Source organism: Ruditapes philippinarum, unplaced genomic scaffold (assembly GCF_026571515.1).
Source record: "Ruditapes philippinarum isolate M1 unplaced genomic scaffold, ASM2657151v2 ctg358_1_1_1_1, whole genome shotgun sequence".
In the NCBI taxonomy this organism is placed as follows: Eukaryota; Metazoa; Mollusca; class Bivalvia; order Venerida; family Veneridae; genus Ruditapes; species Ruditapes philippinarum.
Genome location: NW_026866557.1, coordinates 327,738 through 388,689, shown reverse-complemented (window position 1 = coordinate 388,689; position 60,952 = coordinate 327,738). Strand labels below are relative to the sequence as shown.

Genomic DNA, 60,952 nt, shown 5'->3' with positions numbered 1-60,952 from the left:
AGTAACGGTAGGTTCAGAGTAAGTAAGTAAGATTGCTCAATTAACATGCTGTTTTCTTACAATATTTGCCATATAACAAATTGTTGGTTGAAAATATCACAGAGGCAGGTTTGAAATGCTTTAAATTTTACACATCGTCATGCTGAGGGAGGGTCCACGTTAATGTTAATAGAACTTTAAGCCAAACCTTTTTTATGTACACTTGACGATATTTTAAAATTGTGATATTATATATAGTGTGTATCAATACAATGAAAAATAATCAATTTAAACATGCAGTAAGCTTTAATGCCAGGAAAATGTTACTGTTATCAAGTGTGCTGAACTTGACATGTTTTCAAAGATGCCGGCTTTTAACCAGATGTCACACATTTAAATATTCATTAAAACTATTGGAGTTGTGATTAAATAACCACTTAACTATTTATATAGAATATATATACTACGTGTGGTGACCATTTAAACTGCACGTTCATATTCATTAACTTATTTTATCTACTTGGTACTTTTAGCAGTATATTTGGCACTAGGTGAATAAACGTATACGAACAAAATCGCTGTGGCCACTTTTGTGACGAAATTAATCAATGTACACGTTCAATTTCAATATAGTTACTTCGTAACCAAGAGATTTAATAATATATTTTAATATTACTGTGAACCAAATGAATTCATTTATACATTTCAATATCACAATAGACAAAATGGATTCGTTCTTTTGTTGCAATATCACTATTATACTTACGTTTCGATAACACTGTGGACAAAATTAATTAATTCATACGTTTAATCATCATAATGAACGAAATGAATGCATTTATGCAATTCAATATTACTATGAAACAACTGAATTAATTTATACGTTTTAATATCAGTATAAACTAATAAAACTATGCATACGTTTCAATATCACTATGTTCACTTTTATTATACAGTTATTTCATATGTAATTTGAGAACAGTCAATATTTTGGGTCGAGGTGGAGGGGGTAGTGTTTTGAACTGTTGCCCAAGGCCGTAGGCCGAGGGCAACAGTTCAAAACACTATCCCCGACACCGAGGGACAACTGTTTGACTGTTCCCAAATCACATATGAAATAATTGTTTTATTACCTGATCAATTACTGTTTTAACAGTACTTGCAGAAGAAAAAGGAACAAGAAAATAGTTTTGCACATATGTTCATAATTAAACTTAATACTTTAACTATGTCACGTCACGTCTGGTTCATGATCAAGATCGATGGACGTTGAACAAGTGGGAATCCTCTATGACGTCAATGACGTCAGAGCACGAGAGGGAAACAGTCAAAACTATTGACCGGTCAACAGTTCGCGAACGTTGACGTTTTTAGAATTTCAGAAAACAGTAAAAAAATACCAAATTACATTTATATAAGGTATCAGGTAATAAAATAATAAATTCGCATGTTTTATCGTAGGTGTTATGATCCAATAGGCATACTTGCATTATTTAGCGACATTGCATATGATGCATACATAATATATATGTTGATCATAGAATGGTTTATTAATTTTATAGCCAAAATGCATCAACTTTAATTAAAACATACAATTATACAACAAAACCTCCGGCAGAGCTATTCAAACAGTGTGTTCTTACGTCTGTGAGGAAACACTTTTAAATAACTGTTCCCTTCCATTTGGTTTAACTGCGATGTGTCCTGCTTGGGCCAGTTAAAGGACATCTTGTGACGTGAAGATTTCTTCTTAAAGTCTTGTGTCGTCCTTCTGTATTTTGACTATTTTCATAGATTAAGTAGCAAGATTTTACATTCTCGCATGCAGATTTTTGCGCCATTCAACGTTGAATTTGAAGGATACTAAACTTAAATCAACGTAAGAACCAAAATGTAATATTCTTGATAATTAAGATTAATTCTCGCATATTTGGATAATGTAGAATTTTCTAAGTTCAAAAGAGCCAAATTTCTGTCAAAATCCGCATTAGAGTTATGGGCCCTTGGTAGTGACCTACTATTACGCTCTCAAATACGTGTGTGAAGTTTCAACCAATTTCCTTAAGAAGTTTTGGAGATACTGGCCTGTACTATCTAACCAAATGAAACGTGACGGCAATTCGGCACATTTAACTGTTTAAACAGGACACAAAAATACAGAAGTTATAGCGGATTTGATAACGAACTAAGTTACAATTTTTGAAAATAGAATTGATGGCATATTCAGCAAAAAGTCTGGATTTAGATTGTATTTTTTTCGACGAAACTAACAGTTTCGCGTTGAAAATTTAACAGTTGTATCAACTTGAAATTCCTAATCGAAAAATAACGTTCTTTCATATGATTCACTGCCCACTACGTGCTCGTTGTTTAATAATTAAGTTGCATATTTTTTGAAAAAGTAGAACCTAATGCATAAATTAGAAAAGTAATGCCATGTCTTGAATTTTTATTGTTTGTCTGTTACGACAAAGATTGAAACGTCTGATCGAAGCAAAATAAATTGGACAACAAGACTAGTAAAATTGAAATGATTGGTATACTTAAAGTAAATTCAAGACAATATGTGCCGAGAATATGTCCATTTAAATAAGGTACGAATGATTTTGAGGACGAACTGGTCTGCAGTGACCTCCCCTTACTGGCCGTAGCGCAACCGGTGTACTTCATTAACGGTTGAGGGAAAAACCGCCTCTCTGATAGAGGGCGTGGTCTAGGCTTTGTTACTTGTAATTTAATGATTCGACAAGTGATATTGATCAACGTTGTCTTCCGCCAGCATCATATTAAATTTGGCGACAATTAAAAGCGGAGCCGAACTTTAATTTGGCGACAATTAAAAGCGGAGCCGAACTTCAACAGGGGTGGAGCAAATAAAGTGAGTGACACTGCATCAGTCGTTACGTCTCTTAACGGTTAAGTTTTAGAACGATCAACAATAGTCTGGCTCATTAGCACGTTATTTTTATTACATGTATGTAGATTGAATTAGATAATGATAAAAATAATATGATTTTCAAACATGGCACAACGTTTATTCTAATCCCTTAAAGCTCTGTGACATGTTGTACATCAGAAAAGCTATTTTTATTAGAAAATTTAGAAACAGTGTGATTTTGTTAAAACAAAAAAATACACAAAAATCAAGCCATTGCTGTATGGACAAATGCATATATACTAAACGCCGCTTGCAAGCGGCGTTTAATGACTCACTATTGAAAGGCAGCCATTTTAACATTGTAATGAATGGATGTACTGTATCCATTACATAAACACGTAACAATAATCTGACACATGTGTGCACAGATATCGGTAGCATTTTCGGAATGAAAATAAAGGCAGAGATCGCGTGCATGAGGCAATAATACAGATTTTCCACGATATTGATCATTGTACTATATTTAGTCATAATTGACGATGATGTTATTGGACGATTACTACATGCCTGACTGACTTTTATTGTAATGTTTGTAGTTTCGTATTTTACCTCTCAGGAAAGAGAAACATATTTGTAAATAGCGAGGTAAAATAAAGAAATTTGTAAGCCCGGATTTGAAATGGATTAACACTGACCCACTTTCACTTGATCAGTTGACAACGGAATCTGGAAATACTGTCGGGTACTACTGAGGTACGCATTCATTCTGAAATACCTATTTCTTTCTGTATACAACGCACTTGTTAAAATTTCATCAGGTGTTAAAATTGTCATCGATTTGTATCATGCACAATTTTTCTTCCGCATATGCTATATATACATGTAACATATGTTACTTTTCCTATTAAACGCAGCAAGAAATGATTTGATAATTATTTTAGACAATGGAATAATTTATTAAACGATACATGTCAGCAAATGCTGTAAACTACCTGGAAAAGGAATTACATGACAAGGTTTGTTTGTTTGTTCGTTTGGTGTCAAGTTAGCAAGGTTTTAAAGCTTCCCGGGATGTGACGATCACTGATACAAAGATAAATGATGAACTGAGAATGTAAATGTTATACTAGTATGTCGAGTTTCTACTTGAACTAGTTAAGGGGACCTTAGCAGTTCTTTCGGCCTGTCGACAGGCCGGAAGAGAGCTGGATAGATCCTAAACAAAACAGAGGAATAAGTCACATGCTGCGGTCGAACCGATATAATATCCCACTCATGACATTTCAAGTTACATTTGTTATGTGCACTCTATGATTTACACAGAGGGACGCTAAATCTCTTTTCAATGAAAGAAAAGAAGATAAGTGATATTACTATTATACTATTAGAACAAACATTGCTAATTCGATTTAAAATAATGAATAGACTGCACTGTTTTTGTTGTTGTTTTTGTTGTGTGTTGTTGGTGTTGTTTTGTATGTCAACGGGTATATACAAGTTTAAAGTGACATGTTTAGAAATTGTGTACGATAAATAAACAAACATCATAAAGTTTGTCCAAGGCATGTACAAATGATTCATTTGATTGAAACGATAATTAAAATTATGAAAAAAGCAATTTTTGCCATTTTTGTATTTTCTGATCGCAAGATCAGTAAATACAAAGCTAACATCCACGGTCTTACACAAAATTTCCTAACAGACCTAACAACGCAAAGTAGTTCTCACTCAAAACTGCTTAAAAACCAGCAATTTAAAAGAAAGAATAATTTTTAATGTAGGCATTTAACGAATTACAGTGCATTAAAAGTTTAGATTAGTCAATAGAAATATGAGGTTACAATCACAAATTTCACGGATGAATATCTTTTTTACCCAATGAAAAATGTTCGGCTATTTCCGTAAAGCTTAATCAATGAAAATGCTATTTTTAGCTATGTATATTACCGAATACTCCAGAGCGTAGTACACAAATAAATCTGACTGTCGAGTAGTGGAATATATACATGTCGGACTGTTTTGGCGAGAAGATTTTCGCTAAATTATTTTCATCAGAGTTTAACAACAGGTTTATCGTGAACAATATACCTCGAAATTAATAAGGATTACAAACACGAAATGGAAATTCTCAATTTAGAATTACAATGTATTTGTTTTATTCAAGCTACATATGTATTACCTCACCGTGATGCAGAGGTAGCGCGCTCGTTTAGGGTGTGAGAGGCCTAAGTTTCAAATCCTAGTCGAAGCAACTTTTTTTTGAAGTGTCTTTTTTAAGGAAGTACCATAAAGTGTGGCTGTCATAAAAAATGAAAACTGATTTTCTGATGCAACTCTAGTCATGCAAACTTCCATATGTATCAATCTCAAACTGTTATAGAAAAAATCTAAACGCAGTCGCTGCGTAAGATGAATTATAGTATAAAATAAACTTATACAGGAAAATACATACAGATAGCAAGTATGATTTAGATTGCAAAGATCAGAAAATACCACAGAGCTTGCAGCCCTTTGATTTAACTTGCTGATCAGTTGGTTTTGGCATGGCGCGGCTTATATATCAAATTGTATTTTATAACATGTGGCATTAATTAGGTTAAAATAAATCAATATCTAAATCAAACCAATAACCTGTGTTTAGCTTTATGTCAGTCGATTTTTTTACGTTCCATTTTAAACAATGAGAGCATTAAATTAATGTTAACGTTATTTCAAATAGTTTTATTCCTACGAGTAAATGTTCAAAACTCAGTTGGTGAATAGCAGTTACGTTACATTTACTATTCAACGAATAAATGATTGATTGTAACTTAAAAATAATACGATCTACGATTTACTTTTTAGTTTTACTGTTTAAACAAGAACAAATCGATATTAACTTGTATGCGTTTAGGGCAAAACTTTCTTTTGGTCTTAATCTAGAATTTCAAAAATATTCTCGTACATTTGAAACCGACTTCTACCCACGTGTACCCATAACAATGACTAAAGAATATCAGCTTTAACCTATTTAACTTTTTGCAAGTCAAATTCTTGCATGAAACTCGATATTTTCATACGTTTAAATACTTTTAAAGTTCAACCAAGCATTTTATTTATGCGTTACGCAGTTAGAAAAAAATGATAAAACCCGGAGAGAGTTGTGAAATAAAAGCAATATTCAGGTGAATTCATGTATCACCTTAGGTGGGAAACATGAATGAAATATTTTTGTACAATGCATCTAATTTAGTTAACATATGCAAGTGATAGCCTGAATATATTTTAAAAAGTCCACTAACTGTTTCCTTGAAAAAATGTTTTTGTTTAATAAATAACTAAAAACAATATAATCAATCATAAAAAAGACTTTTTGATATCATCAAGAAAAATGGTATTAAGTTTAAGCTGTAACCTGGCACATGGATGCAAAAAGGGGATAATTTTAAACAACTATATGTGCCGAGGTTTTTCAGGTTGGATTTTCTGATGTTTCTGTCGAGATTTTTCAACCTTTTGCGAGTTTGGTTTGGTTTCACTTATCGTTTTCAGTTGCAGTTTTGATATAATCTTGGTAAGATTGGAACAGCAGTATCAAAATATAATTCTAACATGACCCACATTTTTCTCTATTGAACATAGAAGTATTATGCAGTAAAATCACTGTTGATGTTCTATATTTAGACATAAGACGTAATCATTATACATGTGACGTTACCAGTAAAAATGCGACGCGCTGAAAATAAGTACGGAAACAAATCAGGCGCAATTTAGCTTAATATCAGTTACGCCAGCATTTATTTTCTGATGTCTTGTTAGAATCGAAATAATATATCCAAATCGGTGATTTTATCGCTTGATAACATCACTATTTGTCGTTCGGATGCGCATCATTATATCACTCGGGCTAAGCCCTCGTGATATAATTCTTCACATCCGAACTCCAAACAGTGATGTTATTGAGCGATAAAATCACTGTTTGAAATATATTATTTCTTAAACATAATATGAATTCAAATGATCTATATTTATTATTATAATATTCAGGGATTTTTTATTTTAAAATGGCTGTCATCACAACCTGGAATATCTGGCTCGGCTCTCGGGTGACTAATAAGTGCCAACTTGGCAGAGCCTCGTTACCGCCGTAAATAGTTACCCTAAAGCTAGAGAACTCTGTAAGACTCGTATTCTTTCAAATGAAAAAACTTTAATCTCTGGCTTATAAGTTATGCGATTCTTTTGAACTAATTATAATTCTGAATGATTTTTTTTCTGTTTTCTTTACACAGTGATGATAATACAATGGATGTAGTATGCAGCACACTGGCCAATAAGAACTTCCAGTATTGGTTAAAGGCAAATCTAGCTATCAACATCACCAAAAGTGGCATTGAAGAATGTGTTGACAAAGAAATAAGTAATTATCACGCTGCCATCCTTGATAGTGTACGTACACCAGAGCAAATTCTTCAAGGAGAACTTTGCCATGATTGTACAACAGAAAATGTACTATGCTGCCCAACAAGGCAAATTTGTAAAAGAAATAGAGCAGGTACATGCTCCTTCCATAATGCACCAACGGCATTGTATAGACATTGTCCTAAAAACATTTGTGTCAAATTGAAAGAAAAAATAAGACGAAGCCATGAGTTCAACTCACCATCTTGGAAAAATACTCGTGCAGAAAGATGGTGCACATATCACTGGGAAATAGCGAAGTGTTACATGCCTCCAGATGGTTACTTTGCGGTTGACTCCGTGACGGATACCGATTTAAACGGAATTCTAAGTGTTATAATGAACCACTCCGCACTTGTATCTATATTCGTCAACTAGAAACGGCTAAGGTAACAACTGAAGTAAATTTAGTGCGCTTATTCATGTCAATATATTCTCCTTTTCAATCTGGAGTCTTTACCCTTGTTCGTACCTTCAGTATATTTATACTAAATAAAATGACAGCTCTTAATCAAATAATAAATTTTAAACAGTAAAAACATGTAACGATGTATTTTATCATTTCATAATTATTTTCTTATCCATAAAACATCGCCTTGAACAAAAATTAAAATGGGACATAATCATTCAAAATTCCACAATCACGTTTTTGTCTCATGCATAAATTAAAAACAATCTTTTGATATATATTTATATAGGCAAGGGAAGTAACCAAAGAGTTGCGTCACTCTCCCGATATGCTGCTCAGCGAGCATAAATTGATGGATTTTCTCAACAAATTAATCCGATTTTTGAGCTATTCATACGACAAAAAGGCGATAGATGCTGTGCAGCAAATCAATCAGGTATGCCTATCTATTTGATATATAAACGATTAGCTTTATATCTGAACAGTATACAGATATTAATGTATACGTGATTAGTTGATAGTTAACACATTCATTTTGACAAACTGCCATTATTTTGATTTGTTTTAGATGAGAAGTGAAACGCTTTCAATTTCTACCAGTGATGTAACGAAAGTATTACAAGATGTAATCAAAGAAAAAACAACACTTTCAGTAGACACTATTGACAAGGCAGGCATCGCTGTTTTGAATAAGATAAAAGAATCCCTTGACAAAGCTCAAACTACAATAAGTAATGACTTGGACAGAATTCTCACTGCTAAAACGTCTGCTCTTAACGCCATAGACACAGCTAGAAAACTCTCGTTAGAGACGATTCAAAACGCAACAGAAGAAAATTATCAAAGTTTGAAGAGCAGTAAGTTGTCTTTTTTTGGTTTAGACAATTTTTATATTATTAGTCGTTTCTATCCATGTTTAAACACCAAGCTTGAAGAACTAGAGATGGTATTGAAAAAGAATTATGCATACAAAAATACCTTAGATTTATAAGTAACTTGCTCGAGTTTTAAAGTATCTTTAAGTTTCGGTTTAATCTAAATTTCATACAACAACGCAAGCACTCTGTTTCTAAATTGATAGAATAGCAGGGAAAATGCTTTTAAAACACGATTAACATTTATACATGTACTTCAAGTTTTGAGAATACGAAACGTGCAATAAGTGTAAAAATCGTCGTCAATTAATAGTTATTTTCATCGAGGTTATATTCAGATCTAAAGATCAAAATTGAAATATTTAATTTGCTCTTACAGAAATGCAACATGACCTCATAACCTTCAACAAGACAATCCATGGTAAAATTTCACTACTACCGCTTTTGAATATGAAAGATATTCCGTTGTTAGAGCTTTACGTTCTGCCCGAAATGAAAATAGTGGAGAGTGTAGTAACTAAAATTGGTCAGTCTATATCAAAGAAACAGATAAAAAAATTTAATGACGTACTTCAAGAGTCAAATAAAGAAATTTACATAGCTGCTGATGCCGGGCTAGGAAAAACGGCGTTTTGTAAAAGCCTAGCAATTATTGTGTCTGGCCCATCTACCAGACCAGCCTTGCAACCAATCTAACATAGAAACTCAAAAGACTGCTCTCAAGCCTTTTGATTTTCTTTTCCTCATTTCTCTAAGAGAGGCTCATTCGTTTGATTGCGAGGTTGATGATATGATTACTAACCAAGTGATTTCACGACTTGCTCATTCCCATTTATACACAACCGATACTATTCAAGACATACTTTCTCGCGAGAAGTGTTTGATAGTATTAGATGGAATCGACGAATGGTCGCACCCAGTAGACAAGCTCAATTGCAAATCAGAAACGCCTCACAGAAAAGCAAGAGAAAATTGTACCATCATTACAACGACAAAACCATGGAAACTTGACATTTTAAAGTATTCTAGGTATGTTGTCGACACACATGTAGAAATCTCACAACTAGACGATGAATCCTCAGACCAGTTAGTTAGAAATACGATTTCCAAGTTTGGCATTGACGGAAATTCGAAATTAGAAGATGAGATAATGGAGTTCAAAAAACAAGTAGATACAATGCATGTTTGCAAAGTCAAAACAAATCCTTTGATGCTTACATATCTATTGTGCCTTTGGCATAACAAGAAAGATTTTGGACGTTCAAACTGTGAAATCCTTACTAATATAGTTGGTCTTCTTTTGCTTCATATGGAAAATCATTGCACTTACCAGTCTATTGAAAGGGATGAAACAAAAAAGGTGAAATTGGAAATGCCACACTGCATTTATGCAAACACCATGTGTCGAAAATACTACAAATTCTTGCTGAGCTTAGGACAGTTAGCATTTCTGACATATTTTGATGAAAACCAAGAAAGGTCGAATTGCCTCGATATTAGAAATACTTTGGATTGTCTTATCGCAGAGACAGTTGATGCTTGTCTAGAAGTTGGATTACTGACACAAAGTAAGCTTTCAGGCAAAAAAGAAGGAAAAGTTTCCTTTCCACACGTGTCCTTTCAAGAATACTTTACTGCCTTATATATACAATCTAAACTTGACTTTCGTGAAGTGGTCCAGGATATTTTGAAAATATGTATATCAACAGAGATGGTTCTTGCAATGTCAGATCTTGTCATATATCTAAGTGGACTAGATCCAGGGAAAGCAAGCATTTTGTCAGAAGAGCTATGTAAAGTAACATCTCGTTCAGAAATTATCCAGTGGTACAGAGGCGATGTCGGATCATGGAATCATTTTGTAAGTCACAACGATACTGTAAAAGGAATTCAAGATTTCCAAATTGATTGTGTGAAAGAGAGCATGAACAATGAACATAGCCCAATGCGTCAATATATTGAAGATTTCATCCTAGATAAAGACAGTCTCAAAAAAGAAAACTCATATGCTGTTCAATTCTTAATGGAACAGAACGGAGAAAGTATGAAATCGCTCAAAATTAGAGATGTGAAATCAAAATCTGAATTCCATGATTTGGTTAAGGATCTAGCATGTCGCCAACTAGTCAAACTTGACATTAAATGCGAATTTGACGAAAATGACATCATTCGTCTTTTACAGGTGTCCCAAATGTCACTGAAATGTTTTGTTATAAAAGGTGGGCTGTGGGAAAACGGGGAATGGATTCATAGGAGCATTTCATTGTCCAACAATTCCTTTTATAATGTGTGGAATATAAAACATATTGAACAGCTACATTTGAGAAACGTCAAAGTGACCCATGAACAGCTTGGAAATCTTGTTCGTTTTATTTCCACAAGACCAATTATGACTCAGGTTGCACTACAATCAATTGAGTGTGTCGAACATAAAAACCTATGCAAAGGCGAACATCTTGATTTATCAAAACATTCAGACTTAGAAGTACTCGAAATCGGTTGTGTTCAATTATCAGATATAAAAGTCAATGTCTCCTCATTAAAAGTATGTTACGTTGGAAACATTCCAATTGCGGGAAATTGTTTGGCATCACTCTTTGATTGCCTTCGAAGTGCAGATGTGCTTGAAGTTTTCTCTTGCGGATTGCTAGATAATGAATCTGATGTAGTATCATTACTTCAAACTATTTCGCACCTTGTAAACGTCCAATATATTTGGCTTGCGAATATGGACTTTGAAAAGAGCGCGCTAAATCTGTCGTCAGGAATGAAACGCCTCCAGAAAATTGTTTTGATTAATGTCACCATTAAGTCTGCAGGACTTAAAACTATTTGCATAGAAAGTAAGAAATTAGAACAGTCAATCATCATTGGATTAATCAATTGCAAAATCATTCCACAACAAGAATTCGAGAAAGTTAAAGAGAAAATTCGCGCCTCGAAACATTTTAAAGTTGCCATCGACAATAGCTCTGAAGAGCATCATGAAGAATTTGTATTTGAAACAATAGAAAAGGGCAATGATGATTTATTTGAGGATGAAATCACAACAAACACACCACATTTCTTTTAAAATTAATAACATTGCTGCAAAATACATGCATATTGTTTAACTTGCAAGCAATCCTTTATTATCAAACAAATTATAAAAAAAACTTTGAAATGTCAGTAACGACAATGGTTCGTCTATATAAAACGATATCAGAACTTCTGGTCTTTCTTTGTTTACTTTACTAGTAGTTATATTTTTCCAAGTGGCATGATTTATTAACTTTTGCATCATTGTTACCATTAATGCTTAGTCAAACATTGATTTGATAATCCGTGCACTGCTTCAAAAATAATACAAATTAGCTTAACTTGTAATTAAGTTTATTTTATATATACATATGATGACAATTTTAAAGAATTTTCAAAAGTTAACCTTTTTCCCTTTTTCAAGATAATGTTGTTCTGGCATATACAATATATTACATTCATACTTTTAAGCCATAGCTTAAAGAAAAGATAGATTCAAGAAAATATACACATAAAGGAACATAATAATCTTCATGAAAATGTGCAAATTTCAAACAAAATGTACATATTGATGATTTACACATTTTAATTTTCTCAATTATTTATATGTGAACCTAATTTTTCCTGCGATACGAGCCCTATAAGGAAGTTATAAAAAACAATTTTTCTATTCAGAACGAGCACATTAAAATATTCTTAAGGCATCTAAAGATCCATGTAGAGGAAGCTGGATTATAATACACTTGAACGCTAGAAAACGCTACCTGTTTCTGTTTTGTTTTAACCATTTGTGCTTTGACGAAATACGAATCAGTGGTTTAGGTCCAAAAGCATCTTTATCTACTTTTTAAACAAGAATTTCTAACAGAGTTACCAACGTCCCCCGCCTAAGGGAAGTTTTACACGAAGCACAAAATAAGCACAGGCATATACTTATAATATTAATACAAAAGCGATTTATATTGTTAATTCACACATCTAATCGTATTTTTCTAATTAATGAGAGTATAAACAGTTAAATAACAATATTTAACAATTGAAAAATATCTTCTTCTACTGAACACAGTCTATCATCTTTTTAAACCAAATTGGGGAAAATATTACTTATTATTACCGTTTATCATTATGATATTAGTTTATTGATACTTCGTTAAGTGTTTAAAACAAATGTCTCATATTCAATCCTTTGATCAGAACTGAATAAGTTGATCCGAAGCAGACATAAAATATGCCGGACAGCTCGCGAAATGTTACCATCGATCCCTTTGTAGCGCTTTTTTGCAATTGACGTCATACATGTCATAACGTCCCGTCAATTTTCCGCTTTCATGCTCGCCCTTTCCTGTAAGTTATCTTGTATGAGCCGTTTTTGAATTGCTTGCGCCAGCTAAAAACAAGTGTTCTGATGGCATAACATAACACATCCACTCATTATTAAGAATATTTGTGCCAAGAATTAACAAAAATCCTTCATGGATAAGGGAGTTATGGACCGGACACGACATATACCCTCACATAGACAATGTTGGCCTTTAATCACCTTTAATCACCAAGTGTGACTTTGACCTTGAAGGTAGGGGTCTGGTTGTTGCGCAAGACACATTGTCATATCACAACAAACATTTGTGCCAAGAAATTTTAAATTCCTTTGATATAGTAATGGACAGAATACGAAAATGTGTCATGTTTCTTTTGTGACAGTGGGAGAAAGGATTGGGCCGAAGGAGACGATCCTTGGATTGAACACTCAAGTTGGTTTCCGAATTTGTGAAACAGAGAAACAATCAATCAATTACAGAGAAGGGATCTATAATCACCACAATCTCGGAACATAATCAAGGTCACGAAGAAAATATTGCAAACGATGTACACCAACCTTCGGAAGACTGTCGATACGTAAATGATTCGCAAACAAATGATAGGGGAAATTTGAATCAAAGAACGACTATTTTACAAACAAATGGCCAATTGGAATATTACCCTGGTATATCCACAGAGAGACCTAAACATCCAGATTACGGAATAAAAAGTGTAAGATTATCCTCTTTTACAAATTGGAATCAAGGAATAGTTGACCCGACGCAGCTTGCAGAGGCAGGGTTCTTTTACACAGGTATCTGTTTATTTTCTCATTAAAGTATACGTATTTCATACTAACTTTTTTCTGGCGGATTTTCAAGAGAAAGTTACTGTAATTCCAAAAATAATATAACTTTATGCTTTAAGCGTCTAAATTAAATGACATCATTTCATATCGAAATGTTGACTATTACCTAAGTCGGCGGTACGACAGCTAGCGTACGTTTGTATTTACACTGCACTCCATGTTTGCTATGGTAGGCGTTATTGAATATTTTCGTTTTATCTATTCAAGTTAAATCAAATTATTTAACTTATATTTCCAGGGGATCGTGACTGCGTGACATGTTTCTTTTGTGGAGGTGGAATGAAAGGCTGGGAAGAAGGAGACAATCCTTGGATTGAACACGCAAGATGGTTTCCAAATTGTTCATTTGTGAAACAATGCAAGGGAGATAACTTTGTTAATATGTGCCGAATGGCCAACATCAATTATATGTCAGCCGATGGACAAATGGAAAATTTTGTAAGTCAATGAATAATATTTTTGGCTCATTTATTTTTATATATGAAGTGATTTTAAAAGATTTTTGATTAACGATTGACTAGATTTCACTGAGGTGACAGACTTTCAATCACATATTATTTGGCATTTAAAGATCCTGTAACAAATTTTTTTATGGTTTTTTTTTATAAATATGATGCTCAAATTAAGATTTATCAATATTGTAGGTTCGAAAAAGCATTATTTATAAAGATATAACCGAATTAAACATTTCATGTAAATAAAGGGAGGTAATAAAATTTATTTTCTTTAAAGTTAAAGTCAAATTTTACAGTAAGTAATGATTGCATATATTTTAATGGTTACATATAATATGCACAAATATTTGCAGTACATATTTTACATATTCTTCGATGTTTTAAAATTGTTTTATTTGCATGATTATTTACATGTATATAATTTCACTTAGTGTGGTTTACAACTTTCATCACAACATACAGGATCTTTAATTAAACTGAAATGAAAACATAACATAGATGTCATTGAATAATGTATATATATTCAGGTTTTATCACCACAAAACATTGAAAGTAACGAAAAGTACGTAGATGATCAACAAGTAGAAGATTTGAATAGCACAGCTGCAAAACTTGTAAGGGATATGGGTTATGGGCAAGAAGACTTGGAAAATGCTATTAAATGTGCAAGAGAGAAATATGGTTCTTCCGAGTTAAGAGCTCAATACATCCTAGAGTCCTTGTTAGACAACAGTTATAGAGGAAGCAAGAATATACCTAGTGGCGCTCATAACACTGGCCCTACCAACCCTGCACAACAAGATGGTTATGCCACAAATGCTGATAGTAGCACTGTAAAAAGTTCAGGTATAAATGAAAATAATTTTATTGTAAGCAATATCTATTTAAGCTGAATGTTTTCCAGTCATTTTTCTTCACTCTATCGGTTAACTAATTAAATGCCAGTTATATCTGTATCCCAAAACAGAATTGATTTCAAATAATATCAGCTTAATGTTTTTGTCTAAAATGTAAATATGCGCTATTTTGTGGTTGGAGTAATTTTTAAATCTTTTATCATTTCAGAGCAACAGGCGCTTTTAGATGAGAATCTTCAGTTAAAAAATCAGATGACATGCAAAATTTGTATGGACAAAGATGCGTGTGTTGTATTTTTACCATGCGGTCACATGGTTTCTTGTGTGGAATGTGCGTTCGCTTTAAGGAAATGTGCAATATGTAGAACTTTGATACAAGGAACAATACGAACTTACTTGGCATGAAAAAATGTTAATGATAACATTGGGATTTTAAATTTTATCCATTTCAAAATGTCTGGAAAAATGAAGAAACAGAAAAATACATTCATCAATATTGTTATGATGCAGTATAATCATGATTTTATTTATTTATTTATTTATTTATTTATTTATTTATTTATTATCCACTCTTTACGGAATCATATACATTAATCTCTATCGGATGTTAGTTTTAATACCATTAAAGTATTTTAGTCATTTCACTGCTTCTCATAACCTTTTTATGTCACAAATATAAATGTTATCGTTAAATGTTTTTGTCTTTTTTCCGTGTTTTTGATGTTTTTCTTGTTGATGCAGTTGTAAGTTTAAAAACTCTGCACATAAGTTGATAATCCTTACGAAAGATAGCTGTCATGACATTGATGACTAAAGGAATGTTGTGATTAATTTGTCACTGAAACTTGAAATGTTTTGTTCAGGGTTTAAGGACTTCCAAACAGATTATCACCAACAATGGTCAATTTAGAAAAGGCTCAAAACAATATGTAGAGTTAAAATGGAAATATTTATATAAATATCTCGACAGACTGGCATAAGTAGTCCAAACATTAAACATTTTAGTCAAAACACTATGTTACGTAATTAGTTATAAAATCTATAGATTTATAGATAATAATAATCGTAAAATGAAACATGTTAAAAGCCGTACACTTTGAATATGAAATAAATCGAGGAAAATTGAATTTTTAATGAACGCACAAAAGGAAAAAAAATTAAAATGTTGCTTACTCGGTTAGATTGAGGCTGTTCATTGACGGTATAAAATTAGACAAGAACCTTTGAATTTCGAAACATCTGCAGATGTGTTCATACAGTGGTCGTCAAATATCCGTCTATATGACACGTTTGTGTCCTTCCGTGAAAAACAACGTATGGTCCCCTAGAAAAAAATGTTTTCGCCGCAAACGATAAACTAGATAAAAGAGAATATTGAAAGAGGTTCATCATTTACAAAGCTAATCTATCACAGACAAGCAGTCAAATACAAATTAAAAAATCGGGCATAACATTGCAAAAGAAATCAGTTTTCAAGTAAAAATGGTCGGAAATATAACTAACGATGTTCTGTGTTGGTAACTAATCTTACAGGTTATTAGTCATTCCTTAATGGCAGATCCTTATTCTTTTGGAAATATATAATTTAAATCTAAATATTTTATGACAATAAAAACCAAGATATACAGCAATGTATTGACAATATTTTGTTTAACTACAATACCAATCATTAACTATAGCGTGCACATGATTAGCTGTTATTATTTTTGGCAGTGCGAATGTTAACTTAACACAAAATTAAATAATTGTTTCTACAGCATTTATTGCATGTAGAAAATCTTATTTTGCAGAGGAAAGTGTTAATACAAATAAATTTGCGCTTTTACGTTATAAATAAACATGTTTTGTATAGCTTTTATTTCTGATTCATATAACTGAACTAACATATACTTTTTTAAGGTACATGTTTTGATTATTTTTGATTATTTTTTTTTAAATAAAACTAAAATAATCAGTATAAAGATGAGAATTTATCAATTTAATAAGTTGGTTTGAGAATACAATGTTTGCCTTTATAATTTGCTTTACTACTATTTAAAGTCATCTCCTTTGCAATTTGTTTATATTATATTTTATGCAAAATTTCAAGTTCTAAACGAAACAAAAGTAAGAGGACCTTTTTGTCTTTTTGTCTACTATAGATTCTTATGTAGTTTGCTACATCATTAACTTTAACTTTGAACTTTCATAATATTTACTTAAACGTAGCATACATTGTTTTATTAAGTATTTAACAACGATACGAGTATCTATTCCTAAATAAAACAAGTTTGTCTGGCCTTGCTTATTTACTTTGACCTTTTTTCTATAAAACAGCCATTTAAGTATCTTAAACCAGACGGTGTCATGCTAGATAAATTATTTTGACAATTTATTTCAAACACGGTGATTAAGTAGAGAACAGCTAATTTACAACAAAATTTTTTAAATAAGATTAAAATTGTATTAAAACAAAAAGAAGTAGAATGTTGCCAAAGGATAAAAGAGTAAAATCAAAACAAGCTAGAATACACAATGGTCGAAAAAAACAAGCATTTAATACAGAAAAAGGAAAAGTAAAGAAGCATACAGCAGATGAAGCTAGCAAATACTATGACAGAACAGCCGTAGACCGACAAACAGGAATTCGAGAGACCGCAGACGTTAAAGGTGCAGTAAATATTTATAAATATGGGTGTAATCAAAATTCTCCAGTGTTAGCTCAGACAGAATCAATGTCTTTAGAAAAAGAGTCTCAGACACCTGGAACTTCTAGTATTGCTCGCAGTGATTCGTTTTGTTCTGTAAGGGGACAGTTTGTCGCAGTGTTAGCTCAGACAGAAGCAATGTCTTTAGAAAAAACGTCTGAGACACCCGGAACTTATAGTATTGCTGGCAGTGATTCGTTTTGTTCTGTAAGGGGACAGTTTGGTGGGAACTGTACTTACAGCAACTTACTCGGGTAAGTAAACGAAATCAAATCTTTCTCAAGGAGTTTTCATCACAAACATTGCGTTTTATACACTCATCATGAATTTATTTAAACAATTCAATATAAAGGAAGTATACCATATTGATGTGGTATTCATATCGACATAAATGTTACAATATACAAAACGAAACGATCATTACTTTATTTATTGTTATAAAATTATTTACACGTATTGATCATGGATGTTACGTTTTTAAAGCATTACGCATCATTAATGATTTTATTACATTATTATGTTTTCAGAGAAACAAGCGAAAAAGAGCATGATCAAATTGAGTTTCAAAATGATGTTCCTTTCCTGAAATTCATAAAAGATATATCAATCAAAACAGATAAAGATGAAGAGCCTTGTCAGATAACTGGTTTCTGTCAACTCCATGACGGGACGATTATTTTATCAGAAATGAATAACAAAGTAATCAAACGTCTAGACGGCCAGAATTACAAAGTACATGAAACATTCAAGTTATCAAATTACCCAGTCTCTCTTTGTTCCTTAGGTAGGAAAGAAGCAGCGGTTGCTCTACATAAGTCAGATGTTGAAGGTCAATGTGTTACCATAAAAATTGACAAAAATATAATTATTAACAGGAGGGCGGATTTAAAACACGATTGTGTTTGCGTCTCTCACAGCAATGAACATTTATATATAGGCAGCAATAATGACGAATGCGTTTATATCTACAACGAATCTTTGCAACCAGTAAGATCAGTCTCTCACCAAACCATCTTTTCGGCTCAATTTTGTTTAGGAGCTTTTGCCAAGGACGAGGAAACAACCTTCTATATAGCACACCGTACAATCAAATGGGCAGACAGCTGTTCCAGCGTCCACAGCTGTACCAGTATATACATGTCGGCGCGGGGAATACAATTGACGTACGATAAGTATTCGTCTATTTTTAACATATCCAAACTGTGTTCCAGTAAATCAATGTTATTGATTCATAGTCAACATCCAAAGAAGCATGCTAACAAATTTCTGGCCCTGTGAAAGCTTTACTTCACATGAATTTTGACTGAAAATAACCACACTATCCGATGAGATGCGGTATTTTTAGTTTGAAGTCACAAAATCTTATATTTTCTCATGATTATTAATCCTTTTTTCATACGATTCGTAAACGTCAACATTTGGTCATTAAATATTCCAAATCATACCTTCAAAAAAGCTTTTCTGTTAAAGTTATAAGGTATTTAAGTTTGAGTGTTTGAGTGTCATTAAAATTTTAGTAACGTCATCAGCTGTTCGCCTCTTTTTAATGATAACATCGACAGCAATTCATCGGCAAGCTAAGGATGAATAACGCTGAGAGCTGTTCAAAGAAACAATTTTCAGAGCTTTTGTCCTACAGTAACTAAAGTAAAACTTTTTTGTCCATTTAAAATATTACTTTATTCATGATACTTTCTAATTATATTATTTTTATTATTACTTATCATTTGTTGTATCTTAGCTGAGAGGCCTATATCTCCATTTACCGCACTGTATTTCAATATTGATATTGTTCATATGAATGAATGAATGAGTGAATGAATGAATTAATTAATTAACGAACGAATGAACGAACGAACGAATGATGCAATATACGTATATGTTAAAACAAATTGTTTGTAGAAAGTATATGAGTTGTAATATTCTAAAAATTACATATTATACATTCATTTTTCTTCCTATGCATGTCCTGTTGTTGTTGTTGTTGTTGTTGTTTTCTATTTCAGAAGGCCACATTGGAAATAAGATATATATGATTGTTATTGTATGTTATTAATGTATAACCTTCTTTAAATAAAGATACTATTTTTTTATTATTATTATAATATAAAAAGGTAGCAAGATCTATTAATATGTTTCTGAAATGTTAAATTCAAAGAAAGTAAAGGCAAATTTAACGCTTAATACGAATACTCTGTATTAAAACTAAATCCATCAAGTGTTATTATAAATAATGACATAGTGTAGACATGTCCCATGCAGTAAATGGATGTGTAACCCGAGATGTCTGCCATATAAAATGATTTATTTTAAAATAAATAATTGAATAATTTTTAAGAATGGTTATTATTTCTATTGCACTATACATTAAAACAGATTTCAAGGATAAATAACAACATGTTTTTCCATGCACTTTCATATCTCGGGTTACACAGCCATTCACTGCATAGGACTTGTCCATTATATGAATTATTTATAATAACACTTGATGGATGCCTTCATTTACAAGACTGAATATTAAGCGTTAAATTTGCCTTTGCCTTTTGACTTAAGCATTTCATAAACCTATTACAGGAAATCCACTGAGGTTTATAAGCCTAAAAACATGAAATTTTATTATTTCACATAAAAAAACATGAGCACTAAAACATAAATATTAATAAAATATAACCAAGAAATATAGGAGAAATACATTGAAAATCATATGTTTGTGCTATTCTCATTCCGATTTGAGTGAAAAGCGTTTAAACTCTTTTCAATTTTGGGTCATTTTTTCACTATTATAATATTCTGGAAAAACGGAGCAAGCTTATGATCGGAAATTTTGCAAATAAGTTATTAGTATAGATCTACATCAAATCGAGAAAAAATCTCAACAAATTATTTCCAGTCCCGTCGTGTCAAAAAACCTTAGTGGAGTCCCTTTTATAGGTTTTGCTACCTTTTTTTATTGAAATACAGTGCGGTGAATGGAGATCAAGGTCTCTAACCTAAAATATAACAAATAATAGAAAGTAATAATAAAAATAATATCATTAGAAAGTATCATGAATAAAGTAATATTCTAAATTAACAAAAAAGTTTTACTCTCTCCTAGTTACTGTATAGGACAAAAGCGCTGTTGTAAATACATGTAATTGTTTCTTTGAACAGCTTTCAGCGTTATTCGTTCTTGCCGATGAATTGCTGTCGATGTTATCATTAAAAAGAGGCGAACAGCTGATAACGTTACTAAAATTATGATGACACACAAACTTAAATACCTTATAACTTTAACAGAAAAGCTTTTTTGAGGGTATTGTTTGGAATGTTTAATGACGAAATGTTGACGTTTACGAATCGTATGAAAAAAGGAATAATTATCATGAGAAAATATAAGTTTTTGTGACTTCAAACTAAAAATACCGCATCTCATCGGATAGTGTGGTTATTTTCAGTCAAAATTCATGTGAAGTAAAGCTTTCACAGAGCCAGAAATTTGTTAGCATGCTCCTTTGGATGTTGACTATGAATCCATAACATTGATTTACTCGAATTCAGTTGGGATATGTTAAAAATAGATGAATACTTACCGTACGTCAATTGTAATCCCCGCGCCGACATGTATATACTGGTACAGCTGTGGACGCTGGAACAGCTGTCTGCCCATTTGATTGTACGGTGTGTATAGCGATTGGGAAGGGTGGTGTAATTTCTGCAAAGGAAAATCTAGACTTTGAAGTTGAAAAAGAATGGTGTTTTAGGGACCATAGTTCATTCAACACAACTTACTTGAGTTTTGACAGTGCTGGCGATATTTTGCTGATTGATAATGGTTCCAGACTTATAAAATTGAACAAGGAAGGAAAGGTTTTAGCCGTTCTCTTTCATAATGAAAATATGATGGAATCGTTCACCATTCCTTTTTTTGACGATAAAAATAATCGTTTACTAGTATCTGTCTCTGGAAAAGACACCATCAAAGTCTTTGACTGTCATTGATTGTTTAAGGTTAAGCACATGTTTCATGCATCATGTTCCAAGATAACTTGACAGGTAACATTAAGTTAAAAACGATTGATTAATTATTTCCTTTGTGTATGTATTATTTTTGTTGTTTTGTTTTTTTTTGTTGTTGTTGTTGTTTTTTGTTAATGTTGTTGTTGATGTTGTTGTTGTTGCTTTAAGGGGGATGTTTACATTTTTTTTTTGGGGGGGGGGGAGCGTGCTGTTTTTTTTAATAATTGATTGCAGCTTTTAAGCATGGGTTTTTGATTATATAATTAATGTCTTCAACTTGATAAGAAACATTACTTTTAAAGCTATTGAAAAACCTTTTGTTGAAAAGTTTTAAGTATATTGAACACTATATTTTTGATTGTTTACAAAAAGAATATGTACGCGTACTTGCTTTCAATTCAGTGATAAATGCATATTCTACAGTCGCATAAAATGAACTGTCAAAAATTCAGGGGAATTTCACTGTAATAATTATTCATAAGTATTCATAATTGCTGCTCTTCATGTTAGTTCACCATTGACTTCTTCTATTACTTAATATCAATATTGCTTTCATAAAATAATAGTTTTTCCAATATTAGCTGTCATTATTTTTTTTTTCACTGGCTAATTATCTTTTTTTGTTCAAGCATTTCATTTGGGTTAAAAACCAAAGCTTATATCATTAACAGGTTCGTTACTATTTTAAAATGTTATGTTTTCGACTGATACGAGCTGTTTCGATGTGAGTATTAAAAGTCAGTATTTGATAAATGCTACTTATTTGTATGTTATACATTAACCAATCATTGTTAATGATGATATAAAAACTGTTTTAAAATCAAAGAATGCTCACCGTTTAGATTATGACTGTTTTATTTGCGGTTTTAACATATCCTCCTGTACTTTATTTCGACGCATCTTAATTTAGACGCCATTTTTGTTTTGACCTCGATTTTGATTTGGGGTTTCCGTGTGACGTCATTCCCGCGCTTTTTTGTAATTAAACATTTCGGTGATTCTATCAGCGAAAATGTGGACAATTAGCGATTTTGACGTAATCTTTTCGTACTTCTTAACGAAAAAAGCTTAAAAATGATGTTTTCTCTTAAAGCTAATTTTGTATAATTTTGAAATTATAGTTTTCTCAAAATTTATAAAATGACAGTCGGACCAGCCGACACCCTAACTCAAGCCATGAGATAGTATTATGACATGGAATGTGACCACTAAATATATAATTCACTGTATAGGAAGGTGTACTCGTTAGCTCATTATTGTATGACTTTATGGATGCATTTATATTAAAGTTTTGTATTCTTTTAAGTTCTTTTTTTTTTTTTTTTTTTTTTTGGTATGTTGCTTTATTATTAATATTATCTATGTTATTTTTTTACAGATCCCTGAAGTCAAGATCAGGAATTATTCACCAACTTCAATGACAACAGCTATTTTTTTTAATGCAGGGAGACATAACTACTGCTTGTCAATATGCTGTATTGTATATCGGTTACTGGCATTAATTCAGCATTGCTGAATGGTAGTACTCCTGTGACAGATGGTTCTGTTTCAGAGAGTGATTGGAGCATATGATTTAAGCTCTATCTCCAATCACATCTGATATCTTCCAGAAAGGTCTGAATCTTGCCCAGTTGTTATATTTTATGATCATGGGCATCGATTTTGTTGCAACCGTTTATATACGGCCATATAACCCGTAAAAATCTTCATAACAAATTTATAAAACAGCAAGCATCTTTTTTATTGAAAAAAAAAAGATTTCTTCATAAATTGACAGCATCCGTGTAAATAAAGCTATATAACTATTATGATTATCCAATGAAAAGCGACATATGAATTGTGATTGCAAAGATAAATGTGGTTTAAATGAAGTCATTTTTCTGACAACGTCAAATATGGCTCATGACGTTTCGGTGTATTATGAAATCTAATTGTGACATATTGTAAATTCTAACACGACCCACATTTTTCCCTATTGAACATAGAAGAACCGAAAATGTGTGTTATTATGCTATAAAATCACTATTTGACGTTCTATATGTAGACAAGTGACGTAATCATTATACACGTGACGTAACCAATAAAAATGTGACGAGCTGACAATAAGTACGGAAACAAATCGGACAAAATTTAGCTAATTATCATGTACGGCAGCATTTATTTGTTGATCTCTCAGTGTTTAGAATCGGGAATAATAAAATATCCAAATCGATGATTTTATTGCTTGATAACATCACTGTTTTCGTTCGGATGCGCATCATTATATCACTCGGGCTACGCCCTCGTGATATAATTCCCCGCATCCGAACTCCAAACAGTGATGTTATTGAGGAATAAAATCACAGTTTGGGATATATTATTTCTTAAATATACGCTTCATTAAGCGCCTATTGTCAGCGCAAATTTATGCACTGCGCCGGTGTGTGTTGCCATGTTTTTTTTATTCGCTGTTACGTACAAGTTTTTGCGTTATCAAATTAGATGTGGTATATAGTTTTCCTATTCATTGTGATATACAGCAATAAGTGATAGTTCAATTAATAGTCCTAGTCCGGTTTATTTTTGATCATCCCTCGTATGTCCTGAGGACTTAAATATCTTTTTTCCATTTTTAAACATACATATATATTTATAAGGAGGATTAAGCATATGCATTTACATTGACATTCACAGGGACACTGGTCATTTCCACTACCCTTTAGTCAATCAGGATGATAACGCTTTATCAGACATTCGTGCTTTCTTCATAAGCGGGCTTAATACGCTTTATGTTCTATCCCATGATTCAAATTATCGAATAAATATTTGTCAATACTGTATCCAATTAATATATTTCAAATTATAAACATATTTAAATATAGAACATATATGCACACAAATATTTTGGATGAACAAATATTTTTAGTAGGATAGAGTTAATATTATGGTAAAGCATATAATATTAGAGTTATACAATATAAATATTGGATATTAGACCAAAGATTTAATTTATTGAATATTGCAACGTTTAACATGCCTTACGTAAACAGAATAAAATGTTCCAGAACAAAATATTAGTCTGCTATTTTAAGTAGGGTTTTATCCTTTTAGCAATGTTTTTGTGCATGCGCCACTCGCTTTGTGGCAATTTATTGTCAGTTTTATTTCATACAAGCATTTTGAAAGTATTCTCTTTTTTTTAATCAAAACAATATTTTTTTGCATTAGATATAAAGCTTTATACACTTTAAGGACCCAAATGATTTGGTGAATATCGAGTATTTTTATGATTCCGAAGCCCGATGGTAACTACTAGTGTCCTTTGCTATGGTCCGACTTCAGTGGTCGTTGGCCTATCATTGGACTATATGCTTTCATTTCTTTCATTTACGACAACATAAGACACATGCCCTGGGCCTAGAAACATATATGCAATTTGTGACATTTTATTCATACACATTGCATGTTCTGGACACACCAGAACCCACGCCGGAAAGAATATCTCGATGAAGACTTGATATGTATCTCAAAAATGAGTATCGATGAAAAGAATGTGTGAATTTCCGTTGTTCTGTATGTGAAGTTAAAACTATTTAAACAGTTATATACAATTCAATCATTTTTTTTCCGGCGTGGGTTCTTATGTGTCCAGAACATGCAATGTGTATGAATAAAATGTCACTAAACGGACTAAAAAAACCCAGAGATTTTACTTAATCTCAATACAGAGCGATGCTTAAACATTCAGACAAATTTCGGGTGATTTAAACATTAATTGAGATTTGGCTACAAATTCAAGGAATCGCTGCTAAAAATTGCATTTGAGCTCCATATGTGTTGAGGAGTTCCATATGCATATATCAAAAATAGCAACAAAATTGAAAATACGTAGATATGGTGGGAAGGCCTTGCTTATTATGATTTATTGACGTCGTTTTTTTTACTGCAGTCATTCCCTTTTATTGCCTTTGTGCATTAATTAATTAACTAATTATTCGCTTCGGACTGCACTGTTCTGCTAAATACGGGAGTAATGTGAAGCGGGTGTTTGAATTTGGTATGATGCTGTAAGAAAGTTAGTGATAACTATTTAAAAAAGATGAAAGAAACTTTGCATATTTATTTACCACATCAAGGCACGTCCTTATATATCTATATGGTTCATTTCATGCCCATAGTCGCAATAATTGGTCAATGCCTATTTTACTTATTTTATGCCTGCTCTGTAACTCTAATAATGGTTTTAAAGAGTTTTTAACAAACCTTAACCGCATTGAGCGGGCATGCATCATTTTTTCTAAATGTTATTTTGCGCTAGGAGGCACTGCCTCTATTAATCTTTTCATGAGTAGCAATACTTGCAATATTATCCGTTTCAAGTACCCCAGAAAATAACAATAACCGTTAATAATCGACTTATTGATAAAAATTCAAAAATCCCTCTTTTGGCATGTCAATAAAAATGCTGATGAAACGGCAGTTAGCGTAATATTGGCGCGTCCAAAGTATTTACAGCAATTTTTTTTCTGTATCTTTGGTCATCCAAACAAATCAGGAACACAAAACATACTTCTGATTGGCTCATATGGTGTGGGGTTTACAAGAACGATCTTTGACCCGGAAGAAAACAAAGGGAAATCACTCTAACCTTTCATTATTAAGTCAGATAGAGTAACCTCCCCTGAAGGAAAGAAAGGGAAATCACTCAAACGTTTCATTACTACAGTCAGATGGAATCACCTCCCCTGAAGGAAACAAAGGGAAATCACTCTTACTTTAAAATCATTAAGCCAGATAGAGTAACCTCCCCTGTAGACAACAAAGGGAAATCACTCTTACCTTTCTTTATTAAGCCAGATAGAGTAACCTCCCCTGAAGAAAGCAAAGGGAAATCACTCTAACCTTTCTTTATAAAGCCAGATAGAGTAACCTCCCCTGAAGTAAACTGTTGGAAATTACTCTTACCTTTCTTTATTAAGCCAGATAGAGTAACCTCCCCTGAAAAAAAACAAAGGGAAATCACTCATACCTAAATTTATTAAGCCAGATAGAGTAACCTCCCCTGAAGAAAACAAAGGGAAATCACTCTTACTTTAAATAATTAATCCAGACAGAGTAACCTCCCCTGAAGGGAACAATTGGAAATCACTCTAACCTTTCTTTATTAAGCCAGATAGAGTAACCTCCCCTGAAGAAAACAAAGGGAAATCACTCATACCTAAATTTATTAAGTCAGATAGAGTAACCTCCCATGAAAAAAAGGGAAAGCACTCTAATCTTTCATTTATAAGCCAGATAGAGTAACCTCCCCTGAAGAAAACAAAGGGAAATCACTCTTTCCTTTCCTTATAAAGCCAGATAGAGTAACCTCCCTTGAAGAAAACAAAGGGAAATCACTCATACCTAAATTTATTAAGTTAGATAGAGTAACCTCCCATGAAAAAAGGGAAAGCACTCTAATATTTCATTTATAAGCCAGATAGAGTAACCTCCCCTGAAGAAAACAAAGGGAAATCACTCACCTTTCCTTATAAAGCCAGATAGAGTAACCTCCCTTGAAGAAAACAAAGGGAAATCACTCTTACTTCAAATCATTAATCCAGACAGAGTAACCTCCCCTGAAGGGAACAAAGGGAAATCACTCAAACCTTATTTTATTAAGCCAGATGGAGTAACCTCCCCTGAAGAAAACAAAGGGAAATTACTCTTTCCTTTCTTTATTAAGCCAGATTGAGTAACCTCCCCTGAAGAAAACAAAGGGAAATCACTCTTACCTAAAATTATTAAGTCAGATAGAGTAACCTCCCCTGAAATAAGGGAGGTTACTCGATCCGGATTAATAATATACTGTTAGAGTGATTTCCCTTTGTTTTTTTCAGGGGAGGTTACTCTATCTGACTTATTGAAAGGTTAGAGTGATTTCCCTTTGTTTTCTTCAGGGGAGATTACTCTTTCTGGATTAATAATTTAAGGTCAGAGTGATTTCCCTTTGTTTCTTTCAGGGGAAAGTACTCTATTTGACTTAATAAAGAAAGGTTAGAGTGATTTCCCTTTCTTTCCTATAGGGGAGGTTACTCTATCTGGCTTAAAAATGAAAGGTTAGAGTGATTTCCCTTTGTTTTCTTCAGGGGAGGTTACTCTATCTGGCTTAATAATGAAATGTTAGAGTGATTTCCCTTTGTTTTCTCCAGGGTAGGTTACTCTATCTGGATTACAAAATTAAAAGTTAGTGTGATTTCCCTTTGTTTTCTTCAGGGGAGGTTACTCTATCTGACTTAATAATGAAAATTTTGAGTAATTTCCCTGTTTTTTCAGGGGAGGTTACTCTATCTGACTTAATAATGAAAGATTAGAATGATTTCCCTTTGTATTCCTCAAGGTAGGTTGCTCTATCTGACCTTAAAATAAAAGGTTAGAGCGATTTTTCTTTCTTTCCATGTGCCATTAGCACTTTTCAGGGGAGGTTACTCTATCTAACTTAATGAAAGGTTAGAGTGATTCCCCTTTGGTTTCTCATGCCATTTACAATTTTCATTTGACCTAATATTGAAAGTTTTGAGTGGTTTCACTTTAGTCTTACTATCAGATGGACTTAATAATGAAAGATAAGTGTGCTTTTCGGGGGAGGTTACTCTATTTGACAATTATTAGGGGAGGTTACTCTATCTGACAAATATTAAATATGTATCTTATTAATAAAGATTGGGGAAAGATAACTTAACTCGTTCAGAAAAATCCTTTTTAATTCCAGTACTATTTTATCGTTTTCCAAAATAATTTGCATACAAAAATACTTGTAATTGTTTTTGTTTACAAAATCAATGATATCAATCAACTGCATAAAAGACAAAACTGTTGCATAATACATTATTTAATACGAAGTTAGGTGCTACCTATGGCGCGGAAAGCTCTTATGAATTATGATTTTAGCATAACATGTTCAGTGTACATGTAAACCAGATCTTTCTTGGACTAAATTAGTAAATGCAGGAATTTTAACTTAAAGTATACAGGACGCAAATCAAGTAAAGTTCTTTTGAGAACTAGTCATGACTCATTGAAAATTCAAATTATGAATGATTATTCGTAAGTCAATCTATTTTAATTCCAACAGTTCAATCATAGTTAATCAGAGTTTTTTATAAAAAAGAATTTAAAGTACTGTTGATAAAATACAATCTCAAGTTATCAATGAAACCAAAATATGTTAAATATATTTGGTGTTCCAGACTAAAATAAGTTATGATATTTCAATTATTCTTTGAGACTCAAACTCAGTAAAGATATTTAAAGTACTGTTCCAGACTCAAACTTAGTTATAATATTTCAATAATTGTTCCAGATTCAAACTAAGATATGATATTTCAACTAATCTTCAAGACTCAAAATAAGTAAAGATATTTCAAGTATTGTGTCAGACTCAAACTAAGTTATGATATTTTAATTATTGTTCAAGACTCAAACTAAGTTAAGATATTTCAATAATTGTTCAAGACTCAAACTTAGTTAAGATATTTTAAGTAATGTTTCTGACTCAAACTAAGATATATAAATTATTGTTCAAAAATCAAACTAAGTAAAGTTATGTTATTTCAAGTATTCTCTAAGACTCAAACTTAGTTAAGATGTTTCAAGTATTCTTCAAGATTCAAACCAAGTTAGGATATTTCAAGAGTGGCTCGAGACTCAAACTACATTAAGATACTTCAAGTGTTTTTCCAGACTCAAACTAAGTTAAGATATTTCAAGTTTTGTTCCAGACTCAAACTAGGGTAAGATATTTCAAGTATTTTTCTAGACGCAAACTAAGTTAAGCTGTTTCAAATATTGTCCCACACTCAAACTAAGATATTTGAATTATTGTTCTAGACTCAAACTAAGTAAAAAAATTTCAAGTATTATTTTAGACTCAAACAAAGTTAAGATGTTTCAAGTATAGTTCCAGACTTAAACTAAGATATTTAAATTATTGTTCACAACTCAATCTCAGTAAAGTTGTGATATTTCAAATATTCTTCAAGACTCAAACTGAGTCAAGATGTTTCAAGTATTCTTCAAGACTCAGACTAAGTTAAGATATTTCTGGTGTTGTTCCAGACTCAAACTACGTTTAGATATTTCAATTATTATTCCAGACTCAAACTAAGTTAAGACTCAAATTAAGTAAAGATATTTAAAGTGTTGTTCCAGATAGAAGCTTAGTTAAGAAATTTCAAGTGTTCTCCCAGACTCAAACCCAGTTAAAATATTTCAAGTATTGTTCCTGACTCAAGCTAAGTTATGATATTTCAAGTGTTGTTCCAGGCTCAAACTAAGTTTAGATATTTCAATTATTATTTCAGACTTACACTTAGTTAAGACTCAAATTAAGTAAAGATATTTCAAGTGTTGTTCCAGATACAAGCTAAGTTAAGAAATTTCAAATGTAGTTCCAGGCTCAAACTCAGTTAAAATTTTTCAAGCATTGTTCCAGCCTCAAGCTTAGTTAAGTTATTTCAAGTTTTGTCCCAGACTCAAACTCAGTTATGATATTTCAAGTATTGTTCCAGACACAAGCGAAGTTAAGAAATTTCAAGTGTTGTCCCAGACTCAAACTAAAGTAAGATATTTCAAGTATTGTTCCAGACTCAAACAAAGTAAAGATATTTCAAGTATTGTTCAAGACTCAAACTAAGTTAAGATATATATATATGTATTGTTCCTGACTCAAACTAAGTTAAGATATTTCAAGTGTTGTTCCAGACTCAAGCTAAGTTAAATACGTCAAATATTGATTCAGACTCAAACTAAGTCAAGATATTTCAAGTATTGTTCCAGTCTCAAACTAAGTTAAAATATTTCAAGTATTGTTCTAGATTTAAAATAAGTTAAGATATTTCAAGTATTGTTCAAGACTCCAGCTTAGATAAGATATTTCAAGCATTTTTTCCAAACTTAAGCTAACTTTAGATATTTTAATTATTGTTCCAGACCTAAACTAAGTTAAGACTCAAATTAAGTAAAGATATTTCAAGTGTTGTTCCAGACATAAGGTTAATTAAGAAATTCCAATTATTGTTCCAGACTCAAACTCAGTTAAAATATTTCAAGTATTTTTCCAAACTCAGACTTAGTTAAGATATTTCAAGTGTTATCCCAGACTCAAACTCAGTTAAGATGTTTTAAGTATTGTTCCAGACTCAAGCTTAGTTAAGATGTTTTAAGTATTCTTGAAGACTTAAACTTAGTTAAGATATTTCAAGTGTTGTCCCAGACTCAAACTCAATTAAGATGATTCAAGTATTCTTCAAGACTCAAACTTAGTCAAAATATTTCAAGTATTGTTCAAGACTCAAACTAAGTTAAGATATTTAATGTATTGTTCCAGACTCAAACTAAGAAACGATATTTCAAGTATTGTTTAGGACTCAAACTAAGTTACGATATTTCAAGTGTTGTCCCAGACTCAAACTAAGTAAAGTTATGATATTTCATGTATTCTTTAAGGCTCAAACTAAGTTAATATAGTTCAAGTGTTGTTCCAGACACAATTTAAGTTAAAATATTTCAAATATTGATTCAGACTCAAACTTAGTCAAAATATTTCAAGTATTGTTTCAGACTCAAACTAAGTTAAGATATTTCAAGTATTGGTCCAGACTCAAATTAAGTTAAGATATTTCGAGTATTGTTCAAGACTCAAGCTTAGATAAGATATTTAAAGTATTTTTCAAGGCTTTAGCTAATTTTAGATATTTCAATTATTGTTCCAGACTCAAACTAAGTTAAGATATTTCAAGTATTGTTCAAAACTCAAACTTTGTTAGGATATTTTAATTGTTGCTCAAGACACAATTAAGTTAAGATATTTCAATTATCTTCATAACTCAAATTATGTTAAGATGTTTTAAGTTTAGTTCCAGGCTCAAACTAAGTTAAGATATTTCAATTAATTTTTTACAGACACAAGTTAAATTATTTCAAGTAGTGGTCTTCATTAAAACTAAGCTTTTTTTTTCATTTATGTACGTTAAGATCCCAAAACACAAATTAATTTCAATATTTTTCCCAAATATTTACAAATATATTAAAGGACATCGTTAGAATTATTTAGAATTTTAAGGATGTTGAGATATTTTAAATATTATTAAGAACTGAAATCGATTTTTAAAATATGTTTAAAAAAATATTTACAAACGGAAAGAAGTTTCCAAGATACAAGATAGATTTAAAATGTCAAATGTTGTTCTTTAAAATATTCCAGATATATATAAACTAGTATACAAAATTTTAGTGGTTTACCCGTGACACAAATTATAGCCAACTATTTAAATAATACTTAAAAAATCGTGATTCTATAAGTAAAGATACTAGGTCTATAGTATTTTCATATTTTTATATGTACTAAGTGAAAAGATTCTAATCAAAGCATTGATCATTAAATCTACCCTAAAATTTGTTGAAATATTTCAAGTTCTGTATACTTGTAAAAAAGGAAGTATCCAATTTTGACTATAGTGTGTTCCTTTAAATTGTTTTTGATGTTTAATTTAATATCGCAAAAGGATTTGTAAAAGCAAATATGACCAAAGGGAGACCACTCTTGCCTTTAATAAATAAGTAACGGTGTAACCTTCCCTGAAAATTGAAATGACGTCAAAGACCAAAGGGCGACTACTCTCCCTATTGATAAACAGGCCAAATGTTATTACTTTTGTTTGATATTCGTTGGAAGTTTTACAGTAGCATTATGAAAGTCATTTTCCCCAAACGTTAATGTTAGTACCGAAGATGTGTGAGAGTTATCAGTTAGAAAAAAATAACAAGTGGTAACGGAGTGTAAACTGACGAGAAAGTGACTTTTTATCATTTTATACTTGTTTTAATGAAAAGAAGTTTCCTTTGGTCCGTTCTTATCATTTAAATTTTCAGGGGAGATCAATCTGTATTTAATAACAAGTAGCCTCCCTTTTCGCTTGATGTAATTTGCAAAACAATAAATAAATAAATAAATTGAAAACAACTTTAAAAAAATAAAAAAAGGCAAGTAAAGTTAAAAAAATTGATAGAATAACCTATCAAAAGCGAACAAAAATAGCTAAATGATGCTAGCCCCCATCCCCTTTTTAGCTTTTTGTCAGATCATATTAAATTGAAAACAACAACAATAGAAAAATCAACAACAAAAAAAAAAACAAGCATAAACGCATGCATCGTCGAATACCCCAGGTTGATTAACATGTAATCAAGATGAATGTTAATGGTAAGGCAGTGGGTATCAGAAGCAATCCGACGATGAAACGCACGAGTATATGCTTGGAAATGAAAATGATAAAGTAACCATTTGTGACTCTTATTTAAAAGCATTTAAAAGAAAGAAAATGAAACAAATGATACTTCAAAATATAAAGGAACACATTATATCATGTATATGGTTGAAAATATTATCGGAAGCGGACTTGTCCAGCTTCCGTTTCTGAATACGTGCATTCTCAATTTAGGGAATATATCTTGAATAAAATCAAATTTGAAATTGGTCAGCCAGCGGTTTAGAGCCTGGTCAATCTGAACGGACGTGCAGGTTGGCCTTACTGCATACTGGTGGCAAAGGCTGGTCACTTTAAGGTCAAGCATGTTATAGGTAAACAACTAAATAGTCACTAGTGACAATATTATTCTTTCGTTCCCTTTCTTGTTACCTTATTTCAATTTGTTTTTATTTTCATTTTTTTTAGTTTTTGTTTATTGTTTTTATTTTATCTTATTTCATTATTTTTGTTTTCATTTTAATTCATTATCGTTTATTTCATTTTGTTGTTTTTATTTTATTTCATTCATATTGTTATTTCATTCTTTTATTTCATTATTGTTCTTCTGGTCGTTATTACAATTATTTTAATGTTTTATTTCATTTTTTCATCATTGCATGTTTTTGAATGATGAAATATTTCATCGTTGGAGTTTTCATTATGTTTCATTAATGTTGTTTTTGGTGGAAGTGTTGATATTCTCGGTGGTGTTATTATTATCTAAATCTTAAGAAATTTCAAATGGATGTTTCTATCACGACATGGTTAAATTATCATTATTTGTCATTGTACGGCCAAGTATGTCTTTATTAACTATTAAATGTTACTAATTACACTTCTTGAAATTTGCATTGTAAAAAATGCGCATTATTCATTTCTGCAATTTTACTATTGCCATTATGTTAACGGTACCTTATGTTTGCATATATATTAAGTCTTAATAAATGTTCATACCTGATCAAATTTTACTTATTACACCACTTGAAATATACATTGCAAAAAAGTGCATTATTCATTATTGCAATTATACTCATTATTGCCATTACAATACATTGACAGTACATAGTGTTGTTAAACAGAAGATGTACAATGTAAAAAGCAAATAAAATATCCCTTCTATCCTGTTCACATCACGGCATTTATTAAGGTGTTATTTTTTCAAGCTCATGTAGAAAATTCAATCGAGCTTACACCTTTTATGGTTTTTATTACTACGCCAAAAACCCATTACTTCATAATTGCCATAAATATTAGACAGTTACATGGTAATATATTTTTTAAACTTGGCAGAAACAAACACCATTCAGTAGTTGAACATTACATTTTCAGAAAGATACCAAATCGTATCAGCTTTGTCATATATGTTGTAACGGCGTGCAGTAGTTCCAAACCGGAAGCATAGTTATTTTGCTGACTGTAAAGAGCGTTTTGTTTTCTTCATTCCTTCACCTGCTCAGTTAACCATGTTTCGTATTTCTGAAATGTAAAGATCACTGATACATCTGCATTGTAAAAATTATGTTCAACTTAGAGTCAACTGTTTTTTCCTTAAAGGCTCATTATGCCTCAGAAATTTATAATTTTTTCCTATATCGCAAAATGTAAACACAGTAGTATTTTAACTTCCACGCAAAATACTAAATTACTAAAACTGTTTTAAAAAGCAAAAGATTATTCAGATAAATATCCAATTTATTTTGCTTTGACCAGACGTTTCAATTTTTGTCGCAACAGACAAACATTTCAGAATTTCAGGCATGGCATTACTTTGTGAAATTATGCATTAGGTTCTACTTTTTCACAATAATATGCAACCTAATTATTAAACAACGAGCACATTCCAAGAACATGGAGAAAAAAAATTATTTGTGCTTCGGATATTCAACTGTAGAGAACGATTTTCAATGCTGATTGACTGTTCACTTCATTTGGCAGCATCAACATTTAACTTGTAAAATGTATAAAATATTCACATCACTTGTAACGATTTGCGTTTCACTTGCAAAAGATTTAAAAAAAAAAACAATGTTATCATTACTCTTATTCAAATATTTATAAAATAGAATTCAGGAATACAACAAACAAATAATAACGTCTTACTCAAATAGTGGTCATAAAGCTTTTATTCACTTGATGTCATTAAACGATTTTCTTATTATTTCTAGTATATTCTTAACTGCAATGGTTCAATTATTCTGGTTGGGTTTAACCCTTTACCTATTGGTCCGTGTACTCCGTGCCCAGGCTATATATTATCGTCTGCTCAAATTTGTATTTTGTTATTGAAATTCAATAAACTTCAAATGGACTGTTCCAAATTCAATGCAGGGCAGATCCATTACACTAATTTAGTAAGTGAATGGTTACTGTCTGGACGGTACTTATCAAGAAAACAATAATAATTTTTCAGCTTTTCTGGCGGAAGAAGGTCCAAAATAGCCTTCTATAAATTATTTTAGACACGGTGGGGCACTCCAGTAGAACCACCAATTTTTTCTGCCAATTAAACAAGCTGTGGATCACCTCTGTGGATCATCTCTGCACATGAAACTATTCATGAATTTAAAGTCGCTGCCCATAATAGTGAAAGAAGGGAGGGAATGATTTGAAGACAATGAATTCATTCAATCACTCGGTAACGGACACCCTTTATTATAACTTACAAAAGTTTTATCAAATTTGAATAATGAAGAAAAATGTTCGATACAAGTGTAGGTGTACATGTATTTACTTAGCCAAAGCAATTCATGACTGAATAACAACAACAAAGGTAACTGCTTCTGTGTTAAGCGAAGAAAAAATATTTTTAAATTATCAAACCCGAACATGAAACAATTCACAATGCCGTACTGTTTCAGGACCAAATGAATACACGTCTCATTCAAGAGCTATAAACAAGCCTTAAAGCTGCACGCCTCCAGATGAACCAAAAATATTTCAAGAAAACCAAACTTAAATGTACTCAGATTTTAAGAGAAGAAAAAGATTTAAGATTCAAGTAATTATTAATGTGCTAAATGTCTTAAACGGTCGAAGTCGCAGTACTTATTACCATATTTCTACTGCGTGACTAACGCAGTAATGGCTATTATTGTATATTTTGGCCTTCTTATTTTTGGTAATTTAAGTAGACTGTAAATGCTGTTTGTAATGTGTAAATTACTTTCCTTGTTCACTACACTATATTTTTCTTTTAAATACATTTCGAAAATTTACACGAAGAATGAGCATGAATCTGGAGGCATGCTGCTTTAACCTGCGGAAATTATTAAATGGACTTTTCCACATTTTATTTAAGGAACAGTCCATTATAAATTATTTTAACTTATTAGCACATGAAAATGAAAATTTGAAGTTAGCAAACAGTAAAGAGCTGGTCAAACTGCACAAAAGTGCAGGCTGGCCTGGCTCTATTCTGGACGCAAAGACTTATGACTTTCGCTTTCAGCAGGCTAAAAAACAAATCGATACATATATTCATAAAACCTAATATTACCTCATCAGTAGGTTCCAGTTTTGTGATAAGGATGTAACATGCCAAGATCAGTTTGCCGGTGCTCATTTCATATCTTTCGTTCTTTCCTAATTTCAAATCCTGAAACTGAAATATAGGTTAGAAAAATTATCTATTTATAGATTGAAAATTAAGATGTTATCGGAGTGCAACAATCAAAGTCACCAGTTCATTACAAAATACACATTATGCATTAGAAATAATTATGATATTTTATAGTATAATTAAAATAAGAGATATTTTTATCTCCCTTGTTTGTAATACATTCATAGTTATCTCCCTTCCTTCGGCACAATTACTACTAAATTAATGTAGTGCCGATATTTTTTTACCTATTCGTGAATTAAGTAATTAAATGTATATTTTTGTGTATTTAGACTGTAATACTTTAAGGAAGCGAGTGATCTCGGAAAGAATAGTTATTAATATTATGTTCAGTTCATTTTTTTTCTAGAAAAGCAACAATAATTACAAAAAGTCATGTTCCATCTGAAATTAACATGCTTTCAAAATACAAACATTGTTCAAAATCAAAAGTTGTCATTATTAATAAACTGTAATCAGTACTTTCTGATTACTTTGTGTGGTACAATATGTTGATTAACTCTCAGCCTTCTAGTGCCATGTACCCGTCCGACCAGTGCAGACCAAAATCAGCCGGCATATCCTTGACATCTGCTCATGATCTGCACTACTCTATATTAAGTCAGTACATATTTTGAAATTTTCCCTTAAAATGAGTAATGGTTTTGTCCAGATTTGAAGATGGGCAAGTCCATTTGAAATATTTTGCAGAGTTAAAAGTGTAATCAGCAAGTCACAAACCCTTATCTGTAAAATGTATTGTTTTATGTTTAGCTTAAATTTGTAGTTCTTTAAAATATCTTACCCTGACCCTCATTTGATGTACCGAACGTCAGGGGAAGTAACTGAGATCACAGCATCGAGTAGCAGACACACCGGAAGTCGCAAATTTCCACTTTACAATTTATTGTCGTCTGCTACCTGTGGATACCCTGTTGGTAACATGGTCGAACAAATGTAACAATTTTTAGCATTTTAAAAATAATTGTAACTAAGATTATGAGTTATTTGTTTAAATTACTGAAATGTTCTTAATGGCCCATAACTCAGCATTATTATGCTCATTTGATAAGAATATATTGAAAACTTAAATTATTATATTAAACACGACTACTTTAAATCAAGTTAACTAAGTGGCATACATGTATACTCAACATCACTAATTCCGCGTCATCATTTACTAAGACGAGCACAGTATAACTATACTGTGTTCCTCTTAGTTCACACCACTTAACACTTTGAAGCAAGAAAGAAAACAACACATGAAACGTATGGTACATAAATTGTCATAAGTTGTAACATATATGTATTTTCTGCTGTATGACACAACAAACAACAATACATTTAGTCAAAATCAGTTTAAATGAGCCAGACGTAGACCATATGTCGGCCATTTTGAAAACAGTATGTCATCATTTAAATCGCAGTAATGGTGTTTTATTTCAGACTTTTTTATGTTTCCGTCAAAATTTCTACATTATTTTGGGTAATTTTAAATATTAAATGTATCTTAACATTATACCGCAAAATCTATTTTTTCAACGAATAAGAACATTTAGAAAATGATTGTTGTTTCAGACGTATGCACAAATTTAACGGACTAATTTTGCTTTTTGCAAAAGTTTGTATAATGTTGTTCTGTTTTATGTAAAAATCTATAAATTTAAAATATTTTGCACAAACACTTCAGGTGTTTGAATAAAATATGTCAATTCTGACCAATTTTAACACTGGTCACATGAAAATATGCCATTACCGTGAAATAAGTGATGACGCAGAATTAGTGATATTGAGTATAAATCAAAATCCAGTTTAAAGTTAAAGGTGTTTAGATTATGTTCCCCGTTACACAATCATAATGAATTCTGAGGTAGGAAGTTACACACAAAACATCTGCAAAACGAAGTGTTTTACAAGAACAGACGACCAAGTGACTAAAATAGCCCTTACTCGTGTTTCAAACAATTGGGCTAAAAATGGTTCATTATGAAACATTAGACAATAATGATATGTCAACATAATTATTACATTGACACGAAAATTTATTTTTCAAAAAGTAAACAAGACACACATTACAAAGTTATGATTTCCTTTTTCAAAACCCTAACCTGCTGAAAGCGAGTCCAGTATAGAGCTATGCCAGCCTGTAATTTTGGGCAGTCTGATATGGTGCATGATTGCATCTGCGCGACAACTGTCGTCTGCTAGGATTCTTCCCGCCATTTCCTGCTTCACGTCTGCTCAATGATCAATAAACATTTGTTTAACCATCAATCGAACAATCGTCTGAAATATATAGTGGTAATATTTAGAAATATACAATTTTATCTAGTTTTGTCTTTCAAAAGTATTCCAGTGATCTTTTCTTACGCCATCTGAAAACAAACGAAAAACCAAAGAACAATAATATTACACTAGTCTAAAATGTCGCATTCTGCATCTAAAATAATCATTAAGTATATTAATTGTTAAAAATATCGCATTCAACACCCAGATATCATAATTAGAAAAGTCACGTTCTAAATCTAAAAGAAACAATGTTATCTTTAAAATATTGTCGCATTCTCCACCTATATATTAATATACAGTTGACTCTCGGTAACTCGAAATCCAAGGGACTGGGCATTTTACTTCGAGAGAAACGGAATTCGAGTTATGTGGAACTACCGCCATTACGATGACATTCGTACATGTATATACATGTGCCTGATTGAATGTGTAAAGAAGTAGGTTTTTATTGTTTTTAGCGGCAATGCTGGAATATTTGACCATTGAAATGACGGTAAATAACTTACAACTACAAATTATAAATGAACAAAAACATATCTTTCAAAATTTAATACATGTATATTAATAGTCAAACATAAACACACAATTATATTTGATTTAATTGATCATCAGACGAAAATGAGATAAGCAACTATCGTGAACCGGAAGTACAAATTAATTAAGCAAATGTTATTTACGATGATAACACACATCAATACCTAGGCTGTTATTAGACTAACAACCGTCAGACTGGCACGAGTCAACTTTCTTAAAGCAATGTAATTAAATTTAAATTCAGTTATCTAACTGTTAAAACCAATGTTGTACTTTAATTGACGGGACCAAATTTTCTTTTCGACTAAACAGGAGTCTCGGTAAGTCAAAATTTGACCTAAGCGGAGTTAAAATACAAAGATAAAGAAGGAAATTTGACGGGACTTTGGAAATTATTCGACTAAGGCGGAATTTTGAGTAAAGCGATTTTGACTTATTGAGAGTCAACTGTAATTATCAAAAATATCACATTACCCATATTAAACATAAATATAATTACACAAAATTGGGTATTGTACATCTAAAAATTCAATATAACTATAAATGTGTCTCCCATTTCTAATGAAATTGATATAACTATATTTAAAATGATGAATAATAATAATTCGACTAGTATAACAAAATCCAAAATTTTCAAATCGATCACTGTGTATCAGCAAAGAATGAATTGTCTTATCGACCATCAATTCCCAAACTATTTAGAAACAAGGCCTGAATTTTCGACAAAGAAAATCTACCATAACACACAAATGACATTAACAACTCCAACAAAGACATAAAAAAAATACCATAACACACATAAACAACTCCCACAAAGAGACAAGCTAAAACACCGAACCCAAATCGAATAACCACTGATAACCCCAATCACATACCAACTCCAAAAAATTGACAACCAAAAGCGATATAAACAATACACACAAAATTTCGTCAATATACATAAACATAAAACATAGTTTTCAATTTTGGCCAAAAAAAAAATTTTCATTTCTAAAATAAAATTTTGTAACTTTATGCAATTTCAGTTACTGATATAATACCATTTACATGTATATATGTATATCAAATTTCTTATAATGTCAAATTTTCCAAATGTAAATTGAATTAAATAAGTATGCTGTTTTTACGTTGCATAATGTGTGTTGTCCTTGTTCCACAAGCATGGCCCGATATAGTATGATTACTTGCAAGTTCATTGGTTCCTTTTGAAATTTCATCTTCTGAAACTGATAAAACTTACGATGAAAAGTTAAAACTCATTTGTCTAAAAATAACTAGTTTCTAAAAAAAAGCTTGTTTCTATAAATAACTAGATTTACCTGATTACTGCTCACTACCTTGCACAACGTCATTTCATCATCATTGTTACACCCGTGGACGTCCTCATCAACATTACCATAAACAACAACATTGTCATCAACATAGCCATCATTTTAACACTTTGTTAGACCTCACATGCCAACTATCAATTATTCATATCTGTTTTTTGTTTTATATCATAAGGCAATTATATATGGCAATGTTTTGTTAAAAAAAATCATACGTAAGCTATTGTATTATTTTGTTTTTCAACATGTGACTTTTGAGTATAGAAGGAAATAAATAAAATTATTGTTATTAACATCCATTAAAACGGAAAAGAATCAGGAATTGTAGTCCTACAATAAGTGAATCATCACATGTACATGTACTTATTATTTACATTAATAAATAATATAGTGCCACAGTTAGAAAAAAAAACACAACATATTGTAATTATGCGTTACGATTTATATTTAACTCCTACCTTCGTTTCCGTCACATCCCTCTCACAAACTTCACGCAAATGTAGCTAACAGTAAAGTGCATGGAAAATCACTAGACCATGAATCTTGAGCGCTCGGGGACAATCTTGTATGTTTAACCACTGATTGATTCTCACCAATAAAACTTTAATAATCAAATACGTTAAAGACGCCAGCAAAACATTTTCCGATCTCTTTTCAGTCTTTTCAATTTGCTATGTATTTATATAAAACTATTGTTCCCCACCTGGATTATTCGGAAGGACCAAAAAGTTAACGTGGTTGACGCACAATCACGTGACATGCGCGAAACAGTTTTTATTCGTCATTCAAGCATTAAGACGCAAGAACAATTAGAAGAGGTATCAAAATGAAATATTGAGAGAAGCTGGGACCTTAAAGTTAAAAACGGTTTATAATATATAAGTTTGTTTAGGCATTTAATTAAAGGAGCTCCAATGAGGTAAAAAAACCTAAACACATAAAAAATTGATTCTTACATGGACATTTAAAACGGACAAATATGCAAAAGATGTTAAAACATATAGAGGATATTAAAGTTTTTTTCTGTAAATACATGATTTATTTTCATCAAGTGGTATGAAAATAAATATTTCATGAGTGGTGGTAGCCACGAGTGAAATGTGATAATTTTCATGCCACAAGAAAAAGATGGAATTTTCTGTTTATTAGATGCATTTGTCTCTATTTTTAAATTACAATTTGGAAGACTATTCCTTAAATTGTGTGTACTGGCAGAATGTAAAAGAATAAAGTCTGGCAAGACACCAGTAAAAACACGTAAAAAATGTTTCACTAAAATACTTTTTTTACAGTGAAAATACGAAAATGAAAATAAGCTTTTTATTTCATCAATATTTCTCAATACTTCATTTAAAGGTATATAATAAATATATATACTCAGATTTGATTTAGATATAAATTCTATTTTGTCACGGATCTTAATTACAATGTAGTAAATTGGAGTAAATATGTACATAAATCGAAGTGTCTCATATGTCTCGAACGCTGGCCCTTGAGTGATAATAAGATTAATAAACAAGCATTTTACATATTTTTAAAACATAAACATTCACAATAATTAATGTAATTGTAAAATGAACAGCACATTTTAAAATCAAAAGAGAAGCAGTATTGATCAACATTTTTCAATAATGATTACTAGTACATATCTAATCAGGTAAGAGAAGACAGAGGTGATGGTTGACTAGAGATGAGCTTTTACGAAGACCCCTTCGTGTTTAATATGAGGCTCTCATGGCCGAACTTGTTGAGGTTCCGGCGTCCTTCAAGAAATTCACTATAATCGCACCTGATATGTCTCGGGGGTCGGACGCGATGAGGCCGAATCCTTTCCGCCAAAATCACTGAACTCTGCAATTCGTTTTTTAGGTGTTCTTTTTTGTGAGACATTAAGCATGCAAGAGGTTGTGGACGGATATAATAGGTCCTAATAGATCCGTGGCAATTCGTTCTTCTCCGTATCAATTCGTTGTTCTTCGTATCAGACGGTACTTATTCGTACTATCCGTGCTTATACCGTAGCAGACCGTAGTGTATGCGTAGTGCGTCCGTCCTGATTCGTTTCGCTCCGTATCAAACCGTGTCGGTCCGTAACAATCCGTGTCTCTCCCGAGGCTTTTGGTGGTAAATCCGTCAAACTCCGTTCTCATACCGTTGTGTGTCCGTACTGGAACCGTAGCGGACTACGGAATTTCACATTTTCGTAGTAATCCGTGAACAATTAGACCGTAGCTCTTCCGTGGCATTATCCGTGAATATGTGACCGGGGCTTAACTTAGCAATGCACTGGCTCAGTAATCTCAGATTTGGCAGATATATTGTCCTTGAGCTCTAAATGGTCACTGTTAATTCTGTCAAATTGGTATGCGGGGGTATTAACGCCATGACAGTAGCAGTTCTAGTTAGATTTGGTTTTGGAGCTAACACATTTTAGCTCACCTTCCGAAAGGAGACATGATGAGCTTTTGTGACACCGAGTTGTTTGTCGTCCGTCCTTCTGTGCGTTAACTTCTTCATTCAAATGACTTCTTCTCCAATACCGCTTGTCCAAATTTAATGAAACTTTGCAGACATGTTCCTCGTTTATACCTCTGCCAAACTTGTTAAAATAATTAAATTCCTTGAAGACATGAAGAACTGTAGTTGTCCTATTGTCTATTGGTCCTCTACAAAGATTGTTCAAATCATTACCATAGGGTTAAAAGGGGCCTCGCTAGGGGGCTCATCAGTTTTATATATAAAGTTATATATGAAAATCTTTAAAAAAAAAACCTTCTGGTCAAAATCCACAAAGTAGAGTCTTGTTATTTGGTATGCACATGATCTAATGGTCCTATACAAAGATTGTTCAAACTATGCCCCTAGGATCAAAAGGGGCATGCCAGGGCGGTTTATCAGTTTTATAAAAAGTTATATAGGGAAATATTAAAATATATTCTTTTCAAAATCAACAAGACGTAGAGCCTTGAAATTTGGTGTGTAACATGATCTAGTGGTACTTTATAGAGATTGTTCAAATAATGCCCCCTAGGATGAAAAGCGGCCACGCTAGGGGTTTTATTGATTTTTAACTCACCTGTCACAGGGTGAAACGGTGAGCTTTTGTGACACCGTCTTGTCTGTCGTCCGTCGACTTTCTAAATACGCCTCAGATGAGCGACCAAGGCCCAAGGACCCTCTTGTCTAAGTAACTGACCAATCCCCTTATTGCTTTGCTTTTAAAGCACTAACATATCTCTTAAACTTGTTTATTTGTTTACAGAAATAATTTAAAGAATTATACATTTAATCATGTAAATTCTGAAGTAATCTTCTTTAGCGAACATAGCATATATATATTTATTCTAATGCTATGTAAATTATGTAATTACAGGGGCTTGGTTATAATTAAGAATATAAAAATTTATTTATGCATTGTTTTAAACAAATTATATACAGAAATACACTATTTGATCAGAGTTTGGTTATAATTAAGATTTAAGTATCGCTGTATTGTATTAAACAATAGCATACAGTCAACACGGTTTGGTTGAATCAATCTAGGGTAGCTTGCAGTTTCTTTGGTAGTAACTGTAACCGGGATATTCGGTATAATCATCTTTTTGGGTCAATGCTGTCTCTGTTGACAGGAAACAGACTCCTAAGGTTGTTATCTCTATTGATCGGCACATAAAATCTGTGGTAGTGACGCAAGCAGCTTTGCACGAGGTTTCGTCCATGTCGGTCAGTTTAAGATTATTGTGGGCGGCAATGACGTACCCATGAAATGCCGTAAATGAATCCCCATAGTGATCACATGCTGAAAAAAAGAAATATTTATTAAACTACAATTATGTGAAACAATACTATTCTATGTATTTAGTGATAGAAACAATATGTTTATGACCATGTTTGGTAAGAAAGAAAACATTCTTGGACTTCAAAAAAAATTAAAATGATATGATTCAACCATGTACTTAGAATGAATTTTTAGCTGCTTTTTTTAATTTCGATTTTGCAATTTACATCTTTGTGTTTTGTTGTTTATAATTTAAAAGTCAATTAATAAATTAACGTATATATTTAAGGTATATATTTTGTACGGATGACTTTCACATTTTCCATTGACTCACATTTATTTTCTCATATACTTATATTTTCTGCTACATGACACATATCTACGAATAATACTTACATTAGTTAAATATAAAAGCAGAATGCATAACGGAAAACATTATGTCTAGACAAAACAAAAACGATGAATTTCTTTAATGTTTTATATATATTTCTGGTCCTTCGGGATCACTGATTCCAGTGTTGAAAATTAAGTACCGCTTAAGCCGGTTATAGGGGACGTGAGGGATGTTGCACTTTTTCATTAACCCTCATGAACAGACTCAATCAAACCGAGTCTGCAATTTTCATATAATTTTGTTATGATTGGTGCTGCTGATCAAGATGTTTTTTTCTTTCTAATATTGTGATTTTATTCGTTCATGTAAAAGTTTACGGCGGGCAACGGTAGGTCTGTCATTCATTGTTTTTACATATATTTGCACTTATTTAAACAATCATGACAGACGGTTACGCTTATAGGGCACTTACTTGCTAAACACGTTTCGTCGGCTTCGTTGAAACTATAACCTGCTGCACACATACACACTCCGTCCACGCACGAGTATATATCTTCAACACACTCTGCGCTAGTTTTGCAGGCTTTTCCAAGGCTTTTTAAACTTTTACAATTGCTCTGGAATTAACATATAGAAAAAAAATAGTATCTAAAATGCGGCGAAAAAATCTTATTGGACCGGTAATAAGTCAACTCTGGGACAAATGTTTAAGATGCTTTACCAATATCATACAGTTATACCGTTGTGGTTGTCTAGTAGTGAATCCTTGCTGTTTTATTTATCTATCTATTTTATTTTTATTTATTATTATTATTATTATTTTTTTTTTTTTTTTTTTTTTTTTTTTGGAAATCGCTGTTGAATAACAAAGCAATGTGTTTGCCTCTTATCTTCGTCAATACGCGGTATGAGTGTCGAATACAACTGTATCAAGCGTTTATGTTATCATGAGCAAGGAAATATTCTTTTGAACACAATTTTCGAACGCGCGAATTATATATAAACTACCAGCAGCTGATAATTCCGCTGACAAGTATATTCGCGTAGCCAAGAGTGTAGAAATGGGAGCCTATATGACATGGACCTGTTTTCCGCTCGTTAACATCTATCCTTCGCCTTTATCGGCAGGGAGTTTTAAGTTAGACTCACTGGGTAAAATATGGTACACAATATCTTGTGAGGTTGCCAGTAGAATTTCTATTTCTGTTATGATTGAGAAAATATTTACTTAATACTCTTAACATTATTTTTGTAAACACTGTACTTTCTATTATATATTCTAAGTATCATATTGTACTTTGTGTTACCATGATCACGTGACGTGATAATTGTTTTAGTTATCTATTGTATTCTCAGCTAACATTTAGTAGGTAGTTATTATTCAACTACGCTTTGACAATCCGACAATGTTCATAAAAGAAGCAATTAAAATCTAAGATTGAACGACATGTCTAATATAATGATTGTGAAATGTCAAATACCTGATTTGAAAAAAAAATTGTAAAGGTTTGTTCGTCGTTCTTGTGACAGTTGAAATCATGTATTCATGGGGGAAAACAAATAGTTTGTTCAGATGAAATTTCATTATTATGTATATAATCAAAGTAAAAAAATAATTTTCAGATTTATTTATTTAATATAGGTAAAAAAATAATGATAAGTTTAAATATGTAAAATTAAAATCAGGGTTCTAGTGATGATTTTCAAAACTAAAAAAAAAGCGTTTCAAAAATATGATTTTGATAACCCACTTGTAGAATCTATAATTTATTTTATATCAATGCGACTCTTTACGTACAGTGCTTTGTACTTTAGACATAGGCAAGTGCCATTTACGACGCTCTATCAACACGTGCTCTGTACTCGAAGGTAGGATAATAAAAACATCAAAAAAACTTGTGACCTACCTGAATAAACTTAGCGTACTTCAGTCCACAACCTGTTGCGAAATAACTTGAAATTCCTGAGTTTGTCGTGCATAAATGTTTAGAGCCGTCAAATATCACCGAGGCGCAGTCATGAATTTTACAGCAAAGCGCTGCGCACGCTGCAAATGATGTGACGTTATTTATGACGTCAATAACTGACCCGTACTCCTCGTAACAAACATCCTTAACCAAATATTTTGTATTACATACAAAACTCAAACCATAACGTAAAATGACCAATAACGACAGATATTTCAGAAGCATTTCTTCCGTTAAATGTATATTTATAAAAAAAATAATGCACGTCTCTTTTAAGAAAATGTAAAAATTTAAATGTAATGAATCCTTTAATTAAAATAAATATAGTTATATTTTTCTATGCTCTACTCCTTTGAAGTATATTAGCAACAATAACATGTAAAAATTCAAGCAAGTATAAGATAATTGTGTAATTTGAAGAGGGCATGAATATTTATACAAAAAAAAACGATACATTTTCTCCGATTTTCATTAATTTTGCATGAAGACATATCTTATGTTATTTGTATTAATATATCTTAAACACCAATATTAATAGATCAACGCAGATAACAGAGAATGTTAAACAATTAAATAAGTGTCTTTTTTCCTCTGTCGATATAATCAAACAATAGAAGAATTAAAGACAATATGTTCCGACAAATGGAAGTTAATGTTAAGAAGTAGTCTTAAAATATTTGAAGATCCATCAGGTCTGAGGAATCAAATCTACATTATTTTTTCTAAGGAATTTCAAATATTTATCTTACATTCGGATAGTTTGCCTATTTTCGTTGTTTAATTTTATATACTGATTAAGGCGGTGCTCGGGGTATTGGACGATAGCTTGCCTTTACTTTGACAGTTAGAACAACATTTTTGATATGGTTGTGTTGGGCTACCTGTACATGTAGGATTTCAATGTTGACTATATTATTTTGTAAATGTTGAAAAGTTCTGACTTTATTATTTTGTAAATGTTGAAAAGTACAAGTACTTAAATGCCACAAGCTTTCTGTTATCAAATTGTCTTAAGCAAGTAGAGACTTTATTTAGGAGGCAATCACAAGGTTGCACATATTGCTGTTTGTAGAAATAAGATGTTTCTAAGAGATTTCTTAAACGTGAAACTTTCTCAATCAAATAGGCAGGAATGAACTCAAAAATTTAGTCAAGGTAAGACAATATCACCTAATTACCTGATTGTCTCTGATATTTGGAGGTTTTTCTGTACGAAATCTGCTGTGGTCATAGTATTATTTTTACAATAGGTTTATCTCTTATATTTGGTTCGCTAAATTGCTAATCATGGTCATGCAACTACATAGTTAGGTAAAGAAGCAGGCGCTTGTTTTTGTTGAGTCTATTATGTTTTGTTTAGGGGGTTGAGTTGTCATACACAAATTTACAATTTATATGCATTTATTTTTTTCCAATGATTGTTATTATCTTAAATGCTTCTGGAATTGTTGTTTTATCAATTCATTTGTAAATAAGATTGTTATATGTCTGTTAACGGAATAATTTTAATGAACACGAAATTAGTTACACCTACATGTGTATTGATAACGTGATGGTTTAAGCCAATGAAAACACGTCAATATTATTATACTCAGGCAGAGAAAAAGTGTGCAAAGAGTAAATCGATAATCTTTATGTAGCCAGCAAGTATTTTTGGCTTGCAGCCACGGCTGCAAGCCATTTCATTTGGAAAACCTGTTCCGGTTAGGTGGTTTTCTGCTTACATTTATAAGTGCATGATTGAACGGGAAACCAGCTGAAATCGTGCCAATCGCAACTTTTCGGCCTTTTCCGTCACTCTTCGGATTAATGATAATAGCCGATGTACTTCCGATTACAATCGTGACAATTCGGGCGATTCCGTCATACTGCGGAATCAGACGAAGTAATATTACGGAAATCTAAGCTATTTTAGTTACTTCGGTAATCCCAGTTTGTTTATATAAATAGGATTCGTATTTTTACTTGATTTATTGATTTAAACCGTAATAAATTATAAACGAAATTGTTCCGTTTCAATTCTTTTTCAAGACGCAAAAGTTAGTTTCTTTTATAATTGTTTTTTGTCTGTATTAGTTTTACACAATAGAGGATGTTGACTGTAGTAGTATTCCGTCTTCAAAGGGTGGTCCAAATCACACAGTGCATGATCGAGTTATATTTAGATCTACGGTAATCTAAAAATAGCCCATGCATATCATTAACCTTACCACGTGATGATTTATAGATAGCGCATCGTATCTGGGAACATGCTTATTAATTAAATGAAATGTGCACACTTGTTTCCTTTCAGTATGATAGATCTTCACGTTAGTATTTTTACGATTGATTATTTTGTTTAATAGTTTTATACAATAGAGAATATATTTCAAATCGTTTTGACAAAAATATTCGTTTTTACAAAAATAAAAACAAATAAATATGTTGGGATGAAGGCACAACTGTGCAAGCCTTTCCTTTTAAAAGGAAACTTTATTTCATATCTTTTCGGCAGGATAATCTGTCCGAGGATTCGTATCGTAAAATGGCTGCCATTTACAGTATCAAGTGGTTATCCCAAGCACCACCGCGACTTAGCGCGGGAATTTTAATTATAGCTAACGTTTTTCATATTTTATTGTAATAAATATTTACAAACTGTGTCTTTCGGTTTTTTTTATCAATATATAACCAATAATGATGTTAATATGAATAAGTAATCATATCTCAAATCTTTGACTATGATTTACAATGAAATTCTACCTTTAGTGTATTAAAAAGGTTTTTAATTTCCTGTAATTTTATTTTGTGATTATGCTTCAAAGCAGTCAATTGACCGTGAATTTTCTTTTCATATTTTGATTTTCTTGAAATCATTTTTCTCATCTGAAGGCATGCAACTTTAATATGGTGATACATTAATTACATTCCATGAAAATGTTTAAAGATATAAAATATCTCATGACATGTTTGTTCATTTAACATTACACCTTTAATTCAGCAAACATAAAGTCTTCACAAAAAATAGTATGCAATCGTACCTATATTACATACGAATGTATGTAATATTTTTCTTGTATACAAGTAAAGCTAGCTCATAAGTTAAATTCCAAGTGTGTGAATCGTCAATATGATCACTCTGTAATGTTCATGTGTTGTGGCTTTAGAAAAAGATATATTCAGTTAGATATAAAAATAACAAACCCGCTTTCATAACATATACAAATCCACAACAAGATTTTAAAAGTCTTGGTTGATCGTCTTCTACGAAGCGAAGACGGGTTAACGTGATTTTATTAATCGAAAAGCTATTATTCCCAGCTTTCTGATAGCCCTTGAAAATGGAGCCTTTGCTCTGTCCCGTTTCTGTTTGGTGTTCTGCTGGGCTCCTTGCCGTCCAGTGTTGCTAGGTCGCGTGGGGGATGCGTTCATTGAAACCGCCTTTCTTTTTTATCTTGTTTTTCATATTTTACCTATTGGTTAATTGGACATTAAAACTACACAGAAGTACGCAATATGTTACGAAAAAAATATAGACATAACAGCCGATTTTATAGATTTGTAACATATGACAAATCTTAACGTACATTTGTTTGTAGTGTCTTCATTGGTGAAAGTCGATTATGGTTTTTAGCTTTTTAGAAGTAAAATTTATTTTTAATTATACATAGATCTACAAACATCAAGTAGATCGTGCTGGATTTAGAAAATATATGTTACTTACCCGGTAACCTGTTGATTTACAAAACGCCATATATTTATATCAAACGTATTGTGATAGTTGGAAATTAACACTAAACACATCGAACACTCAAGTTATTGTATTTTTTAAAGGAAGACCTGTACAATATATTTTTACTAATAAGAATGAAAATTTAGAAATAGTTGATGAATTTAAATATTTAGGCGTGACGTTTAGCAGAAGTGGTGTTTTGTTAAAGCAAAATCTGAAATAGCTAATCAGGCTACTAGAGCGATGTACTGTCTAATTAAGAGGTCGAAAAATCTGCAGTTACCAGTAGATATGCAAATAGATTTAATCGATAAAGTAAAGCCAATTTATTATATGGATGTGAGTGCTGGGGTTATGGTAACAATTCCATACTAGAAAAAGTTCAACTGAAATATCTAAAACATATATATTGGGTCTTAAATCAAGCACACCCGACTGTATTGTATTTGGTGAAACATGTGACAAGTCATTTCACATTGAGATTAATACAAGAATGATAAGCTTCTGGTCAAAACTTGTTGAACCAATAGATTTTTAACTGACATGTTCTTTGTATAATGTAATGCTTTACAATTTTAGTACCAGTGTCAATGTCACAGACAATCATTTTAATGGATCTTACATATACAACCAAATACTTATAAACTGTGGTTTATTGAACATATTTGATACCCGTGAATATTTCCAAATCATAAATGATTAGTAGCTTGTTTAAACAGAAATTGTCTCACTTATATTTTAATGAGTGATATTCTATTGTTAGTTATTCTAGTAAATGTAAAAACTACCGATTATTCAAGGAAACGTTCAAATTCGAACCATACTTTGTAAATACACCCATAACCTGCTTAGATATGTTATTAAATTTTGAACTCGTAATAATAGACTTCCAGTAGAAACAGGAAGCTGGATTAGAACATAACTTCACCAGCGAAAGTGCACAGTTTGTAATTGTATCGGTAGCTTTGGTGATGAATTTCATTATCTATTAGAATGTAAAGAAGTTTCTGCACTAAGAAAAAGGCATTTAGATCACCAATATGTAAGAAAACCTTATATAATGTTATTTAAATCTGTTATGAATATAGATACAAATCATTATGATTAGTACAAGCATATTTGTTTATTTGTTAAGGAAATTATTATCAAATTTGATATAAGATAAAGTTGCAATATGATGTATTACAAAAAATGCGTGCCTTGCTATTAAGATCTGTCGTATATTAAACATTTTTACAACTATTATTTAAGTAACGGAAGTTTAAGATAATGTTATTTAGGTATATGACTGATCTATATGGCAAAGCATATATTTGCAACATTATTGTTATTTAATATAAAACATATGGAATACAAAATGTCTCTCCCTAGTATGAAAATGCGAGATATGTCTATGCATGTTATATATGCCTCTATAGTTTATTATTTATAAATATGTTATAGCTCATATTGTCATGTTATTCATGAACTGAGTATTAAATAAACTTGTAAACTTGTATAACTTGGTATCAAAATGTACCGAAAACGCTGATACTGGTATGCATATAGAATTATCAGTGACTGTAAAAGAGTAATTCGGAGGCGGCAATTTTAATCTAAGTCATAATGAAGCATTTGTTATAAGTAACTTTAGTTTCGGCTGTAAGAGCGAAGTTTTTATCTTTATACCCTAGATTATACTTGTTCGATTTTGTAGGATTTTTTTATTAAAATCGATTTTTACTTTAAGTTTTAACGATTATATCCACCACCACCATTACCACCACATCCCACAATCACCACTACCACCATCACCACCTAATTGAAAACAATAATAGTTGAATATCAGAAACCGTTATTCATAATTACAGCACACACAGTCTGTATAGTATTTTTTTATTTATAAAAACAATTTGGCTAATTTTAGAAATGTAATCGGCACAATGGAACGGTTTTAAGTACACGACCTCTATGGTCACATTAAGAAATACACTGTACTTCTTCTGTTTGGTGTAGGAACGGATAAACTGCCTGAATTCGTAGCTCCGAAATAAATATAAGTTTATAAAAAGTATCTTGATATGAATAATAAACATAATCTAGAATACAAGTAAAGTAAGCAAAAGCATGTCAGCTAAATAACTGCACGAAAAGTCCAAACAATAATGCGACGATGTAATGGAATCATGGGGAAGACAAATGCCTTCTGTGAGAATTTACCACAATAAACTGAACAAATATGACCTACATGCTTAATAACATGTGTATTTAAGAAATCAGTTGGGTTTCTTTATTTGTGTGTGTGTTTTGCAAACAGTTTCGAACTGCAAAACGAACTGTCAGCATCGTCTGCGTAGGTGCCATACATCATTGAGTGTTTCGCCCTGTTATACCTAAGACACACTAATATGGTGGTGCCACAGTGGGGATGAAACTACTGTGTGTTGATAGTTAGCACCAGTTCCTTCCATCTCTTCTGAGCAACAACCAACAAGGACCCATTTCAGCTGCACTACTGACTCGGATGGCTTGCTTTCTGTATCTCAGTCAGCATCTTCCAAATTGACCTAGCTGGGAAGCCCCTAGTCCTGACTTCTACTGGAAAAGACAGACTTTCCATACTTTCTTTCTACAGTCTTAAGTTAACTGAATGTACTTAGTTGATTTACGTCCGTAGGCCTCGTCACACCTCTCGTTCCTAGGTACCTTTTATCCTCCCCCATCTCGGAAGGCTATGGGGTGTTGTTTGTTATTTTTGTCTGTATCTGGTCTGTAGGTGTCTCGGATGAGACTTTTAGCAAGGGCTGCTAACCCTTCCTACCCCGATGCCAGTGAAATGTTTTGCAAACAGTTTCGAACTGCAAAACGAACAGTCAACATGGTCAGCGTAGGTGTCATACATCATTGAGTGGTTCGCTCCGTTATACCTAGGACAATTTAATAAGATGGAGCTACAGTAAGGATCAAACCACTGTGTGTTGACAATTGGCACCAACTCTTATCATCTCTTCTGAGCCGCAACCAACAAGATGCCTTATAGCTGCACTACTGACTGAGCAAATGGCTTGCTTTCTCTGATTGCCAGTGATGATGTGTATATATGTTATAAATCAATCACGATTCTTTTTTTTTTTTCTTTTTTTTTTTTGATGAATTTAATTTCAGCTTTCGAACTAAAAGATATCGTATTGCAAAAGCTGAATAATTTCTTCTACTTATTTCTTCTTCCTTCTTCCTCTTTATCTGCTTCTACTTCTTCATCTACTTTTGCAAGAAGTGAGATTGATTTTGAATCTGTTTTATGGCCATACCCTATCATTTAAATGGGAGGAAAAAACACCAGTGGTCCCCGATCTTAACTGTCTAAAAATATGTATGTAAAATGGTTTAATATTTTCAGAGAAAATGGTTTACAAGTTACTTTTAACGTAACTTCTTTAATATTGCCCAATCTTAAAGTCAAAGTTACTTATAGTCAAAAATGTGATGTTTCAAACCTTCTCGACATATTTTGTTCGTTCGTTCGTTTGCTAGCTTGTTTGCTTGGTTGTTTGTTTGCTTGATGATTTCTTGTTTGTTTGCTAACTTGTTTCTTTTCTCGCTTGCTTTCTTGCTTGTTTCTTTCTTTCTTCGTACGTTCCCCCGATCGTTTGCTAGCTTGTTTGCTTTGTTATTTGTATGTTTTCTTGTTTTATTTCTTTGTCTGTTTGCATGTTCGTGTGTTTGATTATTTGTTTGTTTGCTTGCTTGCTTGATTGTTTAGGGTAAAGGGGTGTTAACTTTGCATAAATAAATCATGTGGTTTCCTTGTGCACGCGCCGTCTAGTAGATATGCATGGGAAATTTTAGACTTGATTTTGTGTATTTTTTTATTGTTTTAACAAAATCATATTGTTTTCATTTTTTTTTTTAAAAATAGCTTTTCTGTTGTACAACATGTCACAGAGCTTTAAGGGATTAAAATAAACGTTTTACAGAAGTGATGGTGCCATGTTTGACTATCATAATTATTCTTTTTATAATTATCTAATTTTATCTACCTAATAAATAACTTGCCAATGAGCCAGTCTATAGTCGATCGTTCTAGTCCAATTATGGGAACCAAATTCGGGCAGGGAACAAGAAGTACAGTGACATTAAAATACGCAACGGAGATTTTATTGGCGATACAGACACAACGGAAATATTTTTGCAAAACATGCAAAACGTGTAATTCATGAAAATAATTCATATTTAAGTTATAAAACAGATAAATTGATTGAAAAAGTACGTATATTTTAAAATATATAAAAAAAACTTTGCAATGGGTTATTTTGATGGATTCTGTGACTGACGATTGTTCTCTTTCAACTTGATTTTTACTACATTTAGTGGTCCTATACCTAGATTCTATGCGAATATGCAATCTTTAGTTTAATCAAGTAGTTTAATCTTTTATAAATTTTTTGTTTGTTTGTTTTGAGGTTTTACGTCACATCGACACAGTATAGGTCATATCGCGACGTTCCAGCTTTACTGGTGGAGGAAGACCTCAGGTGCCCTTCCGTGCATTATTTCAGGCACAAACGGACACCTGAGTAGAACCACCGATGTTTCGTAAGCTAGCTGGATAGCTTCCTCACATGAAAGAATCCAAAGTCCCTGTCGGGATTCGAACCCACAGCGGTGAGGGGCAAGTGATTTGAAGTCAACGACCTTATCCACTCGGCCACGGACGCCCTCCTTTATAAATAAGAAAACAGTACGTAACTAAGAATTAATTATATATATATATATATATATATATATATATATATATATATATATATATATATATATATATATATCAATTTATTCATAACTATTATTTGATATTACAGACATATTTTTGCTATTTGTAAAATAAGAGACAGTTCGTCTTCAAATTCATTCGTACAAGCATTATGCAATTCGCACCAATATTTAAATGGACATATTCTCGGCACATAGTTTTATCTTGAATTTATTTTAAGTTCAACAATGATCTCAATTTTACGTGTTATCCAATTTATATTTTGCTTCGAACAGATGCTTCAATCATTCTCGCAACAGACAAACTTTTTTGAGACTTTCAGACACATAACAAGAAAATGGAGAAAAAATTGGTTTGTACTTAGCATATTCGACTGTAACAGAGAACGATTTTCAATTGAGATTTTGTACATTACCTGTGATTGTTCACAGCATTTGGCGGTGTTTTTGATATGCAGCATCAACATTTAACATGTCATATTTTAAAATGTTATCAAATACAAAACCGTCAAAATGACTTGTTAGAAATTGCATGATAAGCCGGAAAGAAGTATTTCTTAACTATGCAAAATTGATTTATTTTACCTACAAATACTGACAAGTTTCTAAAAGAAAATAACAACCTTTTTATTTTGACTTTTTAGAATTAAATTTTGTTTGTAGGGAAGTTAATTTATACATACTATTTGAAGATTAAAAAAAACTTGGCTTCCAATATCTGGTTCGAAATAAAAATTATTTATGGGGCTTGTTCACAAAAGCACGAAAGAGAAGTATTTAGTTACGTTCAACCTGTAAAATTTTGCATATTGTTGGTATGAGACATTTGTTACTGTTTGCACATGCGCAGCTGACACGGAAAAAATTGTAAGGTTTACGTGAAATACGCCTTTCAGATAAAATTCTGTCTTTTACAGGTAAATTCTTTTAGCAAGATTATATCTATAACGTCAATTTGTACATGTTTATACTTTTATATATATTCACATTTATTTGGAAACAAAATGAACTTATTTCTTGACCTACTTTGTAAGAAAATATTTTAAACGTGTCTGCTTTTTATAAGGAGTTTTCATTTATTCATCTTAAGTTCCTGAAATTAGCTGCTGATCGTTAAAAATAATAAAAACTGTTGGGTAAATTGATTAATCTTATCATTTATTCGATCATTAACCATTTTACAACGTTTATTATTCAATGGTATGCAGTTGTATTTAGATATACAGTAATCTGTAGACATATTTGTTTAAAATCGATTTAAATATTATTATACTACACCTCCTCCTAATGATCTATAATTATAACTTCCATACATTTGTATCCACTTGAATCGTATGAATATGATTTAAGATCCATTATGCCCCACAATGTTTTAATTTTTACTTCTCAAAAGCCTTTATTCTGTTTTGTTTGTTTTTTTTTGTCTGTTAAATGTTTTAAAAGAGATCTACTATATGTTTTAAAAGAGATCTACTCACTGGTCTATCACCTGAACCAATTCTTTATCTGTTGCTTCTTTGTTATTAGTACAAGTTTTGGTATTTAGTAATTTGTATGAGAGTACCATGTCTGTGTTATAAAAAAAATGACCGAGGCCATCATTCGGATATGTCCATTGGCCCCTTAATTTTGTACCAGGTGTTAAGCACTAAATGACGATAATCGTTTTTTTTGGTAGTATCAGGCGTATTTTACAAAATGAGTCGATTGATCAGATTAATACGGAAGCGTCCTGGTGCCAATTCATAATGTTCTATAAAAAAATAAACTCCTACGTAGGAGATAAAAAAGCCTAATTAGGAGTTTGTAACTCCTACGTAGGACTTTTAAACTCCTACGTAGGACTTTATAACTCCTACGTAGGACTTACAAAGTCCTACGTAGGACTTTATAACTCCTACGTAGGAGATAAAAAAGCCTAATTAGGAGTTTATAACTCCTACGTAGGACTTTTAAACTCCTACGTAGGACTTTTAAACACCTACGTAGGACTTTTTAACTCCTACGTTGGACTTTTTAACTCCTACGTAGGACTTTATAACTCCTACGTAGGAGATAAAAAAGCCTAATTAGGAGTTTATAAGTCCTACGTAGGACTTATAAACTCCTACGTAGGACTTTTTAACTCCTACATAGGACTTTATAACTCCTACGTAGGAGATAAAAAAAGCTTAATTAGGAGTTTATAACTCCTATGTAGGACTTTTAAACTCCTACGTAGGACTTTATAAGTCCTACGTAGGAGTTTATAACTCCTACGTAGGACTTAAAACTCCTTCGTAGGAGATAAAAAAAGCCTAATTAGGAGTTTAAAAGTCCTACGTAGGACTTTTTAACTCCTACGTAGGACTTTTTAACTTCTACGTAGGACATTATAGCTTCCTACACAATCAAACTTAAATAAATTCTGTATGAACCAAAGGTGAAATGTCCTCTATATTTAAGATTAGAGGGGGGGGGGGGTAAGTGTCTTGTTCCTTCGCCGATATACCGGTCCGGAATGTTGAGATTTGCAAAGCATTCTGTATGCATTTCTTATAAAGTCATAAAGTCCTACGTAGGACTTATAAAGAATTTTCATAATTTATTTAAGCTTGATTGTGTAGGAAGCTATAAGCTTATAGACACACTTTCGAATCCGTTCCTGGAACCAACCAGTACGTACTTAGCAATGAGTGTAAAGTATTTTGCTCAAGGAAACAACGGCTTGCGCCTAACGGGGTTTGAACCCATGCGGCTAGCGATCATTAGGCTACTAGTCACACGGCCATGCCGCAACACTTCACCTTTTAATAAAGTGTCTCAGGTTTCTAGAGTGTACAGTGTCTTAGGGTGAGGTGTCTGCAAGCATTGGCGATGTATCCCGAAAAATTGCTTTACAGCTGTTCGAAAAAAACTTACTCGACATCAAGCATATATATAAAAATTTTAAAAGGCTTTAATGATTACGATTTCAATACGAACTAGCTGAACAAAACGAGCAATTTATCCATTTTCGGCCGTTTCAAATGATTAAATCCTTATAGGGTGCAGGGGGGTGGTAGTAAAGTCTCTTGTTCCTGCTCCGTAAAGTTTAAGAAGATAACGGTTTGCGGAGCATTATGCATGCATATGTTTAATAATTAATTATGGTAGAATCCCTCCCTAAGACCACCCCGGAATTAAGACCACCCCGCTATTAAGACCATTTTTTATAAGAACGGAATGTTCTGTTCTTTATGTCAATGGTTACATGATCCAGATTTAAGACTACCTCGCTTATCCACTTTTAAGACCACCAGATTCAGTCCCAATTCTCTATTTTGTTCTTTATTTGACTCCACTATTGAGACCACAGATTTAAAGTCAACACCTACCTAGATCTTTATTTGTTGTTATGTTGTTATTTTCTGCTTAAATGCTCTTAGACACAAGGTGTCAAAAACACCTTTTATTATTGAGATATTGTATGAAATAAGGTGAGAAAGTAGATTTTAAAGTGGTTTAATGTTGCTTTAAGCACATTGATTTTGCTATGAATTTATTTCTTAATTTGATGGGTGTATTATGTACATAATAAACTAATTAATATTGAAATCAGATCAAATAAAATTTGATATTAAATTGCTTCAGAAATGTTCTCTTCCCATCAGATGTAATATTATAACATACTTTAATATTTGCAGGTTAAGATACATATTGTTTATTCACACAAAATTACTAAAATAGAACATGGTCATAAAGTGTGTAAGCAATAAGAATACTCATAATTAAGACCATCCCGCAATTAAGACCACTTTGGTCCAGTCCCGATGGTGGTCTTTATTGAGGGTTTTTACTGTACATTGTATATCCTACTTTGAACAAAGTTTAACCCATACATTTTGTGTACATGTGTATAATAATTATAACTAAACGTACATAATACAGAATCATCGTTTAATATATGCAGAGAATGACAAAATCATCTCTGGCTACAGACTAAAGGTATTTACTTAAGTGGCTTGCCACAATTACAACTTGACACATTATAATTTATTTTCCTACATAATATTCTATCTTAAGTTATAATCTAGCATACATGTCCGTCGAACTCTGTGCTTTCAGTTCTTTGATATATATTCTACGTAGGAGTTATAAAGTCCTACGTAGGAGTTTAAAAGTCCTACGTAGGAGTTACAAAGTCCTACGTAGGAGTAATAAAGTCCTAATTAGGCTTTTTTATCTCCTACGTAGGAGTTATAAAGTCCTACGTAGGAGTTTAAAAGTCCTACGTAGGAGTTTTAAACTCCTAATTAGGCTTTTTTATCTCCTACGTAGGAGTTATAAAGTCCTACGTAGGAGATACAAAGTCCAACGTAGGACTTATAAAGTCATACGTAGGAGTTATAAAGTCCTACGTAGGAGTTTAAAAGTCCTACGTCGGAGTTTAAAAGTCCTACGTAGGAGTAACAAACTTCTAATTAGGCTTTTTTATCTCCTACGTAGGAGTTGTAAAGTCCTACGTATGACTTATAAAGTCCTACGTAGAAGTTATAAAGTCCTACGTAGGAGTTTAAAAGTCCTACGTAGGAGTTATAAACTCCTAATTAGGCTTTTTTATCTGCTACGTAGGAGTTATAAAGTCCTACGTAGGAGTTACAAAGTCCTACGTAGGACTTATAAAGTCCTACGTAGGAGTTATAAAGTCCTACGTAGGACTTACAAAGTCCTACGTAGGAGTTTAAAAGTCCTACGTAGGAGTTACAAACTTCTAATTAGGCTTTTTTATCTCCTACGTAGGAGTTTATTTTTTTATAGAACATTTTGAATTGGCACCAGGACGCTTCCGTAGATTAATACAACTTTATAAATCGTGATGCATAGTTTTAGATAGCGAGTGTTAAGTGTTGTAATTTAACGAATATGATTGAAATGTTTTTATATTTTAGATACGTAGATACTTGTAAAGCGGTTGCCAAGATGGTACCAAGTAAATACATAGCATCGCTGGTCGTAGTTCTTGGACTCGTCTTTATGTGGACACATTTTTGTAAACAAATAGGTCCCAGTTTAAACCAGGCAAGGGTGAATCAAGACAATATACTACTCCCAGGGTGCCGTTGGAGAGTTTGGTCAGAAAATCTTCAAATGGGAAAGGCTTTAAAGCAGCTGTTGTTTATATTTGTTAAATCGCTTTCCTATTCTGTTGTTGTATCAGGCTGTTTTTATAAATTATTGACCCATTACAGATCAAAATACAAAGTGATAAATGTACATGAAACTCTGCAATTTTTTCAGTGGCGAGGCTGGACTGTTATGCCTTTAGAAGATTATTTTCGAGATCATTTGGAAAATAATCTCGTAATGCATGCATTAATGAAGTACGAATGGAAGAGGTACGAATCTTTCAATTTGTATCCACTCACAGCACCTCTGTCTCCATTAAAACTTGCACGCGCAGGTTTCTACTATACCGGTACAAATCAGACTGTTAAATGTTTTTGCTGCGGTGAACAGTATGATGCCAACGATTATGAAGAATTAAATAAAGCCCATCAAAGAAATTCACGAAACTGCAGTTTTATCAGAGGTGAAAGCAGTTCAAATATCCCAATAACATATTCTAGCAGGTCAGAAGATATATTTTTTGGCAGTAGGGAACACCAGGATA

At 32.1% G+C, this 60,952-nt stretch overlaps 4 protein-coding genes across 4 annotated transcripts in view; 3 read left to right on the top strand and 1 right to left on the bottom strand.

The window, feature by feature from the left end:
* The first annotated feature begins 3,349 nt into the window (after nt 1–3,349).
* On the top strand, nt 3,350–13,352 carry LOC132732886 (uncharacterized). The gene is made up of 5 exons (XM_060719416.1): nt 3,350–3,610; nt 7,129–7,686; nt 7,996–8,142; nt 8,275–8,563; nt 8,961–13,352. Exon 5 carries the CDS (start codon nt 9,372–9,374, stop codon nt 11,652–11,654), a length of 2,283 nt encoding a protein of 760 aa, XP_060575399.1. The 5' UTR covers nt 3,350–3,610; nt 7,129–7,686; nt 7,996–8,142; nt 8,275–8,563; nt 8,961–9,371; the 3' UTR covers nt 11,655–13,352.
* LOC132732907 (baculoviral IAP repeat-containing protein 3-like) lies at nt 12,599–15,771 on the top strand. Its single transcript, XM_060719435.1, has 5 exons — nt 12,599–12,604; nt 13,352–13,712; nt 14,005–14,204; nt 14,749–15,067; nt 15,287–15,771. The coding sequence occupies exons 1-5, from the start codon at nt 12,599–12,601 to the stop codon at nt 15,481–15,483; spliced, it is 1,083 nt and encodes a 360-aa protein (XP_060575418.1). The 3' UTR covers nt 15,484–15,771.
* Nucleotides 15,772–44,277: 28,506 nt separating this feature from the next.
* Nucleotides 44,278–47,084, bottom strand: LOC132732906 (uncharacterized). The gene is made up of 3 exons (XM_060719434.1): nt 46,800–47,084; nt 45,365–45,509; nt 44,278–44,579 (listed from the first exon to the last, which is right to left on the bottom strand). The coding sequence occupies exons 1-3, from the start codon at nt 47,082–47,084 to the stop codon at nt 44,320–44,322; spliced, it is 690 nt and encodes a 229-aa protein (XP_060575417.1). The 3' UTR covers nt 44,278–44,319.
* A 13,561-nt stretch (nt 47,085–60,645) lies between these two features.
* LOC132732905 (E3 ubiquitin-protein ligase XIAP-like) overlaps nt 60,646–60,952 on the top strand; it is a 761-nt gene continuing 454 nt past the window's right edge. The window contains exon 1 of the mRNA XM_060719433.1: nt 60,646–60,952. This exon is cut by the window's right edge and continues 126 nt beyond it. Within this exon, the coding sequence (XP_060575416.1) occupies nt 60,646–60,952 (307 nt within the window).

Excerpts from the sequence above, each read along its gene's own strand:
- LOC132732886 (XM_060719416.1), top strand. The coding sequence starts at position 9,372 with ATGATTACTAACCAAGTGATTTCACGACTTGCTCATTCCCATTTATAC.
- LOC132732907 (XM_060719435.1), top strand. Across the intron at positions 13,713-14,004 it reads GGCAGGGTTCTTTTACACAG|GGGATCGTGACTGCGTGACA; the intron begins GTATCTGTTTAT and ends TTATATTTCCAG. Across the intron at positions 15,068-15,286 it reads TAGCACTGTAAAAAGTTCAG|AGCAACAGGCGCTTTTAGAT; the intron begins GTATAAATGAAA and ends TTATCATTTCAG.
- LOC132732906 (XM_060719434.1), bottom strand. The coding sequence starts at position 47,084 with ATGCTTCTGAAATATCTGTCGTTATTGGTCATTTTACGTTATGGTTTG. Across the intron at positions 45,510-46,799 it reads AGTACGCTAAGTTTATTCAG|AGCAATTGTAAAAGTTTAAA; the intron begins GTAGGTCACAAG and ends TGTTAATTCCAG. Across the intron at positions 44,580-45,364 it reads CGACGAAACGTGTTTAGCAA|CATGTGATCACTATGGGGAT; the intron begins GTAAGTGCCCTA and ends TCTTTTTTTCAG.